A 72089-nucleotide genomic window follows, 5' to 3' on the forward strand; every position below is an offset into this window, starting at 1 on the left:
TTATGCTACTTGTGAGGTAGTGCTGTGGTTGGTGATTTTGATGCAATGTGCAGTTATGCTCTTGATGATATTGTATACTTGTTGAGATAACTATTTTTGAAATTCAATGCTAAATTCTACTCTATTAACTTGCTTATCACCCATGAGTAGATGCTTGGTTATGGTTTGTCCTTGGTTGAATACTGGTTCCATATCTAGCTTATGTTTGGAATTCATGTTCTTTTCAATTGGGTCAAAGATCTAGGTATCATTGCAAATGTTTAGCCCATGATGCACCCCTTGGGGAAGCATGGCTTCTTTGTGCCGCAAAGGCACTTCATGTATTTTGCTTTGTGTGAATACTGAAAAGAAATATGCTGAAAACTTCATAAATTCACCAAGTTTTTGTGCTTAATGTGATATTATTGCTTGCTTAGTTGTTACAAGATGTCTACCAAAAGAAGTAGACACTTGGTTTCAACAAGCTTTAAACATGACTTGGGGTGCATATGTGGGTGTTTGCAATGATCTCTTGTTGAAAATGGATTTTCCTAGTATGAGCTCTTGATGGACTAGTCTATTCTTGATTGGGTGATTCTTAACTAGGTGAATGCTCATGTGGTTATCTTTTTATACATTGCTAAAACTTGATACTTGCTTCACCTCCACTATTGTAACTTGATATCATCTTGTTGGCGATGCTATTGTTTCTTATGATCTATCAAGCTTTATCTCCCTAGTGGCCTTTGAGAGTGCATTGTGATATATTTGAGAAGCTTGTTAGGTTTTGCATTTCCATGGATACAAATGGAATATCATCATCTCTATGATTGCCTCTAGGGCATACCTCCAACAGGCGGCGTGTCCGTTCGATGCGCGGATAAAAACTTGGACCAAAATGCCCCTGTGTGGGTAGTTATCTTAGTTGTAGCTGTAGGGGTAGTATAGTCTTTCGTCCTGGACTATAAATAGGGATGGGGGGCTGGTTATTTCAGCACCTCTTTGCTTAGCAACTCATTATCTTTTGGCTTAGAGGCTAGTCATGTGCTTAAGGTGAGAGGAGAGAGGGAGATTAGAGAGTGATTACTCTTTTCTCTTGATTTCTTCATCTTTAGTGGGTGGATGAAGGGAGGAGGCTAGTCCTCATCTTGTAAAGATGTTGTCCTCATGATTTAGTTGTGTTTTGATGTCTCAATTCATGCTAAATCTTTGTCTCCCGAGCGTTTTTCTATTTCGCTATTTTCGGAGCTATTTTTGGGGATTTATTGTTCTTCGTGTTTGAGCTCGAATCTCGTGAGATTGGCTGAAGGGAAATGTTGCTAGGTCCTTGAGAAGCACCTTTGATATGATCCCCCTTCAAATCCCTCACGAATCCGACTTGAATTTTGAATTTTTCCGAATCGTGTTCTTGAGTTAGGGTTTCGGTTTTCTTCAAGATTAGTGATGAATACTTGAGCTTTTTGAGAGTTGTCTCATGGATCTATTTGACCTTGGGGTATTGCATCCTTGTCTCAAGTTTCGTGTCGAATTGTGGAGTATCGAGAAAGGAATTTTGGATTGAAGTGTGGCCGGCGTTCTTGTTGTGTTCTTCGGTTCTTTCTGTTGTTCCTTGTGCAGGCGTCGAGCAAAGCGATTCGCAGCAGCAGGTGCAGCACGCTCGTGTGCAACGCAGGCTTGAGCAAAGCCGGCCCAGTTCGCACGTGCCAAGCAGCCCAGCGCAGCTGCACACCCACGGTCCAGCAGCGACACAGGTTCAGGAGGAACCAGCAGGCCGACCAGCTGGTGAACCAGGCCGTGGCCCAGCACAGTTGCGGGAGCAGGCAAAGGCCCAGCTAGCAAGTGAATCACGCAGCTGCCAGGCCATGCTACAGCAAGCACGCATGAAAAAGAAAAAAGCCTAAGCACAGTGAGCTAAATTTATTCCTCCCTGTTAATTTGTGCACTAAGCTAGTTAATTCTTGTAACGTGATCAGGTATTTATTTAGCACTTTCCTTTGCTAATCCTTGCTTGTTAGATAAGTTTTTTTTATTATTGGATTGTTGCATGATTAGTCAAAGTGAGGTTTGTTAGCAGCCAGTAGTGTCTTTGCTTAATCTTTTTTGCTCAAACTTAGTGGAGTCGATTCATAATTTGTTTCCGTTATGACTTGAGCGTTTACTATCGTTCCTAGGGTGAGCTTGTCACGAGTTGACTTGGATCATCTTGGCGATACAACGCGCAGTGTGCTTTGGGGTTGCGTTTGGGACATAGGTCTTGTTCTCGTAAAGAATTTTATAGGCTCTCATTCACCCCCCTCTGGTCGCCCTTTCGTTCCTTCACATCTCCTACATGGACAGACTCAGTTGGGAAAAGTTGAACCTGATGTCCCGGTGCCTCCCCTTCCTATTTAATTTGGTACTGCCATCTCTCATGAATTATACATAATGATTATTGGCCACAGAGTTGGTGTCCCGGTACTTGGCTGATTCAGAATGTTGCGGACACATGGACTTGCCAATGTATGTTGTTGTCAAGACTCCCGTGAGCCGGCTGCCAACAGGACCAGCAACTATATATGTACCAGAGCAACCACAAAATCATGTTATTGGCTCCCTCAAGATTTATTTAGGATGTGTGTGTTGAACTCAACAAATTTGTTCAACTACCAATTGCAATTATTTCACATGATGAACACGCTCGAATGCCCATATAAAGTTTTACTAATGCTAGTGTCAAACAAACTTGTTCATGTTGAGGGACGCTACTGTTTCTTGCCACTTCATAATGCTCGGTGTACTATACATTTGGTACAAAAATTAGAGCATCAGTGCTTGTTACTTGTGTGAAAATACTGGAAATAAACTACAAGTGTACAACTACGTACTAGCTACTCAGAGAATGTTGGTTCTTTATATCTAACTTTTCGGTCTGCTGTCAAATACTGAGAAATATCACTGAAGACATCAGTTTGTGCTTTATCCTTTATAGTAAAACCATAGGATTTCTGAATGTTCTGTGTATCGAATGAATGGTACTTTTTTGTGAGGAATGAATGATATATGAGGGCATTTGTTGTATAATTCCTAGTCTCGTACATTTCTTGCAGTCCTCCTATTTCATACTTGGTACCAATATCTTGTGCACTAACTGAAATTCAGTTTGAGTTGTAGACGGAAGAGGCGAGAGCCTCCCCTTGAGAATACAAACTCCTCAAGGGGGAGGCCACAATCTTGGGAAGAGGAGCAATCGCGAGGCAAGCAACCCATGACTGATGTTCTTGCTTTCTTGTTTTGAGAAAACTGACTGTTTTGTGCCAAATATGTGTCTCCTCTTTCTTCTCTCTCTTGGAGTAGGGACATTTTATATTCATAAAAATGGCATGTATATATGGGTGCTTGGTTTTGGGTATAAGTACAAAGGTATTTACATGTATTGTGGGACACTTTCTACATGGACCCATGTAACACCCCCAAAATTTTGACCATTTTAAAGTTTTCTAAAATTTGGGACTCTTCATTTTTTTCTCATAATAACCAAATAAAAACGCTTGACTAACTAGCTTAGGGAGTAGCTAAAATTATTTCATTACTCAAACTTTGCATAAAAACCATTCATTTACGCGCTACATTGCTACGTGTAAAACGGGCTATCTCAAAGACTCAAGCATAGTAGCCGTTGACGTACACGGGTGCTGCACAACAGCCGCATTCGTGCTAGAAAATTTTCGGGTCTGCGCTGGTAAAGGGAGCACGGCTAGCATTTTTCTGATGCACAGCGAAGAATGGTCTAACTGCGCATTAGTTCCTTTGTCTGCAACTGCAAATTTAGCATGGTGATGGTTGCGACATTAAAAGCGAGGACTACTAGTCATGACCTATTTCTTAACTCCAGAATCAACATTTTTTTTTAATGTAACTCAGATCAACATTTTTTTCTTAACTCAGATTAACTAAGTACAACTGTGGTTCACGCTTGGGATTCCCATCTGTGACGCCATTCAATCCTTGCTAGCGCAAACACTATGCGGAGAAGAAGCAGACAACAGCGCGTAGCACTGAGAGTGCTTGCAAAATGTGTTCCCGCACATTTTTTGTCTTCTCAGCTTGAAATTTGGCCAAGGTTGCTTGAATAGAAATTCCCCGTGCCTCCACCTCCTGCTGACACATACCTTCTGCATCTTCATGGTGACATGCTGTATTCTCATTCTACTCTTTGTTTCCTCTTTGTGCCTGAGTAGTGAAAAAAGAACGCTGAATATGGCGCGCCATAATGCCCAGCTCACACCAGCAATCAAATAGACCAACAGGTCACGGTTTCGCTTGGGGCCCCCCAGCTTGCTAGCTATCTGTGAATTCAATTAGGCTGGCCGGGATCTCATCCCATCCTAGGCTATCTCTAATCCAACACCACACGAAGGAAGCCAGCGGGCATCTGAATATTAGATGATCGGCAGCCTCCTGCTCTCTGCAGAGTTTGCATTCTTTGGGCCCATCCCAATCTCTCTCTTTTAAGTACTGGACAGCAGTCTGCAGTCTGTCATGCCAAAGCATCCACAGGAAGATTTGTATTTTTAGAGGAAGCTTCGTATTCCAGACGTCCACCATCCTCTGATTCACACACACCCGGGCTGACTATAAATCTGTAAAGTGATCTTGTAGAATAGCTCTTTTTCCCCTCTAACAGCCATAGGACCGTATCATCTTGTTCCTTGTAATAGGACCTGCTCCAGGTCACCCCTCATACTAATCCACTCATCTCTCTCCACAACACCCCGTCTGGACACTTTCAACATGTGGAATTGCCTACTTGGATCACGAAGTTGATGTTATATAGTGATGAGATGACTAGTTGTATACATTCGCATCTTTACTCCTGCACTGAAGGATTGCACATGTCTCTGGTCTCTGCTGCCTTAATAGGCAAGGCTTCAATCGAGAATGCTTAATGATGTCGTGACCTAATACATTAGGCAACTACTTTCCTGCTTCACAAGTCTGCTGCAGACAAGAAATATTTTCTCATAACGACATAATTAAAAGATGAATGTAGCTACCGAGTTTCAGAATATTTCAAGACAGACATGACATGATTGGCTTACATAAAAATGGAGATGCTAGAGTCCAAAAAGGCCACAAATTTTGTCTCCATTACGGAAATGCTCCCGTGTTTACAAAAAAAAAAAGAAGCAATGTGCCAAATGGTAAAGAGCTGGCATACGAGATTTGACTAGCAAACGAAGCAATGTTTTTGATGGCGCTCTTGCAACAGAAAGTTCCCTTCAGCTCGCTCCCCAGGTTCTTGGGTACTACCAGAGGGCCTCGTGCTCCGCAGCTGTATGCATGCCTTGCTTGATCGACTTTGCCAAACCTAGTAGCATGATCATCACAAAGATGGCATGCACAAACAATTACTCGGACCCGAACTAACGATGCTTCCATTTCCTACAAAGATTTGTGCATCGTGTGTTCTCATCCTATATTTTACTCTGGAGATCTCATAAAAGGGTATGGACTTATTAGGATGCCTAGTCGTCTTAATTTCATAGCTATGCCTAACACGGGAGGACGGTGGTTGCACTTGCAGCAAGGCCAGGAACTGGAGTGGAGCCGGCTGGCTCAAGCTTGCTCAACTCTGTGCTGTGGCAGGTGGCACCATCCTAGACAACAAATTATCTAACTTCGTTCCTAGTATTCAAAACGGTCATTAGGTCTTCGTCATTGTAGTTATTCATCTCCCAAGGATTTTATGTTGTTTACTTAGAGTTCAGTCTCTTAGCTCACCCGAAAATCGTAGTGCCATAGTGAGCATGCATCATCGAGGTAGAAAGGCCAAGCTTGATTCTGCTAGATTCAGAGTAATTAATTCCTCTATTTAAAACCTTGTTAGTGGCACGTAATAGGACTACAGTAGCTAGTTACCACAACCGGCCCTACTTGTTGGTACTAGGGGTGTGCATTACATGGTTTACACACTGCCCCAGCCAATGTAGGTTTTGTGAGATGCAATGAGGTCGTCAGAGGATATAGATGCAGGTGAAGAAATGGTAGATACTTCACTCCAAAGGAACAAGGCGAACAGATGTCTTGCATTGCTTGAATTCTTAATGATGCCTCACATTCCCACACCTAGCTATATCTAGTATCATCGGTCGTCACGTCCTCATCAACAACTTTGTAAGAAAATGGGTATACAGCAGTCTTTGCGCCCTATTTTTGCCAATTTATATTTTGGAGGGAGCTTACTTTGCCACTTGGGCACAAACACACGTAAAATAATGTCGAAATGTCACAAACCAAAATATACCACACTATTTTACAAGAAATTAGCAGCAAGCAATACACTGTGAAAAGAGTCGATCACATTTCACATCCTGCCAAATTACGTGAATTGCACAAAGAGTGCTGCTTTACAATTAGTAGTAATCTCATCTACTACTGTAATAATGGAGAGCTATCTGAGAGGCGTATTCCTGTGGCCATGTTGCACTTCCTGGTTTCAGCCTACTGCTTTTGAAAAAAAAATCAGAGGAGATCGAAAATTGCCGGTAGAACGAGAGTTGCCCGAAAATTTCACCTTTTTGTGAAGAGTTGACTGAAATATGAAGGTTTTTAAATGAATGTTACCCGAAAGAAAAAACAAAATGTATAGCTAATATCCGTATTTACTGGGGGCTGACGGTAGGAGCAAATGTAGGTGATTCATGTTATTATTGTAGGTGAGCACAGAGCGATAGTACATTGTGTCAAGGTTACTTCAGGCAGAACAGGAAGTATGATCCCTACTTGCAGAACAGATGCCTCCTCCTCCTATATTTGATCAGACAAGTTACAATCTTAGGGCCTGATCAGGTCTACAGCAGTACTCCCAAGCATCCGATTTTGGTCTCCCGGGCTGGCGACGCTGCCTGGCCACGATCACATCCAAACAAGCCCTTAGAGCGTACCTAGTTCACTAGCTTTACTGAAGGGAAGGCCTCGAGGAGGTGTTTGATATCATCACCCAACATAAACATTCTTTCCATTCCAAATTATAAGTCATTTCAATTTTTTTTGGAGAGTCAAAGCATCGTAAGTTTGACCAAATTTATACAATATTCATGATACCAAATAAGTATCATTAGTTTCCTTAGTAAATATATTTTCATAGTATATCTATCCGGTGTCATAAATCTTTGTGATCCTCTCTATAATTTTGGTCAAATATAAAATGGTTTGACTCTCCAAGAAAATTGGAATGACTTGTAATTTAGAACGGAGGGAGTAGTAGACTCGAAATACATGACTTATAATTTGGAACGGAAGGAGTAGTAGACTCGAGATACATAAGTAGGACATATGTATGCATGATTTTAATTATTCTCCGTCTCCACAGAAACAGAGCGAACATATAAAAAATGTATATGTGTACCAATCGAATTAAGTATTAAGCACATATGGAACATAAAATTTACCATAATGCACAAATAAAGTTCCCACTTAAATTCTGAACTGACGGATATTGCATCCTGTTGTTTAAAAAATGGATGAGGGTTGCTATTTTCTACACAGCCTGTCTACTTCTGATTTAAAATGCAGAAGTATCGTAGACTTGGGCAACCCTATTCTCACAGCTTTATCCGGAAAAAAAAAACCATTCGCAACTAGCCATTTGTGGTATATGTGACTGAGATAATGTAGCTATGGTTTGTAACCATACATAGAGAATCTGTAGAAACCCCATTCGCTGGATTTGGAAAATGTTTTAGCAAACACAAATGTAACATTGTTTGGATCCCCATTGCATATTGGATTTGGAGAGGCTTGGGATCTGCCAGGCTGGGCAAGCATGACTCGAGGAGCAGAGAACTAGCTAACTCAAGAATTAGACACTAGCTTTACAACAGTAACTCTAGCTAGTTCTATATTATGCACTGCGCCAGCAACAAGTTCTTCACTTTCTCAGACATAAAATCCTGACACCTCCATTTCCTACAAATTTTGTGCCTCTCCATGAGACCATGATGCATGTCGTGTATTCACTGTTTCGTTCACCGGAATCTCTTACAAGTGATGAACCAGGATGGTAACTAATCCGCCAATTTATAATCTAGACTCTGAGATGCTGCCATTGTTCATCGTGGAAGGACAATGCGTAAATGTAGGGTACTGTGACCCACTAGTTAATGTTATTCTAGTCAAATGTCTACATGATGGCTGCTAGTACAAGCAAGGAGAATATAAAGTACTCCAGTCTTTACTGAAAACGTTATTAATTTTACAATGAGGGTGATTTGAAATATATAAGTGTAACAATAAAGTGAATAATAAAGAATCATGTCACTTCTGTTTCCATTTCTGAGTTGTTTATAATCAGAAAAAGAAAAGAGAAGTAAAAAATATTTAAAAATGCCTCCAGTAAATACAAAATGTTTTCATGGCCCACCATTTTCACTTTCACATTTTCTTTCCTCGGACATGAAAATGATATGATATTGTCAGAAACGAGAATAGAGTCGGTATTCTGACAACATTGGAAATAAAACTATCAAATCGAGAACACAGATAACGATCGAAACCCATCAACAACGATATTTCCATTAGTAGAGAACTGACTTTCGATGCGCCCTCTTTTAATCCCGATTTAAAGTAGGCCTGATATAAAAGGGGTGCACGGAGCTTTACTCCCGGTTGGTATTTACAACCGGAACTAAAAGTCATCTTTTGTCCCGGTTCAAAAATCAGCCACCCATGGGGGACCCTTTAGTCCCGGGTGAAAAAATCAGCTACCCGGCGGGGACCCTTTTGTCTCGGGTGGTAAGAATAACTCGGACTAAAGGTCACCCTTTTAATCCCGGTTGGTGTTACCACTCGGGACTAAAGCTCACGACACCAACCGGATAAAATGGGGTCTTTTATCCCGGTTGGAAACTCCAACCAAGATAAAAGGGTCCCTCACGCGTGCCTGAAAAAGAGCTAAAGCTCTCGGACCCTTTTATCCCGATTTGTAATACCAACTGGGATAAAAGGGGGTCTTTTACCAACCGGGATAAAATGGTCCCCCATGTGTGGCTGGGGCAGAACTAAATTCTTCGGACCCTTTTATCCCGGTTTGTAATACCAACCGGGATAAAAGGGGGTCTTTTATCCCGGTTGGTGTTTCCAACTGAGATAAAAGGGTCCCCACGAGTTAGTATAAAAGGATTGGTTCCGCTATATAGTCAGATGTGGTGTGTAGGTGGGATGGCAAGGAAGCTACGCGCGAGGCTTGAGGTCGTGGGTTCGAATCCCACGAACCACACACGTGCATATTTCGCGTGACTTGTGACTTGCGACTTCCGCGTGTGGGGAGACCCCCCGGGAATGATAAAGGGGTCCTGTATCGCGACTGGCGTGGCAGCCCATACCAACCGGGACTAAAGGGTCTTTAGTCCCGGTTGAGGGACCCGGGATAAAAGACACCCCCTTTTGTCCTGATTGCTTTATTCCAGATAGTTTCGAGAGATTTGCACCTTTCCAACCGGGATTAATACTCAGTTTTCTACTTAGTGTTCAGAAACCATACATAGGTCGAAAGGTAGAAAATGGCACTAGCCATATAATTAGAGAAACGATTAGACATGATTGGATCTTGCTTAGGGGTCAAGCGGTCAAGCCACCCTCTCACTATGTATAAAGGAGGCGATCAATCAAAGAATGAAGAATAATTATTACTATATTTCTTAATAGACTAGTCGCCTTCTTAGCCGACTCTGTCCGGACGGTGTTTACCCTTATAAAAGTTACTAGTATGGAAATAAATTGTAATACAAATTCTACAAAAACCAGACCACATTGTATTGGTAAAAAGTGCTCCTGTGTTTAGAAAAACAGACCTGCCAACAGTAAAGAGCTCGTGACTTTGACTATTAAATTAAACAGTTTGTGAGAAAACTTTGCTCTAAAAAGCTCCCTTGCACTAGCTCCCGACACACCCTTGAGACTACATGAGATACCCATACCACATATGCATGCTTTGAGCGACATTGCCAAACCCACTAGCGAGATGATCACAAGAAGAGAAGGCACAAACCATTATTCAAGATCACACGGAACTACAGAACGGTACCTCTGCTTTTTTTTAATCGTGAGGTGCAGCACAAGTTCAACAATTTGGATGTTTCCTGATGCCTCCATTTTCTACAAATATTTTCACATCCTTGATGCTGAAGCATATTCACATCCTCACTTTTCCTCTGCAAATACCATAAAAGGATATGTATGGACTTGAGATGCCAAGCCATCTTTTATAGGGATACATTTTATTTGCCACTACAAAAGCTGATTTTTTTTATAAGCTGTCACTTGGCGTGGTGTACGTGTACGTGTGTGTGTAGGACGAGGATTTTCTATACGCGCTTGTAGCTACTCCCATCTTTTTTTTTTAACGCACCCGGTAGGACCTCTCTTTTTAAACGGGTAGCTAATAAGGTTGGGCTGCACCAAGGCGGAGTGCAGCCGGCCGGCTAAGCTCGATCAACTCGGTGGCACCACAGCCTAGACCAAATCAACGACGACCTCTCTCACTTGATTGGACTGTATTATTTTTCTTTAATTTTTTGAACAATGTAGATTTGTTCCTGATATATTCATACGTACAACTCAGTGGTCTTCTAGATTTTGGTTTTAATTTATCTCCTAAGGATTTTACATTGCTTATTACCTAGAGTTTTTAAGTTTCTAGCTAGGCTCGATCGAAATCATAGTGTCATGTTAGCAAAGATGCATCATCCAGGAGAAAAGGCCAACGTTGATTCTGCTTGATTCTCACTAATTAATTACTCTATGGAATACCATCCGTTATTAGTGCCACCTTACAGCAGTTACCACTACCATTTCCAGAGCCCTAAACCCATTAGTACTGGAGGTCTGCGCCGCAAGATTTAGTAGTTGCCACCAGCCCTGCCGTTCTAGGTTAGGGAGATGCAACAAGGTCGTCGTAGAAGATGTTGCTAAAAAAAAGGATGGTTCCTTCGCCCCAGAAGGACCATGACTTGAGTTTCTTGAATCATTTGGTGCCTCCATTCCCACACCTAGCTATATTTAGCATCACCGGCCTGGCCTGCCTCCTTGAAACACATATGGAAAGCAATGCAAGCCATCTAGAGCGTAGGTGCCTCTAAGACAGTGTATACAGATAACTGTTTTTCAGTATATATCTATAAGCATAAGTAATTGAATTTGGCACGCTTTATCAATCCCTACTGTCTCCTCTGTTCTGTCCTTAAAAAAAATAGTGTCTCCTCTGTTCATTAAATACTTGTAATAACATGAGGGATGCATGGAATTCTTCTCACCTCCATTTCTGCTCCTCCACCTTCTCCTAGCTAAAATTGTACGTGTCATGAATTTTTGATCCACAACATGATGGATAGGATTGTTATCTCAACTACAAAATGATAAACAGCACACCTAGACATGTGTGCCAGTTCATTGATCAACAATACTACAGTATCACTTGTTGTATCCATCTTCCTGTTCTATCGTTTCCATTCCCTGAAACCATCCAGCAGTGCTGATAAGTGCAATGATGTTGGTAATGGTGATCATATCATACACTTCGTAGAACTTTAAGGATGCCTAGCTTGAGATTGTGCTCATCTTAAAGTGATGATGTGCATGTGCTCAAGGAAGATACAGCAACATTTAGTAATGTTGTTGCTGAGCACAGAGCCACAGCTCTGGGTTGAGCAACTTAAGGAATAACAGACAGGATGACAATTGTTACTTGCAGACGAAATGCCTCAATTCATGATGCATCCTCCTCCTAGATAGCTATTTGACCAGACAAGCAGAGCGTGTGCGTGGTTCACTTGCTTCTACGGAAAGGAAGGCCTCAAGGGGGTGCTTTGTGTCCACATAAATAGTAGAAGTCAGAAATAAGTACAACAGGTATCGCCTAAACTATGCAGCTTAATTCGCTCACATGTGGGTCCAGAGGATGGCACATGAATTTTGATGTGTTGATGTGTTGAGTACTATTTAATCATCTCATCTGAAGCAGAGCATACCTATAAAAAAATGTTGTGTAGTATGTTTTAAAGATTTACATGTAGTATGTTTTCTGATTAATGTTTTCTCATCCATGCTCATTCTCTCTTCATCCTGGAAGGACAACGGGTAAATGTAAGATATTGCGACCCACTAACACATGCAGTTAATGTCGTTCAAGTGTCTACATGATGGCTGAAGATTTGTGCAAGGAGCATCGTACTCCATTTTTTACTGGAAATTTTATTAATTTTGCAAGAAAGTTGATTCGAACGCAAAATGTGAAAGAAAAGAGAAACTTGTTGCTTCAGTTTCTATTTTCCCGGGTAAAGCTTTATTTGCATACTCTCACCGTTTCGCAATGTATTTCCATGGCCTCTTCATTCCAAAACAAAAGGCCATATGATGATTACTCTCATGAATTTGGAAAAAAAATAAGCATAAGTCCATGCTGTTTTTCGCCGTGCCATCTCCATATGCTTTCTTGAGCAAGCATTCGCTAGCTGCATACCCAACAATTAATAATATACTCCCTCCGTTCTTAAATATATGACACCGTTGACTTTTTACTCCAACTTTGACCACCAATATATATTGAACGAGTTAGTTAACTAAAGGAAAGTGTGTATCATTATGTCTATGTCAAATGTACTTTAGATTTAACTTGTAGGTTTATCTATTTGCAAAAATATTTGTAGAAAAGATGAATAGTTAAACAAATGAAAAAAAGTCAACGACGTCACGGAGGGAGTACATAGCAGACAGCATATCCATAAATTTTGTTCCCATTGCTACTCGTTCCGAGTAGGTTTAGACACCACATAACTAGACCCATTGTATACTCATCTCACACTACCGAGCAAGCCTGATTTATATCGGTTATATGTGCTTATATGTGTGTACAACATGGAGTTGTACTTCCATACTATTTATCATACAGTTAAATAAGGTGCACTGAAAAAACTTATAAACTATGACCCCTCAACGAGTGGTTGAATTCTTTCAACCGCAACTATGGTTAATGCAGAAAATTGATGCTAAGGGTTTCTCTACACATTAAAAATGATGTGGTGACTATGTATATGTATTAAATTATTCCAGTTGTGCAAATCAGAATAGGATCACAGTGGATGCCAGCCAAATCACATTATTATTGTGACAGATGGATTGTAGATCCGTACGTTCTATTTATTTTCTTTCACTCAGATCATAATTATTGACTGGTTCGATGCAGGTAATGGTGACCATAATTAATTATAATTGCAATGAACTCTCTTTAGAGTTAAGTGCATTCCATTTCCACAAATACTGCCATTGCTGGTTTGGGCAAAATATACAGCTATATAAGGGCCTGTTTGGTAGAGCTCCAGCTCTGAAAAAACAGCTCCAAATCCATAGATCCAGCTAGCTCCACCATAGAGCTGCTCCACCGTGGATCTAATATCTCAAAAAGTGTTTGATACAGTTCCATTCTTGTCTTTATCTCATTGGCAATTTGGGCCATGCATCAGAATAAAAAAACATCTCCTTCCTGGCACTGTTGCACGCACGGTTGAGGTGCTGGCGGGCACGACCTCGCCGATGGCCAGGCGGCCTCGCGCGCGCTAGCGAGCGCGGCCTCGCCGGCGGCCTGGCGACCTCACGCGCGCTAGCGGGCGCGGCCTCGCCGGCGGCTAGGCGGCCGGGTGCGGGGCGGGGCTTCGGCGGGCGGGGCGGTGCTCCGACGGGCGGAGCGGGGCGGCTGGCGAGCGCGGCCGCACCGGCGATCGGGTGCGGGGCGGGGCTCCAGCGGGTGGGACGACGCTCCGGCAGGCGGGGCAGGGCGTGCTGGCAGGCGCGACCCCGCCAGCGGCTGGGCGGGCGGGTGCGGGATGGGGCTCCGGCGGGCGGGACGGCGCTCGAGCGAGCGGGGCGCACTAGCCGCCGGCGGAGCGAGACGGCGCTCCGGCGGGCGGGGCAGTGCTCCGGCGGGTATGGGGTGGCGCTCCGGCGGGCGGGGCGCGGCGGGGCTGCGGCGAGCGGGGCGCGAGCAGAGAAAGAAGTTATGAAGAAATAGAACGAACCGGTCATTTTCCACTAATGAGTGGCAGTGGTGGGTAATTTCCTCCAACTCCACCAAATTTGATTTCGTGGAGCACCCCCTGAGGTGCTCCACCAAATCCATGGATCTAGGGGTAGATCCACCGTTTTCGTGGAGCAGATCTGTGGTGGAGTTGCTGGATCTAAAACCGTTTGGCTGAAAAAATCTAGAGCAGAGCTGTTTTTGAGGATCTGGAGCTGCGTGGAGCTCTACCAAACAGACCCTAAAGATGAGAAGTTTAGATTCCCTTGGTGCAACATATGCGCAGCCAAGACATAATTTTGCTCAGCTATTCTTACTAGAGAGACTGAGTGATGTTGCTCCCTAAATGCAAAACAGAATTGAGTGTCCCATTGTAGTTTAATACTATATTCCCCGAAATAAGCCTGAGCCAAAAATCCATTGGGATATATTACCTCCATCCTTAACCTTAAATATATGACATTCAGACAAGCGCTAGTTAATTTATTTTCAAACTAATTTTCTTGTCCTAAACATCATTTATTTAAGAACGGACGCAGTACACTTACTCAAGTGATGAAATTGAAAAAGGCTTAAGGTCCATCCTTCACCCAAAAAGAATGAACCAAGAACCCCGTGTAAATTGGATTTCTTCATGCTGGCGGCTAATAAATAAGACCATTTCATCAAATATTTAATATCAGAATTTCCTAGGACATGAAAAAAAAAACCTGTTTCGCCACTTCGAGCACAACATTGTGATGTTTGCTGTTGGTGGTCATCCCTTTGTGCTACCTACGCAACGGCAGTTAATTTTTTTTTTTCTCAGCTGTTCCTGCTAGAACCTTGAGTGCTGTTGGTGGCTAGACAGAAGACAGATATGAGATACCTCTAGAGTAATTTTATACTCCCCGAAATCCATTGCTGTATATCGGAGGTACACTGCATGGTTTAGCATCAGTTGTTGCCGCTTGCTCTAGTGACGTCACATTGAAGAATGATTAAGGAATAATATAAGATGGTGCTAAAATAAAGAAGTAATGAAGACCACTCTTCACCGAGACGAATGGACCAACAACATCACCTGTGTAACTTGGATTCTTGGTACCTCCCATTCCAACATTGTGGTCTAGTCTCCCATCAAATACAGTATTTAGTCTTAGAAATTCAGAGGAGATGAGAACCGGAAACAGACCTACTTTACCACTTGAGAAGCACAAATGCACAATAACATGGTCACCGAGATGCTTGCTATTTATCAAGGTTGGGTTTCGGTATCGTCGTCATGAGTGTGGTGACGGTACTGAGTGTGTGAATTCCACCAACCTTGTGAAGTGTTTGAGGCTGAATTCAAGTACGAGCCTAGAAGGGAGGAGAGAGCCGCAGTAAATTCATTAATTAAGAACCAAGCCGTGGTAAGTACTCCCTCCATCCCAAATTACTATTCGTTTTGATTTTTCCTAGATACATAGTTTTTACTATGTATCTGGACATAATATATATCTAGGTGAATAGTAAAAACTATGTATCTAGAAAAACTAAAATGAATAGTAATTTGGGACGGAGGGAGTAGATGCCAGGTTATTTTCTCTATACCATATACAACTTAGGAGTAGTATTGTGCACTGTAAAAGAGCTCGGATTTTAATATGTGGAGGACTATTGGCCGCCTCTGCTGAAACAAGCATGCTGATAAAAGATTGATGTGTATGTTTTCTGATGAAATTTAACTATTAAGCACTCATGGAACACAAATTTTATCCATGTATAGTGTAGAAATTTAGTTCCCACTTCCATTCTGAAATGATGAATTGCAGCAAGTTATTTATGAATAATGGACGAGTGTTGCTATCCTCTTAGTCCATCTACTTCTGATTCAAAATGGAGAACTATCTCATATTCCGGCAACCCCATTCCCACACTGTTAGTGCAATAATCCATTTGCAGTAGATGTGGCTGAGATAATGTAGCAACGTAATCATACGTACATGATTTGGAGAAATACCGTGCTTCAAATTGGAAAAAGATTAAGAACATACAAATGTCGTAAAATTGATAGGATCCTCCTGTATAAAACTGCAGTCCAACAGGCGGACACAAATGTGGCTATTGAACTAGACGGCTTGCTTTAGCTCGGACACTAACTTTCCATCAGTAACTCATGCTAGCTAGTTCTACACGCGCTACCTTTGCAAACTTCATCAGCTGTGGTGGCCTGGTGGGTACTACTTGGACATATATTCCTAACGCCTCCATTTCCTACCAGTATTTTGCCTCTCCATCATGCATGCATGTCGTATTGTCGTGCATGCTCACTCACTGTTTTGCTCACCGAAATCTTACTGGAGACGAACCAGGACGGTAACTAGCCGCCTAGCTTTATAATATGGACTATGGCCCCCCGTCGCCTCGCCGCCGCCCGGCCGCCGGAAGTCGGATCGGCGGCGGCAGGGCTTCTTTCCACCTCCTCGTGAGCCCTCCTCAAACCCAACCGCCGCCACCACCCCAGCGCTGGCGTCAGCGGCCTGCGGCGGTGGATCTACACGTCGCCAGTGCGGATCTGTCACCCTCCGGTGTGGATCCGTCTTCCCCTACGTGGTTCGCCTCCTCCCCGTTGCTTGTCCCGACGGTCTTTTGCTCATCATTGTCGACGGGAGGGGCCGTCGCCCCGGGGCCGGGGGGGTGCGACAACGACGACGCCTGCCCTTCACCACGTGGTTGTGGGCCGTTGCAGCTAGGCCGCCGCGGCCTGCAGCTCCCTGATTGGGGCGGCAGGTCTGCCGTGGCCACGAGCGGGGCGCGAGGCGGCCTGTGGTGGCAGCGGCGTGGCCTGCGCGCGTCAGGGCAAGCAAGGTAGTGGCCGTGGGAGCGAGGAGCGAGACGGCGGGGTACAGTAGCTGCGCGCCGCCGGGCATGACACGCCAGATCTGAGCTGGCCGGCTAGCCCGATGGCGGCTTACAGACGCAGTGGCAGGCTGGAGGAGACGCGCAGAGGCACTGCACGTGAGCAGCGAGCAGTGGAGAGGCTGCACGCGGAGGTGCTGCGTGTGTGCAGCAGTGGTACGATGGCTGGCTTGCGGAGTGGAGGAGACTTGGTGGCGCGTTGTTGCGACACCCCGAGGAGATGCTCGGCCACGTTGGGGCAGTGACCGCGTGCGAGCAGCGGAGGTCAAGTGGTGGCGCCTTGGGACGGCAACTGTAGCGGAGGTGGAGGTACAATGGCATGGGCCTTCGTGCTAGTGGAGATGACGGCGAAGCTCTAGGGTATTGTTTTTCCCGTTGGGACGTCATGTTGGAGATACAACCCTGCTGTACAAGGTGTCTCTGGGTGAAAACCTATCCAGATCCTGAATGAGCGACGGCAGCGCCATTAGCGTCGTGCCCTACTTGGAGGCGTCGTCTCTAGAGACCCAACTCAGCTTGGCATTGCTGGTCCATTTGTCATGGGCGGCAATGGCCGGTGGCGGCAATCCCGTCACGTGGGAAACTGGACGGGTGTTGACGAGCCTACGTGGAGGCAATCATAGTTATGGTGCGCGGCCAGGAGTTGTCGCATGGTTGTCGGTTTTGGCTGCTTGCAGCGGACCGCAGCGGCTAGCGTTGCTTGGCAACGGTCAGTGCGCCGTGGGACTGCATCGGAGGACGGCGCTTGCAGCAACGGTATCGTGGGACGACTAGGCTTGCAGCGAACTGCGGCGGGTTCCTCAGCTTGGCTGGACCATCTAGTGCGGTACATCGTTGGAAGACGGCTCAAGCGACTGCTCTGGCTCGCTGACGCAGCAGCAGAGGCTATGTGCGCGGGTGAAGCAACGAGGAGAGGCCAACTTGCGGTGGCGGCTTGACTGTTTGATGGAGATCTGGGAAAGCGGGGCAACATTGCTCAGCACACTGATGGCGATAAAAGAAACAGATCCGTGATGTGGAGTACTGGGGTGGTCGTGGCGAGGCTCCCACGTGCGGTGTTTTTCTTCGAGGCGACAAGAGCGAGGTGGAGTCCAACAGCGGATGTAGCAAGGCTCCCACGCGTTGTGTTATCGTGGTGGCGACCGCGATGTAGCCTTTGAGAGGTCCGGATTCGGTGGTATCACCCCATCAGGTGGAGTGTGGTAATTGCAGCGGCACTTCGGCGGAGGGTCCCGCATGGCGGTGTCCTTCTAGGTGTGGTGCAGTCTGCTTCTATCAGATTCCCTATCGACACAGGGTCACGCATGGAGGTTTTGATGACTAAATGATTGGTGGGTGCCTTGGTAAAGACTTCGGTCCTGTTGCCGTGGCGAGTGGAGTGGTGAGGCCGCGTTGACGTCCCAATCCAACAAGTCGGGTGTGGCGGTTTGAGTTGAGTGGTTACTCGCGTTAATGTCCCAATGGAGAATCTTTTTAGTTTTTCTTTTCTTTTTCCTGCCTACAGTCTCCTAGTACTATAGTCTTGTATTTTTCTGCTATATCAATGAAACACGCATTATCTTATGCGGTTCATTCAAAAAAAATATGATGCTGTCATTGTTCACTGTGGAAGGACAATAGGTAAATGTAGGACATTGTGGCCCACTAGCGCATGATATTAACGTTGTTAAAATGTCTACACGTGATCGTTGCAGATACATACATGTGGGGAGCATCAGGTACTCCAGCTTTTACTGGAAACTTTTTTAAGATAATGGATAAAGTCCCGGCTTCAACCTTCTCAAGGGAAGAATCAGTCCGAAATTATTACATGTAGTAGCATACTGCTACACTGAGAGAGAAGAATCAGTCCGAAATTATTACATGTAGTTCCAGCTTCAACCTTCTCGAGAGAAGAATCAGTCCGAAATTATTAACTAGACACACGGCTCTTCATCATGGGATCAGCTCAAATGGAGATGCTGGTCGGGATGCCCATCTCCATCACCGACGTCATGTCCTTGAAGTCGCCGTAGTTGGGCTTGAGCTGCACGTACGGAACCACGCCCGGGCCCTTCCGGTTCCTCAGCTCGGGGTCCTTGTTCCTACTATCGATCGTCTCCGCGATCTCCATCATCCTCTTGCTAAACTTCACGAACGCCGCCCTCATCTCCGCATCCGCCATCCACGCCGGCTCCGACTGCACGCCGAGGTACTCCTCCCCGGCCGAGTGCGACGACAGGAGGTTGAGCACGGGCAGGGCCAGCGTGGTCTGGTACTGCGACGGGTACGTGTCCAGGAGCACCTTGACCGGGTCTCCAAGAACGCCCGCATGTCCTCGCCGCCGGCCTCCGTCGGCACGTTCCGGCGGGCGGTGGTCGGGCGGTTGGGGAAGTAGCCGGCGTAGGGGTACTGGGGGAAGTTGACGGCGGCGTGGTGCCCCGACGCGACCCAGATGATGGTGCTCAGGACCTGGACCAGGCTCTCGTGGCCGTCCAGCACCGGCCACCACGGCTCGTCCCGCTTGTCGGCGTGGCCCTTCGTGCGCACCTCCGTCCAGAACGCCTGGAGCTCCACGTCGCCGGCGATGTCTGACGCCGTCGCGTAGTAGTGGTTCACGTACGCTGACACCCACTCCTTGATGGCGTCCCAGACCAGCAGGCCGTCGTTGGCGTAGGGGTAGTCCTTGATGGTGAGCTCCAGCTCGCCGTCGGCCCCTCGGAACGCCATGCCCCTCCGGATGAGGTCGGCCGGCAGCGCCTCCTTGTCGAACCGCCAGAAGGTGTCGTAGACCGCCGAGCTGAGCAGCATGCAGTACTTCCCCGGCGAGAAGGTGCTCTCGATGATCCCGTCCGCGCTGATGAGCGACGCGCGGGCCTGGGCGTTGATCTCCATGGTGAAGCGGAAGTGAGGGTGGAGGAGCCGGTAGACGGGGTGCATCTGGCTCAGCTGCCGGTTCGCCGCGATCACGTACGGCTCCACGCAGCAGTGCGTTCTCAGCCAGTGGCTGACGAGCTGCTGGTAGCCGGTGTCTTGGGCGAGGACATGGGCCTTGGCGAGCTGCCAGAGCCACGAGTCGGTGACGCTGGACCCCGGCGTGAAGACCTGGGGCCACTGCGGCAGGTTGGGGGACTTGGGCCGCGTCAGCTCGATGGCGACGGGGCGGAGCGTGCCCTCCTCCTCCAGGAAGAAGAGCGTGCGCGAGGCGTAGAGCGTCGTGTCCTCGAGCTCCCGCACCGCGTGCACGTATGGCAGCAACATGTCGTAGTAGTCCAGTATGAACAGCTTCTTCTTCTGAACGGCCTCGTCGGCAGTCATGACACCGTTGATCTGCTTCTCGATCAGCTCCTTGGTGATGAGGGAGTCCCCTGGGCCGTAGGTTTGCTCGTCGAGCTTGCTCACAATAGGTAACTCCTGCAAGTGTCCATGTTCATGGTGGTTGAACAGTTAGTCATTTTGGGGGGAAAAAAGGAAGAAAACAGTGAGAAATTAAACAAACAATCAGACAAGATTGATCAAGAACATGCCGTGACTAGCCGGATGCTCAGCGGGTTCATTCCTGCAAGGGTTTCCCGCGCGAACTCCTCGTCTCTGAACCACGCAAGCTTGTCCTCTGCAATTTCAACAATACATTGCAACCATTGTAAGTCTCTTACGCGCTCCCGTGTACTACTAAGCAGGCCAATCACATCTCTGCTTACTCTGGTGGATCTCCGGGGTCTGGAACTTGAACACTTTGCGTATGTCCTCCTTGACCTCCTCCTTCTCGCCCTTGAGCAGGAGCTCAACCTGCCTCTGGAGCAGGTCCGTGAAGTACCTCTCGAGGTTGTCCGGCTGCTGCCCCGGCTTGTTCTTGTACCCGTCCTCGTAGAGCGCGTCGATGGCCGCCAGCGACGGGAAGCTCCGGCGCCGGTCGCCGGCCACCGCCTGCGCGGTGGTGAACGCCGACAGCGTCGACGTCACCTTCTTGGTCAGGAACGCCCCGGCCTTGCGCGCCGTGAACTCCTCGTTCCGGGGCACGTAGATCTCCCCCGACGCCCGCGTCTCCGACGACGGGTCCGCCTTGCACCGGGGCCGGCCCGTCCGGCACCGCCGCGGGTAGGGGTGCTCCTCGCCGCCGAGCACCGGCCGCCGGAGCGCCGGGGACTTGTCGGGGTCGCCGAGGTCGTTGTACACGTCGTAGTCGTAGATGCGCTGCCACAGCATGCGCTCGCCGCGGCCGTCGCCGCGCTTGGCCTTGAGGTCCGTCTCGCGCAGCCTCGCCACGCCCTTTGGCGTCTGCGACGGGAGGTACGACTGCGCCATGCCAATGCCACCAAGCAAGTTAAAATCTAAAATCTGCAGCCGATTGATGATGGGAAATATAGAAATATTCATGATTTCTGCTCGGACCTTGAGAGGGAAGAAGATCCGCTCGTTGAAGCCGGCGTGGCAGGTGACCCAGGAGCTGCAGTTGAAGGTGACGGCGCTCGGCTCGCGGCCATGGCGGAGCTCGATGTCCGAGACGAACACCTCGCTGCTGAAGCGGTTCTCGACCACCACGGCGCCGACGTCGGCGAACGACGACGGAACGCTGGCCTCGTATACGAAGGAACCATTGCCGTCCATGCGCGAGTACCAGGCGACGTGTTGCTGCGTCTTCATTTCCTTGTCAGTTTCTGCGAACAACACTACTTCGTGAGCACAGCGGCGTAAAATACTAAAAATCCACCAAGAAATTAAATACGGTACGAGTAGATTAATTAGGGAGCTTCGTTTTGTTCTCACGTGGATTGAGCTCGGAGCTGAAGAACTCGAGGAACAGCCACGGCTGACCAACCATGTCGGCGACCTTCTCGGTGGTCGACCATTCCTCGTTCAAGCGCAGCGTCACCGTGGCCTTCAGCATGACGAGCTCGTCCTTGTCGTGGCGCGTGAGGAGGCCGGCGGCCTGTTCCTGGTCGACGTTGGCCACCGTGCCCACGGCGGCTTGGCCATTGACGGAGGCCTCGGACAGGCTGACGCGGGTGCGGCTCACCTTGGACGAGACAGCCCGGCGAGGCGCCCACTGGCCCGGCGAGGCCGTGCTGCTGCAGAAGGAAGAAAGGCCATGGCTCGGGGAGAGCACTGCGCCTAGAGGCTGCGTGGCAGTGAGCATTATGGCTGAGTGTGTAGTGTGTTGCTTTCACTTAGGGAAGGAAGAGTGGATGTCTGAATGGGCATGCATGCCCGGGATGTCCAATTTATAGAGACGACGGGATCAGACCAGGGTACTGCACGTACGCGTGCTACATGTGCAGGAAGACTTGGGACGACGGTCTATCTGAACATCGTCTCACATGACTGGCACAAAATAATTTTGTAGCGTAACAACGCGAATAGAGTTCAACGCGCATTAGACAGTAGTCCCTCCGTCCTAAATTATAAATCGTTTTAGCTTTTTCATATTCAATTCGTAGATTTTGCTATGCACCTAGATATATATTGTGTCTAGATACATAGCAAAAACTATGGATTAGAAAAGCTAAAATGACATATAATTTAGGATGGAAGGAAGGGAGTACATCACACACCTTAGCATAAATCATACTAGCACATTAATATCAATTATGCAGAAGAGATAGCAGGCAAACTAGCTAGTTGCACACTTGCACCGACAAAACACTCTAGCTAGTTGTAGCTGCGGTTTTGCACCTAAAGGGTTTTTTTCACAGAAAATATATGCAAGGAGCCATGACGATATTGTGACATGCCCACCGTCTGCGAAGCCGTAAGTGGCTTCCTTGATCTCCCGAAAGGAGTGTGGTGAGTGTGTACGTTTGTGCGTTGTGTGAGTATATATGAGGGTGTGTTTGTGCGAATGTTCAGATACTATAGCTTACTCTATATGTAGTACAATCTAAACAAATAGCAAAGTGGCATTGGTTTTATCAACAATGTCTGCCTTACTATATTACAATTACTTAAGAATTTAAATACAAATTTAAGTGAAAATGTCCATATGCTCCAAAATCAAAACTACATTCCCAATTGTGTAAGAATTTAAATGAAAATGTTTAGAAAAGGTCCATTTGACTCATCAACTCTTGAGTTTGTCTAAGTATTGTACAACAGCTTACCTCTCTTTCATGTAGTTTCATTTTTAAGCTATTCAAAGGGATCTCCTATTCCATAAAATTTATGATTTTTATTCTCGAATATTTGGGTTCAAATTACAGCACATATTGTTTTGTTATTTTTTGCTCCCATTTTCTTTTTTCGTAATTCAATAGTTTTATGAGGTTTCTTGTCCATGCTAGAGATTGTGGTTCTACTATCAACAATGTGCATATGATATATTGCTTTCCCGACAGAGTCTATACATCCCCTATTGACCCTTGATTACATTATTGATATGGATGATCATACGGGTCACGAGGCTTTCTTCTCTTTTTTTTTTGCACTCTCCTCAATCATAACGGTTTTCTTTCTTTTATCTCTTTTATGCACCCTTCTCAAATCGTTATACATTGGCTTTACGTGGAGCAAGTTCGTCTTCTGATCCAGTACCACTACACTTTGTCATATTTTTAGTATTTAGAGAGGCACATACCATAGGCATGTGTTTAAAACCCTAATAAACAAAAATAGATTTATAAACAAGAATTTAGCATCACACATATTAAGTTATTTTACAATAAAAAACTTCTGCGGGTATCTTTTTCTAGCTTTGTTTGTAAGCACAAAATTAGGAAACAGATACTATGGAGTATTTTAACTTTTGATTTAGGCAGGTCCTTCTCAAAAAAGTGATTGCATTGCTGCCCATGTTCAAAAGTTCCAGTAAACAAGAATTTTATATTAATAGAAAATTTAATAAACAATAATGTTTGTATATATAGCAAATATATACATAGCAATAATGTTTTAAACTAACAATTTAGCATCACACAAAAAACTTAAAGCATACCATAATTATTTTCATTCGCATATCATACTATTCATAAGTGCTAAAGATGCGGGCATTCATGGGTAAACCTACATTATTCGTATAAGCCAAAAACCTATCAAACCTTAGAGTTCTACCGTCCACAACTACATCATTCTTAGCGATGCACATGTCCCCTGCCTTATATTGCACTAGTTCATCAACCCGTGCGGCTTATATTTTTAAAAGCTATTGTATTTAAAAATTATTTAGAAATTAAACTCTAGATAATAATCAAAATTGTTTAATTAGTACTCTCTTCTTTTTCAATATTTCAACATAATACTTATATAGATATGTACCTATCTTTATCCAGTTGTGATTGATTTTGAATTAATAATTACTCTATGCACTTTTTCATCCATATTCATACTTTTTCTATTTTGCATCACACCTCCAATCCTCCATACATTATGTTTAGCACACAAATCAATATTTTTCATCGATTCCTCACATACTTGTATAAATGGTCTACATGGTCGCACTCATCATGTGTATATACTTTAACTTAGTATTTTTATATTAACAATGACATAAATAGGTAATTTAGAATCATATATTAGTTTACTTTTTGACATTTCTGTATGATGCACATGAAGATAATTAGATTAAGATTTAGGTGTTTATTTTTAATAACGACATTCGTGGGTAACATAAATAAAATTTTTGAATGAAATTTTAAGTTATGCTTTATAATGATGTGTATTACTAAATTGGATGAATATTATGGGGTTACTTTAGATTATTTTTTATAATAGCTGAGCTCGATAATTTAGATATAGGTTTAGAGCTCATTTTTGAATATTTTCACAATGACAGTGGTGGGTAACTTTTTAGAAAATATAATAGATCAATGGCTATGATTATTAGAGTTTACAGGATTGGTGTTTGATGTTTTTTAATTTTATGAGAATTTATCTCTTTTTTTCTAGCTTGTCTCGTGGTTAGAAAATATAATAAATCTCTTTTTTCTAGCTTGTCTCGTGGGAACTAATGCAGAGTCTCCAATGGAACAAAATAAGACTACATTGCTACAAAACTATTACCATAAGCTACCTCTTGTTTGTTAAATATTCAAACATAATACTTATGTAGATATATATACTTAATATATTCATCTAATTATGATAGATTTTAGTTAGTAATTACTCTATAATATTTTCAATCTTTAACTTTTCACTTTGCATCGCAGGTATGGGCTTGAATTTGTTTAATGAACCCTAATTTTGAGGTACAATTTTAGCATAGAAATTTATATTCTTATCACTTTATATCCTTATAAATGGTGACACACATCATACGTAAAGACCTTAATTATTATATCGTATAAGATATAGACGATTTAGAATCATATATTGTTGTATATTTTTAATTAAGGTTATTTGATTAAAACGTAGGTTTACCTCATGTTATTTTTAATAATGACATGTGTGGGTAATATAGATGCAAATTTAATGGGTTACTTTAAGTAATAGTGGTAGGCAATTCAGTTGCAAATTAAGGGGTTATTTTAAATATTATTTATAATGGTATAAGTGGGTAATTTTGATGAAGATTAAGGGGTTACTTTAGTTTATTTTATATAATGGTAGAGGTGGGTAATTTATATATAGATTTAGGGGGTTACTTTAGGCTATTTTCATAATGGCGTAGGTGGGTAATTTTTTAAAAACATAATAGATCCAATGGCTATGATGATTTGAATCTATCGATTGATGGTTGGATGTTTTGCTTTTTTGTGAGAATTTCTAGGATTTCTCTCTTTTTCTAGGGTGTCCACCTAGGAATCCTAGGTGGCTTCACCTGGAGGTTTCAAAAGGAGCCTCCAATTAGTAATAGTAAGATTGTTTTCTTCATTATTTTGGACCGATTATCCTCTTGTAACATGTCGTTACTATTATTTTTATTTCTCCTTACAACTATCTAGGTTTCTTTTATCTTCTTGTATATTCTTCATGCACCGTTCAGTGCAAAATGCCTTCGATCATGGGCTCCAGCGTGTGCAAAATGCCCGTGTGAGTGGATAACGTCTGTGTGGTCGTGTGTGTGGACGTGGGAAGCTGGAGCGAGCATATATAGTTTCTGGTCTGATTTGTGGTGGCTGCGCGACCCGGGCCCAATCGCGCTGCTGAAAGAAACTCCAGTCGTCGTCTGAGCGTTAGAGTTCTGCTTCTGCAGACCGAGGCGTGGCACGTACACGTTGGCGCGCCACGCCATGCACGCAGCGACGTCGCCAGCCGCTTGCGACGAAACGACCGAACGAAGGACGACGAGGCTGCCGTGGATCTCAGCTCGGTGGCGCACGTCCGCTCGGCCCCGCCGGAATCTCTCAGGTTCGCGCACGTGAGTCCCGTGGTAGATCCAGAGAGCTAGCTAGCTAGTTGCCAATCGACCGGTAAGAGGAGAGCGTGACACACACATGACACATTTGACATTTGAAGATCCAGTGAGTACAAAAACGCCGGCCCCCGTCAGATGATCCAAGATGCATTAAATCATTTTGCCCGGTACGAACGATGGTCCTAACGTACACATTATGGATGTTCACAATTTCACGTACATGAACCGCACATACCTATGTGAATGCACACGCGCGCCAACACTCGCGAAGTCGAAAACACGAATCCAGGTGAGCCAACACGGGTGGAAATATGAGCGCTAGTTTCGGTGGTAAACCTCATATCTCTCGAAAAACCAACCGGACTAAGAATCTCCCTCTTTAGTCGCGGGTCATTCACCCGGGACTAAAGACCTCCTTTAATCCAGGTTGGTATTACCAACCAAGACTAAAAGGTTCAAAAAAATAAAAAAAATGCCCCCGTCCCTGCTCACGCCGCCACCCCCCAGCTCCGCCTCGACCACCGTACCACCTCCTTGAGCTCCAACTCCACCACCTCCTTGAGCTCCAACTACACCAAAGAGACAATCAAAACAATTAACACGTCACAAATTGAAGCAAGAAACATATATGCTCATCTCAGATGACCATCACACAAGTGAGAACACACAACCAATCAATTCGCACAAGATCTGATTCACAACACATGAGTTCGATTTGATTCACAACACACGGAGGATTCACTAGCACAATCGCAAATGAATCATTCATAAACAAATCACAAACTACAGAATCACTCACAAACGAAACATTCACCCGCTTCTCGTATCCAAAAGCTCCCCCGCTCGCCATCTCACCCGCACATGCGCCGACGGCGGCCAGTGGGCCACGCGCCGGTGGCGGCCAACACCTTGGGAGGCCCCGCGTGCCCGCGTGGCCGGGGAGCCAACTCCGATCCACCATAAGGGAACCTAACTAACTCTTACAATCTTAGAATGTAATCATTGGATACACGTGTATTATGAAACACACCACGAGCAGTAAAGTTGAATCATCTTCCTCTCACATCTCCGGCAATGTAGCACCCGAGAAATATCGGATGTGGTTCGTCTCTTGTCACCATCTTGTGCATGCATGCTGACTGGCGAGACGAAACGCACGAGGTCCGCGTTCGTTTTAGTTATTCGTGCGCGGATCATCCCGTTGCATCGGTTGACGATGACCCCGGCCATCCTCGACGGATTTTTCTGCGAGGGGAGGAGCAGCATGCATGCATAGCCCAGCCGGGCTTGACCCGGACGATGTGGTCCTAGCTCCCTTCTCGTAGCGCTGCGAACCATCAGACAACTAGCTACTCTACATCGTCGATCGGTCCCCACCACGCTCGGAAGCTGCCACTGCCAGACCACGTCGGTACCAGGGCTTAAACACCGCGAGTACGTGCAACATGCTGCCAGACCCACCTCTGACGAAGATCCAAGATTCATTATTAGTAGTAGTCCTCTCTTTTGACCCGGCGCACTACAAGAAAAAATAACGCAGTGCAACTGGTACTGACCAATCGGTAGTAGAGGGGACCCTTTAGTATCGGTTCAAATAACCGGTACTAAAGGGTACCTTTTAATACCGATTGGGGATACCAACCGGTACTAAAAGGCTTCCCACGCCACGCGGGTAGGTGCCCTCATTAGTATCGGTTGGTATCCCCAACCGGTACTAATTTTTTTCTTTTTTTTTCTTATTTGTGTTCCTTTAGTCTATATTCGTATTTCGTATTTGTTTCCTTTACGTATACTAGTTCTAATACGCTAATCTATGGAAAGTTCAGTTTATCTTTAATATAACATTTGAGATAATATTATATATATACGTATTGTGCATACACATATATGAATAATATTACAAATATTTATATATAGACATATTGTGCATACACATATCGTATTTAATTACTAATCTAAACCCGAGTCCGCTTTGTGCACTAGATTAGATCCTGAATTATGAAACTCCCCCGCAGGATTTGCGATCTCGTCCAGAAGAAATCCACATAGTTGATCTTGTATTGCCCTGAAAACTTCGGTGTCGAGCAGTTTTTTGTTCATCATCTGTGTCATTGGCAAATGAATTAGAAATACTTAATCTAAATTTATTGAACAATTGAAACTTTTTTGAAGTATAAGCATATGAATTAAAATAGTTAATCTAATTTTTCTAAGTATATACACATGAATTGGTTTTTAAGTATAAGCATATAAATTGAAATACTTAATCTAATTTTTCTACGTATATACACATGATTTGGTTTCTGAAGTACAAGCAAATTAATTTTTAAAGTACAAGAAAATTAATTTTGTATATGTACGGTTATTTCTTATTCGGTGATACATTTTGGACCCACAAATTCGTGGATGAAGTCACAAACGTAGTATCCGCATAAATGAGTACCTTCATGTTGTCTCGCATACTATATATATATGGAAAAAAAGTTATGAAATATTTATTTAGTTAAAGAAAGTGTCACGAGATGTGAAAATTCAACACATACCGGGAAATCTGTATGCAAATCGAGTTGCTCCTTGAAATTACCCTTGTGAGTTTGATGCAATCGAGTCCAAAATTTGTTCAGAGCATTCATGATGTCATCGAATTTTCCTTTTGGTTTCCTCAAAGAGTCCCAGACAGTCACTAAGCTCTGATCGGGGATAATAATAATGAGTACCTAATGGTACCTGTACATCCAAATTGAAGGTAGTTAGTATAATGTTTAAGTGCTAATTCGAAAAAGAAAGAGATGGGAAAAACGCTCACTCGAAGTTCCACGGTAGTAATATGCGCCTCTTGTCCCAATGCTTGTCGAGAAACTTAAATATATTCTTCAAGGTCCGTATTGGTTTATCCCTTAGATCATCCTAGAAAATATTTGAGGGGTCCATGAAGCCTACGTTATGGTATCCCATCCTGCGACAATATTGCATATTCATCCTGCACGATACAATATCGAATAGGAGTAGTTAAGATATCGCAAATTGACTAGAGCGAGGATTTTGAAGTAGAGGAATATACTAAACACTTACATGACCCAGCAACTGACCAGTGACTTGTCTAGTGCGTCTTGATTGTATAGCATGTACAGTTCCTCCAGGTCCACCATTATGACATCATTGCCATGGAAGTAATGTTAATCACCAACCCGAACTTCCATCGCGGCATAACCATTTGATGTAGCCTGCATGTACCATTGGTGCAGCTTGTACATCTTCGTTGGCAAATATTTCACCAACTTCGGAAACACGAGCTCTTTACCATACTCATATTTCCATTTGATAGGCACAGGGAGCGTTGGGATGTCATCCTCCCCTCGAAGTTGTGCTACTGTCAGATTTGTATCTTTACCGAATTCAACTAGGTTTTTGTCAAAGTCAGAAAGCACCACAAGCGGGGCAACCGATTGGTTGGATTGCTCTCCGAGTTGAGAAATAGATTTCCCACTTTTCTTCCTCTTATGAGCTGCCTACTTTGTTATCTGCCTGTCATAATCAGATAGCGGAGATTTCTCCGGATTTTTCCTTTGCTCCGCCTCCATTCTTCTGATGAAAGACCGAAGCTTACGCTTATCCAGTGGTGGCTCCGGCTTTTGTTTCTTCAACCATGCTTCTTTACGAGCCTGTTGCCATTTTTCGTGCTCAGCAGCTGCTGCAACCTTGCACTCCTCATCTGTGATATCATAAGGTAATTTATCGGCTGGTGCCTTCTACTTCTGCTTCTTTTGCTTCTTCTTAGGAGGTGGAGGTGGAGGAGGAACTGAACGCTTCTTCATAGGAGGGGGAGTTAGACTCTTGCTTGGATCCCTTGCCAAAGACTACCCTCACATCCTTTATCATAGAAAATACACGTGTCACACCCGGTTTTAAAACAAAACCAAGTGCTAACTATATGTATGCCAGGATCTAGTTTCATACATATAGTGACATCATTAGTGAATAACAGCAACAATATCATGAAAAGAGATAAAAAAAACTTACAAGACTATCAGAGGAACGCAGCTTAAACCTTGGAAACGGAGACTCCAAACTTCACAGGCACTCGACTGGTGTGCATACGCCTAGAACTCAGCATCATCTTCACAACTTCACACACCTTGTTCTTCTGAGCAGCAGTAAGCAAGGGTGAGTACACTTATGGTTGGTACTCAGCAAGGCCACAAGAAATAATTAGAATTAACAATTTAAGTCTATCTTCAAGTTTAATTAATCATGTGAGGGTCCAAGCCGCTCACAACCGTGAGCACGGCTGATATATCAGTTTACACTCTATAGAGGTTGTACACTTTACCCACAACTCGTGTTGCCCGGGTTTGCGAAGCCCTTAAACACTTCCTTTGGTGAGTGGCTGGGGGTCCACTACGAAGCCTTTACAAAGACATATAGATAACTACTAGCCCGCTAGAGTTTTAGTAGCGGTGTAGGTCACAACCCATTATAATGAGTCACCACCTTAGAAGGCTACCGCTCCGGGTCATACCCCCAACACCTTCCCCCTCCTTGCCCTTTAGGTAAGGCCATTAGTTACCCACATGCCTAATTAGTTGGCTAAGATCAGAGCCATGTGATGTTGTGGTTGTACTATTTTCTTGGGTGGTTCTCCATATTCCAATTAATATTATCATAATATTGTGAACAAAGCATAGGTAGAGCATGGTTAGGAACACTTGCCTTTCTCCAACGAAAAGTTACTCTCACTGCTTTTCAAATCTTGCTTTCTTGAAACTCTTAATCTTCAAAGCTTCCGAGCAGCGCTCCTTCTAATCGCAGCAAACACCGGCAACAAACATACAAAGTAGACAAACAAGTACAACTAAGAACAATACACCAAAATAAAAGAAATGCTTAAAAGAGCGTACTAAAGGATAAGGCTCGATCTAAGGGTCACGCCCATGCAAGAAACGCTGAGAACGGAACTATCAAGATGTTTCATTCATAAAAGAGATAAAAAAGACTATATGCTTGATACATTTTAATTAAATAAAACATGCACATAGGTTATTTCAGATAAATACCCTATTTGGATTAAGCAATTTATATTTGTTTATGAAAACACGATGTGAAACTTAGGCAAATTTTATTTGCAAATATTTATGTACAAGTTATAAAAATTAAATATTTAATTTGAAAATAAAGCACATAAGAACGTCTAAGCGCATAGCTTCATATTTCGAGTTCAACTAAGCATATTATATTAAAAACACATATTTATATTAGCCAAATTAACATTTATTTATGAAAATTTAAGATATAACCTATGTAACTTTTATTTAGAAAGCAAATTGAATAAATATTAATCAAATTCAATTTGATTTAAGAAAAGCCGAGGTTTCTCTCTAATTAACTTTTAATTGGAAGAATCACTTAGATAAGCGTTAATCAAATTAACTTTAATTTATGAAAAAACCCGGATAGAACTATTCAACTTTTATTTAAAAAACTAATTGAATAAGGATTAGTCAAATTAATATTGATTATGAAAAACTTATGTAAATCCTTCTTAAATTCTGCATTCAAATAGGCATTAATCAAATTAATATTAAATTTATTTTCAAAGACATGAAATGTTGGACTAACGTGTGTTTTATATTGTGAAAAATCTAACGCAACTTGAACGCATTAAAACAGAGCTAAAACGTGGAAACTATGAGCTGAACAAGAATTTAGGGACCTAAACGCGATTAACCATAAACTACAGGGGTTAGCAGAGAAGATTACCAAGACTCAGAGAACAAGATCCGCGAAAAGCTGAAAATCCGGGGTTAGATATGCAAAAGGGTAAGGATTGGATTAGATTGGAAGAAACTGAATATTACAGGGGGTTTTACGAGGATTTGCCAAGAGACAGAGAAAGAGATAGAGATTTACAGGATTCTCAGAGGCTAGACTGCAAAACTTCCACTTCTTATCTTCTACCTTCGATTCTTCCTCACACGCCTGCGCAGGACTCCGGTTGTATACGCCGGTGCCCGGGGCGGCTCTTGGCCGGCGGTTCGCCGGTGCTCCAGCGCGGCGGGATGTCTGGCGGCGCAGTAGGCGGCGTTGGAGGGGGCGTGGAGTGGCACAGGTAGTTGCGGGCGGCGACTGGAGCGGCGCTGGCGCTGGCGATGGCGGCACTGGCGACGGGTGGACGGCGTGGCGCAGGGGCGATGCTTTGGGGGAAAAACGAGCGAAGGGGCGCCAGGGAAGGAAGCGGGCGCGCTTTATAGGCGAGAGGAGGAGCGGAGGCGGCTCCGGGAGGGAGTAACGGGCGGTGGCGCCATGAATGGCAACCGACCAGTGGTGGGCGGCCGTTACTGGAAGAGGAAGAGAAAGGGGCACGAGTGGTGTTCGTGGGGGAGGCAAAGCAGTGCAGGAAGGAAGAGGGGCGCCGGGGAGGTGGACGGGCGCGGGGGCTGAGAGGTCAACGCAGCGGCGGCGGCGCCTGTCCAAAGCTTGAAGAAAGCCCTGACAGGTGGGGCCCACCTGTTGGGGGGAGAGAGAGGGAGTTGGGTTGGGCTGGTGTAGGGGGAAAGGAGGCCGGCGCGTTATGGGCCGAGACCTGCTGAGGAAAGATAGAAGGTGGGCCGATGGGGAGGAAGAGATATTGGGCCGGCAAGAAAGCTGGGCTGGCGGCCTGAGAAAAAGAAAAGGAGGGGAGAGGTGGGCCGAAAGAGGAGGCCAAGCAGGGCGGCCTGTGGATTGATTTTGGTCGGGCCCAAGGTTCGGCCCAAGGAAAAGATTTCCTTTTTCTTTTTCAGTAATAATTCTCGTGAAATAAAATCCAGAGAAAATCCGGATAACTCATTTAATTCACTAAAAATACTCTGAAAATCTCAACAATTTTAGGAAAATCCCTAGAGACAATTTGGGACACGAGGAATCCAAATAAAATATTTAGAGCTCGTAAAAAGGATTTTAGAACCATCCAAAAATTGGATTAAGCTCAAGGAAAAGGAGAATAAATTCGAAAGAAACTGGAAAATTCTCAAAAGAACTTGGACAACGTCTAAACACATTTTTAAAACTTCTTCACTCATGAAACACCAAGATGCGTCGGCATGAATGCATAGACAGCGAACCATATTATTTAATTCTTAAAAGCAAACGATTATTTTTCCTATACTAAATTTCCTATGAAGAAAAATAAATATTAGAAAAAAATTTAAATTATAGAATTTTTTTTAATTATTCCTTTTAAAATCACATCCTGAAATTTTGAAAATTTCAGGGTGTGACAACACGTTTACCATTACGGTGAAGGGGCTTAGTACCTTTTTCTTCCTTCCCTTCAAAATGCTTCCCTTTATTTCTTAGAGCGTGCTTATCAGGAAGAGATGGTCCGTAGACACGACCTTCTTGCAGTGCTTCAAATACATGCTGCAAGTATCATCTAAACAGTGCGTGTAGGCTCGAAATCCCTTGTTTGACTGTCCGGATAGATTACCAAGCACCGGCCAATCATTGATGGTTATGAACAACAATGCTCGTAGATTAAATGTCTCTTTTTTGTCCTCATCCCACACACGTACACCTTCTTCCTTCCATAATAGTAGAAATTCATCAACCAACGGTGTTAGGTAAACATCAATGTCGTTGCCAGGTTGTTTTGGGCCTTGGATAATTATCGGCATCATAATAAACTTCCGCTTCATGCAAAACTATGGCGGAAGGTTGAACATACATAAGGTCACAGGCCAAGTGCTATGACCACTACTGAACTCTACGAATGGATTGAATCCATCCGTACTTAAACCAAACTGTATGTTCCTTGCATCCTTTTCAAACTCGGGAAATTCTCTATCAACTGTTCTCCACTGGAACCTGTCAGCGAGGTGTCTGATCATTTTATCTTACTTACGTTCTTTTTGTGCCAACGCATCAACTTTGCACGTGACTTGTTACTGAACAAGCGCTTCAACCATGGTACTACAGGGAAATACCACATTACCTTTGCAGAAACTTTTCTTCTTGATGGCCTCCTCCTCAACATTACCAGGGTCATCTCGCCTAATCTTATAATCCATCGCTTTGCACATAGGACAAGCCTCCAATTTCTCGTATTCCTTACCCCGATAAAGGATACAGTCATTAGGACATGCATGTATCTTTTGTACCTCTAAACCCAGAGGGCAGACAACCTTTTTTGCTTCGTACGTTGAGGATGGAAATTTGTTCCTCTCGGGAAGCATGTTCTTTATGATTTTCATTAACTCATCAAAACCCTTGTCAGAAACCCCATTTCTTGCCTTCCATTGCAGCATTTCTAGTGTCGTACCCAACTTTTTGTGCCCCTGTTTGCAATCTAGGTACAACAATTTCTTATGATCATCTAACATACGCTCAAATAGTTTTGACTCCTTCACATTCTCGCAATCTTCCTTTGCATCTCATAACACCTGACCTAGCTCATCTAGAGGACTTTCTGCCTCGCCGATCTCTTGTTCAGCCTCGCCCATTGGAGCATCTGCAAAGGCACTTCCTTGAATCCAGTCAGGAATGTTGTCATCTTCTTCTTCATTATCATCATCCATCATAACTCTTCTTTTCCCATGCTTGGTCCAAACAATATAGGTTGCCATGAATTCAGAACTGTATATGTGGGCGTGAATAGTATTGATGGATGAGTAATCCCTCTCATTTTTAGAATTTCTGCACGGACAACAAATGAAACCGGACGTCAGTTTGTTGGATTCTGCCTGATCGAGAAAACCACGCAAGCCATTAAAGTACTCCATAGAACGTTTGTCAGCGTTGTACATCCATTGCCGATCCATCTACAAAATATTACACATGGATTGGTTGTTGAACAATAAGAAAATAAATTGAAGTACTTAATCTAATTTTTCTTAGTATATACACATGGATTAGTTTTTTAAATTTATTATCCATGTATTAACGGAGGATGAAGTTTCTAACCTTTAGAACACTTGAATGATTGCAATCCCCAAGAAATGGTTACAAATCTGGCAGCACTTCCCCTATGGCACTATAGATAGGGTAAAGCTTGAGCTGTGAAAATTGTAGTAAAAATTTTGAATAGCTAGAGAATATAGAAAAATTCTTGAATTAGCAAGAAATGAAAATTATTTCCTACAATTTGATAACATAACATATAAATTAAAATTTTCTCCATTGTAGCTTATTGTAAAAATGACTAATTTCGTATCTCTATTTGAAAAGTACTAAACTATGAAATTATTTCTCTAACCTCATATAAATTTATTTGACTAGTACGAATCATGGCATCCAAAAAATTGTAGTTTATTCTACAAATCACAAATATGAAATCTAAATAACACATTCATATAAATGAAAAATTTTCCCATTGTACCTTATTCTAAAAATCACAAAATATTCTAGCTCTTAAGCATAAAACTTAGTATACTAACCATGTATCAAGGGAGGATGAAGTTTAGAACACTTAAATGAGTGAAATCCCCTAAATAACACATTCATATAAATGAAAAAATTCCCCATTGTACCTTATTCCAAAAATCATAAATTACTCTAGCTCTAAAGCTAAAACTTAGTATACTAACCATGTATCAAGGGAGGATGAAGTTTCTAACCTTTAGAACACTTGAATGAGTGAAATCCCCAAGAAATGGTCACAAATCCGGCAAAACCTCCCCCTATGGCGCCATGGACAGGGTGAAGCCGAACTGGAGGATCTGGCTCGGGCTGGAGGAAGATGGAGGGTATTTATAGAAAGAAAATTACTACCAGTTGGGGTCACCAACTAATACTAAAGGGGTGCCCTCTAGTACCGGTTGGTATTTCAAACCGGTACTAGAGGGGGGGTGTCACATTAGTACCGGTTGGTAGAAGCAACCGGTACTAGACGGTGCCCCCTTTAGTACCGGTTGATGCAAACAACCGGTACTAGAGAGTGCGTAGAGCATTAGCACCGGTTGCATCCACCAACCGGTACTAATGCTCACCCTTTAGTATCGGTTGTTGCCCCCAACCGGTACTAAAGGGGTCCTCATGGCACGCAGCAGGCAGTATCCTTTGGAACCGGTACTAATGTTAGTACCGATTTCAAACGCAATCAATACTAAGGCTAGGGATGACAGGTCAGTTTTCTTGTAGTGGGTACGTCCAACCATTCTTCTTATTCAAAAAACATATATTGCGCAACGACATTGTAAAGAACTGGTGCTGGTGGTATGTATAGCCGGCAAAAAGGGAAGAGGATAGATTAGGAAAACTTAAAAACGTTAGCATATAGCTTTCACTATTTTACGCAAGCCATAAATAAAAACATGTTATTCAATTGTGGTTACTCTATTGTTCACACCCACCCACAAATAGATTTTTGTGATGTAGACCTAATCCTAACAAGATACTACTCCGAGAACTAAGAGCAAGTACATTGCTACACCTCAGCAGTCTCATAGGTCGTCTCATGCAATGCCACATAGGATTTTTGCTGATGTGGAGGAGAGAGGGTGAGGAGAGAGAGAGAAGTCGTTGTTTCATGAAACAACCACCTCATAAACTAGATTTTAGGACTATGAGACGACTACTCCACCATTGTACGAGTTGTGATTGTCATGCAACTCATAATATTTCTTTTTTTTCTATGCACAAATTAAGGAAATAGAATTACTATGAGACAACTTAAAAATACAACCCATTGTACAGGTTGTTTGTTTAGTCGTCTCAAGATTATGTGTTAATGCATGAGACTGCTATTAGATAACACTAATGTACTTGCCCTAAAGACACTCATGTTGTTAGTATGAAACATGGAAACATAAAGAAGTGGTCAGGAAGGATGTCGGCTTGGAGATTTATCCCGTACTATCGGTAAGCAATCCCTAACCCATAGAGCTTCTCTCTCTATTCCTTTCCCTCCGATAACTCCAACAATTTCATGATGTACACAGTATGTAGTGTGGGGCTCACAGCAGTAGAAGTAAGGTTATGGGCTCCGATTGACCCAGGCCGGGCCGAGACCATGGTTGTTAGTCTTGGAGGGCGCTAAAACTCTTAACAGAAATGGATGGTATATGGAATTTGGAAGAAATTTGGATAAGTTGAGCTAGAGGAATTGGACATATCTCATGACTTCATTGCAAGATGTACACATCACAATATGGTTCTCGGGAAGTTGAGATGGAGGAATTGGACATCCTCGTGTATCTTTTGCAAGATGTAGACATCAACAAGGATCTGGATAAGCAGGGGCGTAAAGTGGATCACCCAAAAAAATTCATGAATTGAGCCCAAATTTCCTTGCTCAACTACTCACTAAGATTTTAACTAAAATTCTTAATATAATAGGCTACAGTCATTGTTTTCTATCGATGCTGATATATTATGATTCCATCTATATCAGTGTGGTTTCATTAAGGGATAGACCATTCAAGACTGCTTATCTTGGTCTTTTGGTTTCCACATATTTGTCAATGCTCAAAGAAAGAAATTATTATTCTGAGACTTGCTTGTGAAAAAGGAATTTGACAAATTGAGCACCAAGTGATCCTAGACATGTTTAAGGTGAAAGGCTTCTCAAATAAATGGATATACTGGATTCTCACAATCTGAATTCCTGTACACCTTCAATGTTACTTAGTGGTGTTCCTTGAATAAAGATTTTGGTGCAAGAGGGGTGTCAGACTAGAGGATCCCTTATACCCTCTCCTCTTTGCATTGTCTTGGCTACTGTTTTGTACCTTCAGATATGGGGGCTGTTTTGCCTAAACGCGTTGTAGTAATAGCTTTGGTGATATGTGGCGAACAAGAAACAAAATTTGTATCATTTTATCTTGTGCTGACTAGCAGGGGCGGACGCAGTAGAGGTGCATGGGTGTACACCCAATAATTTTGACAACAAAGTTCAGTTAGTATGTACATACATATAAAGAGGTATACATGGAACTGGGTCAGAACGTGTCTATTTGAGCCCAAACAAGGAAAATAGACTATGCGCTGGCCTGCTGTCTTTAAGATCAAAATTCCCTTCCGGACATGTCATCATTCGTTGGTTCGCCCGATGCTCCCAGCCCTCAAAAGTCCCCGTTCCTCTCTCGACCTCTCGTCATCCGCTTGCTGCTGGCGCGAGCCGCTAGGACTAAGGTTTGGCCGGCTGCCGACGCCTGGAAGAAGGGCACAAGAGCGGTGGAACCAAAGGGTCCGCGCTGACTCGCCGGCCATTGATCTGACGGAGGCATCGCCGGCCCTGGCGGGCACAATAATGTGCGGCTACTGCTGCTGTCCCGGTTTGCAGGACGTGTAGCTTGGATTGGAAATCTCGTACTCATTGAATTTTGAGAGTGAGAAAACCAGCAGATGATTTTGTGATGGTGTGTTGCGCCCGCTTGTGCCTGCTCTACTCTGTTTCTTGCTTGCTTGCCGAGATTGAGAGGGGCAAAGATCAACCGATCAGGCACGGAATGGGAAGAGGGAGAGAAGGGCAATATATGGGTGTTTTAACTGTGTGCAGTGTATTGTGGGCAAAAGGCCACATTTTCGCTATGTCCAATAGGCAAATTCTAGAGTGTTGTGCGCAAATTAGATGTTTGTGAGCGCTATATGGACAAAATCTCTAATGACATTGAAGGAGTTACTTATATGGTACCATATTTTCATCTACAAGAGCCTTTGTATTTTATATGTGATGATCAATTTGTTAGGATCTATGTACACCCAATCTTAAATTCCTACATCCGCCACTACTGACCAGTGAGACGAAACACGAGGTCCACGTTCATTTTAGTGGCTTGCACGCGGCAGACAACGGCGGCGTTGCATTTTTTTCTGCGAGGGGAGCAGTATTCACGGCTAGAATAGCAAACTATCTAGGTTGATCGGTCCCATGAGCACGCTGCCAAAGATTTTTTTTCAAAACACAGAACAGATGCGAATGCTCACACAAATGCACCCACACTCATCCCTTTTACTAGCAGAGCTATATATATATGCTCAGTTGGCTACAATAGTGGTGCATTTATTTGGTATTATAGATAGTATTATATAAATTTGGTCAAAATTAGATCTATTTACTTAGGACAAAACTAATTAAGTGAGCTACAGTTTAAAGGGTGTAATCTGTTTTGCGCGGGCAGAGTGTGTAACTATCATCGTTGTCCCAAAAGAATATAATATTAACGTATGCTGGTAGATTGGCCTTGGTGAGGAGATATATGTGCGGCTCACTGAAGTCGAACGAAATTATTCGCTTGCTCCTATGCAAACATCGATTCGTGGGGCCCACAGATACAACAGAAAATTTCAGAAAGCAGACCATGGCCTGTCTGCACACACCTCCGTGGCCATGCGCATGAGCCCGTACTTGAGTCCGAGGAAGAAGAAGGCTCGGCTCGTCAGCGCCTGAGGAGGCAGAGGTCGAGTGGGGTGGGCATGTGGGTCCGCTCGCTACCTTTTTAAAAGTTGTTAAAACCATAACAAGCCATAACTGTTCCATCAAACAGCTTTTCTACAACTCATAGTTTATAGGTACTTTTTCATAACTTACAACTCAACAGCTACTTTACAACTCAACTAAACACACCCTATGTATCGTGAGTGACTCATGAATGAATAAATAAAATGTTGGTAGGCCATCATCTATCTCCCACTGTATTATTTGTGGGCCTGTTGGGTGAGGACAAACCGTTGGGTCATTATGTGAGCCCGTGGGATTATTGGAGGCGGCAGACCGGCGCAGAGCCCAAGTTGGGTGGGCTTCACCTGCCAGATGGCAGGCCTCTACCCTCGTGGCCCAGATAAGTGGGTATCTCCCTTGAGCTCCCATTTCGGCTGGTTTCAATTCTTGAACGGGCCGGCACGAGCACACATTTCGTGCTTACACAGAACATAGGGCTCAATGGCTTTCCAAACAACTCATGCCGTTTCCCCTAGGATGCGTTTGATTCAGGAGTCGAACTAGATTGGAATGGGCTGATTTGCTTACACAGAACACAGGGCTCAATGGCTTTCCAAACAACTCATGTCGTTTCCCCTAGGATGCGTTTGATTCAGGAGTCGAACTAGATTGGAATGGGCTGATTTGCTTACACAGAACACAGGGCTCAATGGCTTTCCAAACAACTCATGCCGTTTCCCCTAGGATGCGTTTGATTCAGGAGTCGAACTAGATTGGAATGGGCTACATCAGCCCGTGTATTGGTTGAAAATGTATCTAGGTTGGATCAGATCCATGAGGAAATATTCCTCCTATATGCGGGTTGGTTGCATTCCTCCAAATTGATCGGACCAAGCTGACCTAGTTCTTCTCTGTTGGCTTGTCGTTTCCTCCGTAAGTGGTCTGGTGCCAGCCAAGAGGACGAGGATGGCGCGGCGCCGGCCACCTAGGGGAGCGCTGCGGCCAGCCAGGGCAGCGCAGGCTCCGCCTAGGGAGCTGGACCGCTGGGATGACGGGGGTGGCGGTGCAGGGATTCAGGCGGGGGCGAATGGCACCACCGGCGGGGAGCAGAGGTGGGACTGGCAGGGAAGGATGAGGCGGGGCCGGCGGGGAAGGATGGGGCAGAGGCAAGTGGAGGCTCGGGTGGAGAACGAGGAAGAAGACAAGGTAGAAGAATAAAAAATAATACGAGAGAATGACAAGTGGGCCCCACCATTGACATGTGGGATTTACAATTTATTGTAGCTAATGGTGTTAAAATAGCATCCGTCATAATCCTCTCAACCCCACTAATCAAACAAAAAACTGGAACGGATCTATCCCTCCAAACCAAACAAGAGATGGGTTGACCCAACCTAGAAAAGTGGGATGGACCCAATCCATTCCACTTGATCCCAAAACCAAACACATGCTAATATCTTCGGTTGGCACTTGAGTTTAAAAAAATAAACGCATATATGAGGTCATGGTTCCTCGTTTTGTTACCAAACAACCGCATGTATGGAAAAATGTAACTATCCATGCCTTCCTCATGCAGAGTTAAGTAACAGTTACGGGACGTGCAAAGCAAGCTACAAGTTATCGTGACACCGCTTATGTAATAATTCAATAGAGCTTATTCTTTTTTAAGTGTCCTTCAAATGAACTTTCTGTTGGTTTCACCGTTTTGTGTCGGCAAACAGATGTGATTGCACTGTGCACGGTGAACATTTTATTGTGAAAATATGCACAATTAACCCTGTGAAAATATTTGCAATTTGATATTGTACATGGTGCCAGATTGAAAATGGCAAGGTTAAATACTGAAATTGTGTTAAAATTTTATAAACCAGGGTTATGATGTCAAAAGGGCGCCATTTCTCTCGCTATATATATGTATCCAATTCGTCCAGAATTCAAACATTCACCCAAAGCAACAGGTGCGCGCACGGCCATGGCGGGTAGCAACGGTGCTCTGCTGGCATTCCGCATCCTCCTCTGCTGCGCCCTCGCCTTCACGGTCACCGTCTTGCTCCCTCTTGCCTTAAGGACATGCGCGTACTCTCTGTCGAAAACCATCCTCGCCGCCACCGGACTCGACCCTCAGCTCATCTCCTGCGCCGGCGACCCCGCCACGAAAGCCCCATTGTCCGGATACGGAGGCGACGCCGGGAACAAAGCCGGCAGCGGCGGCAGGCCCATAGTCACCGACCTGCGGTGGTGCGGCGAGCCCAGCCTCCCGCCCCACGCGCTCTCGCCCTTCCACTGCTGCCCTCCGGCGCCGGTGTCCGAGCCCGCCGTCATCAACTTCACGTTCCCCGACCCGGCCGCGCCACTCCGGACGAGGCGGCCGGCGCACGACGCCGGCGCGGCGGGCGACATGGCCAAGCTCGCTCGCGCGGTGGCGCTGATGAAGGCGCTGCCGGCGTCGGACCCGCGCAGCTTCTACCAGCAGGCCAACATCCACTGCGCCTACTGCGCCGGCGCGCACCGGCAGGCGGGGCGGCCGGAGCTCCCCCTGCAGATCCACGCCTCGTGGCTCTTCTTCCCCTTCCACCGCGCCTACCTCCACTTCTTCGAGCGCATCGCGGCGAGGCTCCTCGGCGACCCCGGGTTCGCCGTGCCGTTCTGGAGCTGGGACGTGCCGGAGGGGATGCGGGTGCCCCAGGAGTTCGCCGACGAGGTGTCGCCGCTCCACGATCCCTCGCGGAACCCGAGGCACGCGCCGCCGAGGGTCGTCGACCTCGACTTCTCGTACGCGGAGAAGAATTGCACCGACGAGCAGCAGATCCAGCTCAACCTCCGGATCATGTATAAACAGATGGTCACCAACGCACCGCTGCCATCCCTCTTCCACGGGCAGCCGTACCGCGCCGGCGACCGGGGGATGCCGGGCGCCGGCACGGTGGAGCTGTGGCTGCACAACATCGTGCACCGGTGGACCGGCGACCTGTCGCGCCCCAACCACGAGGACATGGGCGCCTACTACTCCTCCGCGCGCGACCCCATCTTCTACCCGCACCACGCCAACTCCGACCGCCTCTGGGAGGTCTGGCGGCGCGACGACGCCGGCGCCGGCGGCGACCGGCCGCGGCACGCGGACTTCACGGAACCCGACTGGCTCGACTCGTCCTTCCTCTTCTACGACGAGGAGGCCCGCCTCGTGCGCGTCACCGTCCGCGACATGCTCGACATCGGGAAGCTCCGGTACACGTACGCCGAGGTCGGCACGCCGTGGCTCGGCGCGCGGCCGCCCGTCAACCCGGACTTGAGCCGGCGAAGTCGCCAGCACCTGAAGCCCGTCCGGTTCCCGGTGTCGCTCGACGCGGCGGTGTCAGCCGCGGTGACGCGGACGCGGCCCGGGAACACGCGAAGCCGCCGTCATGAGGTGGAGGTGCTGGTGGTGGAGGGCATTGAGGCGCACGGCGGGGACTTCGTCAGGTTCGACGTGTACGTGAACGCCGTGGAGCACGAGAAGGTCTCGCCGGGGGCGCGGGAGATGGCCGGCAGCTTCGTGTCCCTGAAGCAGCCCAGGATGGAGGCGGCGGTGGGCGAGGTGGCGTCGGTGCAGACCAGCATGAGGGTGGCGCTGGACGAGCTCCTGGAGGACCTGGGCGCCGACGGAGACGACAGCGTCACCGTGACGCTGGTGCCCGTGGCAGGGAGGGTCAGGATCGGAGGCCTGAGGATAGTGTACATGGTGGAGTGAGATGACAGCACGCACGTGGTGCACGCGTTACATCGTCAGGCAACTGAAAAATCCACAACTGTCCATTTTTCACTCACCTGGGCAAGATCTCGGCAGTTCACGCATGCACGTCTTGGATTCTGTGGGCTTTCTTTGGGAATAAATAATGAGAACGCATACACAGTATGGATGTGAGTGACCCCATCTGGTGGTCAAAAAAATATTATTTCCCAAGAGGCCAACACAAATGAATTGAGTAGCCGCTATCAGGAAGTCTTACGAAGGATATAAATATGAAGCCAGGAAAAAAAATCAAAGATTTACAGCAACCCTGTGACCAACAAAAGGAGGGAAGTGATCAAAATTAATTAGAAAAAAAAAATAACACAGTACATTTTTTACATACTTCCCTCCACAAACACTACAGGCTGAACAACCGTCTGCTTCGGCGCAGCCACAACCAGTCAGCCTGGATCTCTTGGATGCGCGGAATGGAATGGTTGAAGGACAATCTTGCACATGCGCATTTACAGATGAATCCCGTGCTTATTCACCTTGCAAACAGTAGAGCTGGCGGATATTGCCTGAAGCTGAAATAAAATTCATAATTGTTAGTGGTCAGGCAAAACATTTCATTCCAGATTAAGTCAACAAACATTCGCAGTGGACAAGATTCAATGGAGAATATCACAACTTATGAGACAGTCACTGAAGATCATATGACTTGAACTAAAAAAACTGACCAATCTCGAAATTATGAATCGATGAGTTCAATATTTGAATGTATGATTCAGAGATGATGAAATAATAGTCAAGCCTCCAACCATCTTAAGAATGTCCCTGCAGGTTTTCTGCCCATGGTTCACAAACACAAACTCAACAGGTCCTAAATCCCTGACAGGGTCCACTACATTCATGGAGTCGTTGACAGTTACCAGCGATGGGCGCATAGCCGCATAATTTGTAAGCAATAAACTGCGCGGGATAGGAAAAGAACTTCTAGCAGAGTGAAATTGGCCCACCAAAACCAAGCAATTTGAGCTAAGGTAACATGATGGGCAAACTTATTTAAAACCTCAAAACACATACATACTGAGTCTCAAGCTGGTAGGACAACAATAGGTAAAAAACAAAAACCATGCAAACACTAATCTATCATCATAGTTACACCAAAACAAAAGTAACTCACCGTATAACCAATCTTTGAACTGAGCATGAAGGGCACATGCCAATTCTTTCTTTCGGTTATCATCAATCTCTAGTTCCCGAATATTCTTTTGAATATCTTCCAGGGAAGCATGCTGAAAATGTACAATAAGAAAGTTGAACTTCAGAACGATGTGCAAATACTTTTTTCTGCATAACGTGCTCAAGAATATGCTACTAAAATGTACTGGAAAATAAAATGGAGAAAACTAATCACCCTTTGAGCACATTGATCCAAAACTGCATGCATAACCTTATGTACCCCACCACTACCAGGAATCATATTTTTATTTTGTTCCAAAGCGTAATGCAGCGTAAATTAGTTTAGTAAAATATCACTATCTATGTTTAAGAGAAGGTGGAGCTAGGTGGCACCTAGGCACTGCTTAGGCACTAGGGGGAGAAGAACCACTTGGCCTAGCACCTTCGTTTTATCTATTTTCTCCACTTTTATGTGTTAATAACTTAAGAGTTAAGACACAACATTTTCTCCATTTTTCCATGTCAATTTGCCAAAATACAGCCATTGAAAACGGAATGGCATTTATTATCGGTAATGAAATTTCTCATAGCACAGATATATAAACAGCATATGTCTGTCTTAATCATGTGCCATCTCACACAATGCATCCATCCCCCCCCCCCCCCCCCCCCCCCCCCCCCCCCCCCCCGCAAAAAAAAAAGCCCCTCTGACCTAAACAACAACTGTTAGAAACGTATACAAAATTATCAATTTATTGTAGATCAACATATATACCTTTTTCCTTTGGGATGCCCAATAAACTTCAGGCAAGGTAAATGGATTGTATTTGGTAGGCCCTTGTGGCTCGAACCAACTAGGAATCTGCACAGAAATAACTAGAGTGTCAGTTTTTTGTTGCAAGAAAAGCAAATATTACGGACGCTTAAAATGCACCAAATGATGGGTTTATGTAACCGCAACACAAGTATTACCACCCATATTCAGGTATAAGAAATCTGTGTAAAGTAAAACATTGCCAATTTATTGATCAACTAGTAACAACAGAGATGCTAAATATGATTTTGAAGAACCCAACTGCTATGAACACATTGAATACTCTGAGAAAATTAGTAACAATCTTATTATTGCAGATGCATCACATACAACATGTTGCTAAAGCAAGACATCTGCTCAGGTTTTGGTTGAATTTATAGAGATTTTTCAATTCTCCTGCAAGGCTGCAATATAGGAACCAAATATATAGCTCACATACCAAAAAGTTCGTAAATAGATCTGGGTCTAGACAAGTGGCGGACTCAGCCTTGACATCAGAAACCCCAGCAGGATGAGATAATGAATCGTGCGGATCAACAACTCCCAATACGAAAGGTTGGTCCCACTGGTTGACATTAGGATCCACACCAACTTGAGCCAAATGCTCCCCCAGTTGTGGATAATAAGTATTAAATGGAGCTACCTGTTAAAATACAAGTAAAGTACTCAAGATGTTGAAATTAAAGTACATGGGGTGCAATGTTTTAAAGCACAGAACATCCTGAATAATCCTGCTAAGTTTTACCTTCCAACTGTCCAGTGTTGTTTATCTTTTTAAAACGCAATGAAATATTGATATATTATAGAGTGCCATACACTGATACGCAACATCTGAGGAGTAAGAAAGCACAGATGGGAAGAGCAAAACTCACTAGTAATTTATGGTTGTCGCCCATAATAAGTGGTTGGTGATTTACTCCCAAGTAGAAGGTACATTCACGACAATTGGCAATACAAATTCGTTTCGAAGCTGCAATAATTTGTACTCTTTCACAATGCTCCACTTTTACAACCTGACAGCATAGAAATTCTTTGGATTAATACTAGATAAGGTGAAAGATACTTGATGCTAGCAGGTGAAAACTATTAATAGAATTCTTATGAAGAAAAAGTGTGCATTAGAATATAAAGCCACCCAGGAGCCTCAAACTGTATTCAATATCAAACAGAAATATGATACGGATTCTAAAATTATATGAAATACATACCTTACCAATAGCACCAAGAACGATGGTAGTGTCAGAACATCCATAGATGGTTGCATACTTAAGTGGAGCTAAAATGTAGATAACAGAATCATGGCAGTTCAAAACCTACAAAAAACATCTCTGATTGTTATTAATCACTGACAATCTCAGCTTTGAAACTCCAATATTGAAGATACAACAGAAGTTCATTGAATGGCATAGGACAAACATCTTTAGCCGTTCTCAGTATCTACAAACTACAACAAAAAACAAAACACATACCTTGATTGAATGCCCTGTCATATCAGATGCTTGTTTGACAACAGAAGTTTTGGAGAAACCCTCCACAAATGTTGTATTTCGGTAATGTCCAGGATAATTTGGACCAGAAGTTCCAGTTGGTGAGCTGCTATGAATTCTTGTATTTGTGACAGCATCAGACATTGTGACATCAGGATCAGATGCATTATGTTGGCTGTTTTCTTTTGCTGAGGACTTTTCTGCCATAAATTCTAATGTTGAAGCTATATGCTGCAATATCCAATCATGAACCAGAGCAGCAGGTACAGGAGCAGCAGGCATGTCTGGATCAGAATTTGCGAAAAAACTAGCTGCTTGGCTTAAAGGAGTTCCTTCAGAGAGCTGCAACAAAAATCCAAGGTGCTCAAAAGTCTCCATTGTCAATACCTGCATATAAAGCAATCCTTGAGAAAGTTAGCATCTGGGGAATCCTCAGGTAAGTATATACTACAGCAATGCATGCATGTCATTTTTTCATCAGAGAAGCAGGAGTGAGAAAGAAATGTAGATTATTGTGTTCAGCAATAGTAAGGAATGGCTCATGTACACCAAGATCTTTTGTCCACTATCTCACATTTTTTAGAAGATTAACTAGCTATATTTTGCAGTCTATCAACAAAATTTCATTTCAAGAAGCAATATTTTGCAGCTGCCAGCATTGTTGGCTGAAGGGGCAAGAGAAAAAAAGGTGAGGCAGTTGTTTGGATCGGCTATCTTTAGAGAGATTTCTATGCTTGCATGCTGGTGCATCTGGACACACAGAAACTCTATCATCTTTGATGGCGCTTCTCTATCCTTTGCTAGGTGGAGACTCTCTTTTAAGGAGGATTTTGCTCTTATAATACACAGAGCAAAGCCGTCCTTAAAACTGGCGTTAGAACTTTGGTTTTGTAATACTCTATAATTGTACTTCTGCTAGTTAGGATCTTCTTTGGGCCTGTGGCCTTGTAATTTGTACATATCCCCTTTATTATTTATAAAAAAGTCAGTAGGGGCCTCCCCTGCTGTTTCGGTCAAAAAAAATATATAACAAATCTCATACATTCTTCATGCTACCTAGACCTGGTCATGTGAAATCACATCATCATCAACAGCCCATAGGAGTATCTTACATGATTCATCCTTTGTCTACCATCACGAAACAGTGATCTCTGCCATTCCATTTATAATGCATATAATTTTATCTTACTAGTAGCAATGAGTACTTGGCAGGAGTTGCTTTATGTAGTTTTTACCGTTTTAAGCTCATCCATAAGTTAAAGGACCAAAATTTATAATTAGAATATTTGGCTAATTTACAATGCATATCAATTGGATTGTCTGCAATGCGGAAACAAAGTTACATGGGATTTATAATTATGATCTACTAAAAAACCAGTTGGCAGTTTCTGGTGCTACATTCTCATGTTTGATATCCAAAATTATGATCAGGTTCTTCTAAGGTGTTGAACACTTATAGGTGTGACAATAACATCCTAGCATTGCTATCTGCACAAAGCTTTGCATTTACTGATGCTATCAACTTTGTCCCTCCGTTTCAAATTGTAAGATGTTTTGGCTTTTCTAGATTCATAGCTTTTGCTATGCACCTAGATATATGATATGTCTAGATACATAACAAAAACTATGTATCTAGAAATGCCGAAACAACCTACAATTTGAAACGGAGGGAGTAAACAACTATATCGATTTAGAGAAACAAACACATCTAGAAAACTGGGAGAGTTAAAAACTAACCATGGAATCATCGCCCTCTCCATCAACAGAATCTGCCAAAAGTGTTAGGATGTTGGCCATATGCTTTTGCAAATATGATAGTTGATGAGCTTCTTCATCTACTTGTGAAGGCATAAACCGGCGACTATTGCAGCGTATAAACTGCAAAATGACAAACATATATAAAAAACAATGTTTAACATTTTTAATTTCTGCAAAAAAATTATTGCCAAAATAAAAAAAGTAGAAGTCATGTGCCTCCATACTGGCAAAAGAAATAAGTACTGCAACTTGCAACAAATGGCAATAACAGAAAAGGAAGGTATAGTAGCAATTGATAAAGGGGTACAGTAGAACACTACCATGTTTGCAGAGCTCACATTTCACGAAAGCTCTTTGATATTTGGATTGGAGGAAACAGTAGTACATGATAGCATTTGGAAGGAAAATACAAATAATAGGCGATGGCTCACTGGTCAGGTAACCATATTTTGCACTGAAGCATTTTCCTTAACTCAAACCTTGTAAACAATCTTCTGAATTAATTAGCAAACAAAATCAGACTTGGAGCAGGGGTGGTAAAGGGCCCTCTAATTTAGCCTAGCAAATTTAAGGATCGGGCTCAATAAGGGCTGGGCTCAAATACTATATGATTTTGAGCTAAAGATAGATAGGGCTGAGTTGGATTGTGAAGTAGACATGAGGGCCATGATCCATTACCATTTGGTACAGCAGCGGAACAATATGTTCCATTTCGTAAACAAACTGCAGTAGTTTCTCAATTCTCACAGCTTCTTGAACTGCTTATGCAAGAAGTATAAAATCGACCAATGGTGACCTATCAGATCTTATAGCACTTTATTTGAAACACTATGGTGGCTGTAAAGTTCAGTAAAGAATGAGCACATTTGGAGTATGCAGCATTCCAATCAGCTACTGCAACAGGAAAATGTTTCGATATTTTTACTTCCAATCAGCTACTGCCTACTGCAACATTGTTAATCAACTGACAGGAATATTTTAATATTTTTTAGAAATTCTTTCCCATTGCCATAATGAGCAACCTTACAATCAAACATTTTGATGATTTAATGAATCATCAAATGCCCAAATTTCCTACAAACCCCAGTAATCGTAAATTGTGATAACTTGTAAAATGTACCAAAATTACCGAAGAAAATATGTGCAAAAATGCATCTGCCCATACATCCAATGAAGAAAACAAAGGCAAGGAACAGGGGAAAATACAAAGTTTTCTCATGTTCTCATTAAGAAGAAACCGCATTTCAAAGTTGACACCTACATTAATTGCTTCGAATGCAATTCAAATTGAAATTAAACAGATATCAAGCATCATATGTGCTAAAGGTTTTTGGTCCATTTCAGAAATGAATGATCACAGTATTAACAATTACTGTTATTATTGTATAGGTGTCAAATCCATATCCGAGACCCAGTCTATCGTGGACGAAGCATACAAATTCGCACCAAAACCAAACTGAAGAAATAAATCACTCGCCGCTCTGCACTCCCCAATCCAACAAGCAGTAATCAAAAGCCCATAAAGGATGCGGGATGCCACGAGCCGTAACGCACGGTAGCCATCAAACTAGCACCCGGGAGGGGTGCGATCGGGGGCTGACCTGGATCGGGGATAGCGCGGAGAGGCACCCGTCGAAGGCGGATGTGGACGGCCACACGTCCGCGACGGCGGGCGAGTCCTTGTGGCCGCGCGGCACAAGGCGCTTGTAGGACTGGATGTAGAGGAAGAGGAGCAGGTCGCGGAGGTCGGCCTCCCCCGCGCCATCCTCGCCGAGCGCGGGGTCCTCGGCGGGGATTACCGCGGCGAGCGTCCCAAGCGCGAGCGCCGCCTGCTCGGCGGGGATCTGCAGGGCCTCCGCGAGCGCCGCGGCGCCCACCCGCGCGCCCCCCGGCGCGAGCCGCTCCTTCATCTGGGCTAGGGTTTGCGACAGGGCGCCCTCCGGGATGACCAGCTTGGGGATCGGCAGGAGCCCGTGCTCGAACGCCTCCCGTCGCGGTCGGAGCGCTGGGGCGGGGGCGGGGGCGGGCGCGGCGGAGGAGGATGAGGAGACTCCGTCCGCGGGCGCGGCGGCGGAGGGCGCCGACGGGGACGCATCCAGAGGCTCGTCTGCCATTGCAGGGTGAGGTGAGAGAGGGAGGCAGAGACAAGACACGGAGATCTGAGAGGGAACGGTGGAAATGGCGAGAGAAATGGGGGCGTGTGCTCGTGCAAACTCCAAAATTCATCTCAACTTTCCTATTTCAGGTAATTTGGGTTGCAGTCACAGGTGGAAAATCATCTTATATTCTTTACTATACCGCATTCTAAAAAAATATAAGACTCTTACCACACGTTATTTCTTACCACTAAATACTAAGGAAACATAAAATTTTAATATTTTAAGTCATAAAGTATTCCCTCCGTTAAACATAAGGTTCCAAATAATTTGAATCGCAAAATACTCTTGAAGGTTTACGCTTCGAATTCTTCTTCATTCGTTTAAACTACATGAACAAAAGGGCCGTCTGGCCGGCTTGTTTCATTTATTTTTCTTTTCTATTTTGTACTCCTTTTTTTCTCGTGATCAAATTGTTGTGTGTAGTAAACGGCTCGTAGAGCCGGTGAAGCCTGCTCGTCCCTGTTCATTTCAGTCGGAGAGAGAAGCATCTCGTGCTATTGCTGCTGACAGAAAAGGCAATAGTAACTTTTAAAGATGTGTTTAGTTTTTTGAGCTTTTCATCTTTCCATATAAACTCAACTTTTTCTAAACTTCTAGCGTTGTTCGGCTGGCTGCTGCTGCCGGCAGAGAGCAAGCAGCTGCAGCAGCACGCACTTGCAGGCAGCGGCAGCAGCAGCCATGCACCAGCCGAACAACACCTCTGTTTTTTCGAAAGCTACACGAGAAATTTACTATTTGTTTAAAGCTTCTGGCTGTTAGAAGCTGCCAAGAAATTCAAACAAGCAAGCCCTTATATTACACTAGACCAGTGATCACTATAATGCCTACTAAGAGGAGCCGAGCTACTAAAACTTTTACCAATAGCACTGCTACCTTCCAGACATCCGATGAGAAATTTCCAATTGGACGCTCCGTGCAACATGAAAATACAATATATGCAATATTCAAGATTTGCAACATAAAAATATACAAATTAAATAGATATCCGATTTCATCATGTTTCATGAAAAAAAAATCCCACCGCAGATGATGATGTTTCGTGCAACATCCGATCTAAATTATCCTTTTATCTAAAAATCACACGTTTGCAAAAACATAGGGTATTGAAACATCCAGAAAGGCTTTATGTGCATAAAAAAAAGCTAACACAATATTTAAAATCCATGCTTGTAATTGAGGCAAAGAGAGAAATGAAGAGATAAATGATAGAAGTGGATCTTGCAACATCAGACAAATCTAGTGCAACATAAAATTTATATGTTTGCAACATGAAAAATCCAAAGTCAAGTGGTGCATCGATACAGAGGACCACGAACGAGGCCCACAAGGGGAAGGAACTCGCCTATGGCAATGTCGAAGGCTACCTAGCTTCGACATACACACAGGTCGGTCCCGTCCTCGCCCAGATGAGAAGCCACCATCTAAACTCGACACGCCGCCGCGTGGTACCCCAACATCATGCTCCTGCGCTCCTCCATGGGCTACGCCACAAGGAAACACCTCCCCTATGTGGGCTTCCGACGAACGTCGCTGGCCTCCATCCCCTCTGTTGGTTCCATTGGGAAGAGGATGAGCAAACACGAGAGAAACGTGGAAAGAAATTGAGCTTTTCATGCTGCTAAATGGAAGGGGTAGTGGTGGGGAATGATAAGATATACTTGGACAGGACGAAGCCACGTTGCGTCCGACGACACGCTCCGGCTCCGGACACCCGTGTGGGAGCATTACCATTTTACCAAAGGATCCTAAATTGTGCATCCACACACGCGAGTCATCTTTAGGGCGCCTTTGGCCGGGCTTTGCCCAGTTTTGGCTCCAGCTCCTCCGTAACTATAGCACTATTATGCACTATTGTAACAGCTCTGGCTCCTTACTACATGACACAAAAATAAACTAGGGGATAGGAGGAGCCGGTGAAGCAAGTTTTTTAGGCTTCACCAACTCCTTAGTTGCGCTATAGCGCACTACAGTAGCTGAAGCGAGAAGGAGGCAAAGCCGTGGCAAAGAGGGCCCTAATGTTGACATGTGTGCATCTTCTCATCACACATATGAGTCACCTGCTCGTAATGTGAGCAACAATAAGGAAGAGTCATTGAAACAGTTGGAGCCGTATGTATTAAGGAGGTATCATGTGAATTGTGAACTTGCGGATGGATGTTAGAATAATTTCAGCATATCTTCTTTTTCCTTCTTTTTTATGGCTATACAGAAGAATCACCTTTCACAATTTCAGAATATTAGAGATGATTGTTGCACCAGATTTATTTCCGTCCCGTTTGGATCCTTGGAATTGAATTCCATTCTAATAATCATTATTTAAACACAAATTAATTAAGTTAATATAATTGTACGTGGAATATATTTGTATATTATTGTTGGTGATATGGGAGAAATACTTATGTACTGCACTTTTACTATAGGGAAGCGAGTCTAAAAGCGTGCTATAAGAATTGAATTCCATTCTAATAATCATAATCTATAGAATCAATTTCCATCTCCCACCCCATGAATTTAAGATAAGGTTATATCTAAACTTTGGAAAGTTGTGGAATGCCACGTTCCAAGATAAATTAGCCTACTCCATTAAGTAGATTCCAATTCCTTCAAAATGAAGGGATCCAAACGAGGTCTTATAGCTTTTTACCTCACATGCATGTGGGTCCACCTGTCACTATTAGCTTCTTCTTCTCTCCCCTCTCGATTCTCTCTCATAATTTTGTTGACACGATGAGCAGCGGCATGGATGGAGGTGTGGGATAGCTTCATGGTTGCTAGGGCTATCCTCCTCCTCACAAATGTCCTTGGGTAGTCAACATGGCACACGAACCCATCGCGGCAACATTCATTCAGAAAAGCTCAATTCCCCCTCCCAAAGCTATGGTAGCATGTAGCTTCAAAGCACGAGCGCTACTCAACCTTGCCAAAAATAGGCGGTGCGCGATCACTCTTTGTTTAGTGTTTAGACGGTTTAAACGGTGTATAGATGGAATTAAACGGTCTAAACAGTTTTGCATTTTATCACTAAATTATACATAATCATACTCACAAAAGATTAAATATTCTAGAAAGTATATATATTTATGTATATAAAAGACAAATACATATATTCATGCATGCAACAAACCAAATATAAATATTTATCCACGGGAAACTTAAGTATATATATTTATGGAAGTAAGAATTCAAGTGGAATTGACTGTGTTCACCAAAATAGTGTGTTAAATGACCGTTTAGTCTATATAATGGTGTTTAATTTCGTTCTATTTAGCCCGTTTAATCCCATTTTTAACCGTTTAATGGACCGTTTACAACCTTAACAAAACAGTTGGCCTTCATTCACTGTTTAGGCGAACACTGCCAACAGGGTGGCGGCGGCAAGTGAACACATGGGTAAGAAGAAAGAAGTGCGGCACAAAAAATAGCAACAGGAGGGGGAAAGGGAAAGGAAAGAGAAGAGGGATGCCAATGGAGAAGGAGGATAAAGAAAAGAGATTTACTCCTCATCAATCGATTGAAATCTTGCTTATCCACCAATCACCAAAATCTCTACTAGAAAAATGAATGGGAATTGGAATTTGGGGTTAGGGTTCAGGGGATTTGGGGTTGGAGATTGCGTGTGGCTTGCGGGCTAGTGGGAGTTCCAGGAGGCTCATCGGCTAGCGATGGAGGCGAGAGAGACAACAGGGGAGCGGAGGCGGTGAGAGCGCCGCTGGAGTCGGGTGGTGGATAAACTCCAGTGGGCGGTGGGGGTGGCGGGACGTTTGGCCACGACGGGTTAGTGTCGGGAAGTGGAGGATGGCGGCGGTGGAGGACAGCGGAGCCAGGGGAGGTGCTGGTGACGGGATGTCGTGCCTGGCATCGGGCTCGGGAATTTGTGAAGTATCGCGCGTGGAAGATGAAAGGAGGAAGAAAGAGAGAGGAGAGAGACAGGGACCGGATAGACTGTTGGATCAAGATCCAATCCAACGATTCTGAGCGTTGATAGATAGAAAAACTAAATTTCACACACTTCCTAAGGGGTTGAAAACAAGATACGAAGCCCTCGTTTCCCGTTCTGTCCCACTATCATCCGTGCCAGCAATGCAGCGGTCATCGATACTCACGTGCAATCTGTTCGCTTCAGCTTATTCAGCTGGCTTATCAGCCACCAAACAGTGTTTTCCTCTCACAACAAATCAGCCGTTTCAGCTTTTCAGCCGGCTTATAAGCTGAAGCGAACAGGCCCGTGTTTGTTGGGGAGCATTTTAGTCCAAGTTAAAATAACTGAATGCAAATACCACTAGAGTGCTATTGCGATCGTTTAATGGTGGTAGTCAAGTCTCACAATTTCTCTTGAATCTGGTAAACTTCTTATTTTGAACGGACGATGATTAGATCCTCTTGCTCCCCTTGTGATTCCCAAATCAAGAACGTTTTCTTTTTTTTCCCTCCTTTTGATTGAGCCCCAAATAATTTTACAGTTTCTCTTGAATCTGGTGAACTTCTTATTTTGAACGGACGATGATTATATCCTCTTGCTCCCCTTACGATTCCCAAATCAAAAACTTTTTCTTTTTTTTCCCCTTCTTTTGAGTTGAGCCCCAAACAAGCCCCCGTGCTAAGGGCATGTTTAGTTCCCACCTCCTAAAATGAAATGGACTAAAAGGTGACTAAATAGCCAAACAAACTGACTAAAAGGTGACTAAGAAAATTTTAGGATGTTCATCTTTTAGTCCTCCCACCCCCCTCCTAAAAGCTCCTAAACGAACTCTGGACGCCCCTACCCCCGCACCGTCCCCTGAGCGTTCCCACCCCTGCCGCCAGACCGCGTCCTCCCTCAACCCGGCGCCGCTCTATCCATCCTCCACGCCAGCGCCCAACCACCACCGACCGCGCCCTCCCCCGCCGGATTCACCGGCCCCTGCGCTCCCCCAACCCGGCCGCCACCTCTTCCGGTACGAGCAGCATGCCGCCACGAGGACCGACCGCCGCCCCTCCGGACCGAGCTGTGCCCCGCCGCTCCTCTTGACCGCGACGCTCGCCCTCGCCAGCGGCCGGCTACCGCTTTTGCTGACCGCACCGTCCACTCCCACCTGCCATGGCCGGGCCTGCTACAGTTCCTGATGTATCTGGAAGGATGAGAGAGGATTTTGAGAAAAATAAAATGGAAGAGGCGAAGGAGACGAGTAATGGGAGGGGCACGTGGTGAGGAATGATCGGATGGGTAGGTGGATAAAATAATAGAGGACCATCAAGGGAAAACTCTCATGGCAGCCTGTGTTGATCACGTGATGAAAGGCAGTAAATCGGGAGCAAGAGGTTCGTGCCGAGTGGAAATGTGTGGAATGAACAGGGTTACAAGCGCAACTGGTGGGGAGAGGTTACAAGGGCAGCATCGTAATCTTGTCACAACATTTAGTGCTTTTAGTCACTTGAATCAAACACCACACCCTTTAGTTCGTGGACTAAAGTGGGATTAAAATTTTAATCCCACTTTAATACATGGAATAAAGAAAAGGGCCTAAGTACAGCAGTAATTAACAACACAAACCACCTTAAAACTCTCGCTCGCAGACGGCACGCCGCACGCCATAGCCGCCCCCCTCATCAACCTCCAGACCTCCACCCAAGCGGAAGCCGCCGCCCCACCGCACCCGACGCGGCGGGCAGGGGATGGCGTTCATGACTCGCCTCGCCGGCGCCGGGCTGCTCCCGGCACGCTGGGGTGGCGTCCTCACCCGCGACGCGATCCCATCAAAGCCCGACGACAGCTCCGAGGCCGCGCCGCTAATGGGTTCGCGCGCCCCCTCCCCGATCAGGTCCCCGGCGGGATCCGGATCCAATCTTCAGATGTCGATCAGCGTCCCCTCTTCCGCCGCCGCGGCATCGCCGCACGGGCTGCCCGCCTCCTCCTCCCCCGCCTCGGCGTCGCGCGTGCTGCCCATCGCCTCCCCCACCTCGAGCACGTCTCCGGCTCCGAGGACTTCGCCCGCTCCGCGAATGTGGCCGTTCGGGCGCCTCGGCGACGTCTTCGGCGCGTGGGGCGGGCCGCGCAACATCGAGATGGCGCCCACCGCCTGCTCCTCCCGCGCCGAGGCATCGCACGGGCTGCCTGCCGCCTCCTCCTCCTCCTACATCTCCGCTTCCTCGGGTACGTCTCCGCGCCGAGAACTAGGTGGCCATTCGGACGTGCTTGGTTGCCCCCGTGACCATCTTGGTGGTGGGTGCTGGTGCTAGGCCGGGGCAGGACTCCATTGTGCAAATCCCTATCAACTTCACCCTACCACAGGTTTGCTACAACCCATTCTCCATAGTGCAAATCATTGCTTGCCTTTTTCTACCAACCTGCCATTATCTCCACTGAAACAGTGTGATAGTAAAAGGATGAGTATTATTTTGAATTGGCTGATCCTCAATGTATCTGGAATCATTAATCAAACAAGGCTTGAACCACTAGTATTGCTGATCTGAATGTATAGGAATCACATGGCACTTTCAATCCTTCAGTTCTTAATTTCTAGCACAGCTCGCAATTGCACCGTGTAGGCTGATGCTTCTGATGACTACTCTCCCATGAGCAAAGTGTGCTGCCATAGCAAGTAAAAATCCTGCTACCACAGTTCTGCTGCTCAATTACTCTTGCGAATCAGGCTAAGGTTTCAGCCCATTGATCTCAGATAATCCCACAACAAGATGAAGCATTTCGCCGCTGCCATTTGAGTGCATTTCTCCATTTTAAATTTTCGATTGAGCGATGATGAATTTTTCATAGAGCTGGTTTAACTTTCAGATAAAATCATTTCCCTTGTAGCTTTGGATACAAGGTATTTTAGAAATAATTACTATCTTATATTGATGAAGTTCTCATTTTGTACGGCCCTCAATTCACTGGTACACATGGAGCAAATTTATTGGCAACAGTTGGCAGCCAGGTACAAGTTTCTCAACCTATTGCTTGAGCTCATCAGTTTCCGTAGCAATGAGATCATCACATCTTTACATTATAATATTCTCAACACAAGTATCTTTGCAAGATGGTGAACTAGATATATCAAGTCTATGCAATAAGTAATGGCATCCTTTGTAGGTGTGACATGGAAAAGCGAATTGGATGCCTTTTGGTTTATGAGAAGTTTAGACTTTTCTTCAAGGTCCTTAACTTACAACTGTAGCTCATCATTCTGACTCAAGATTAACTTACAAGTCTAGCTCATTGTTCTACTCAAGATCGCATCACTTGCTTGTCAATTCTTTATAATTGGAAATGAACTAACTAGCTTTTCTGTAAAGACCTTATTTAGTTTTTAAAACTACCACAAAATATTGAACGAGAACAATGGCTTTTTTTATGGTGGGAGGGAATTCATCATCACTTACATTGCTATCATTTTTACCTTTTAGGAAGGACGGGCAGACTGGATGAAGTTGTTTAGAGACCTGCTATTGGCCTTTGTTTTCTTCACCCTTCCTACAGTATTGGTCTTCTTTCCCAGATTTGATCAAGCAAGTAAAAATGACAAGGAAACTGAAAAGCATGCACCACTGCTTGTCTTGCTGGACAACAGTGTGGTTGGTGCTGAGAAGCTTACTGTGCTAATCTTTTTCATCATTCATGCTACAATTGGGTTGCTGGGTGTTCATATCGCCCATGGACCAGTGGTTAAAAGTGTTGTTGGCTGGTTTACATTGGTTATTATCATAAGTGTCATGTGTTTTGTGGATTACATTCTGCTGAAGACAGTACCAGACAACACTACCAACAAGTTACTGTTTCTGGCGCATTTCATTGCAATGGCCGTCGTAACTTGCGGATTGTGGTACAAATACGTAGTAATGTCATGCTTATGCAAGGTACAAATATTGCTCACTACCTTCACTGCTTTGATTTTGCTATCTGCTAGTGCTTTCATATTTTTTTGTTCTGTTCATAATGAAATTATTTTTTGGATCATGTGTAGGACGCTATAGCAATAACCAGCAAGTCTTGGGATACCGGCCACCTGTTTGACACCCTCGCAGGACACCTTCCGGGTGTGCTTCAAGAATTACCAAGTCTACTCGATTCTCTAAGCTTCAAACTCTGTCATGCTTCGTAAATCTGTGACCTGTCGTTTAGTATAGCTTGCAGTGGTGCTCATGTGGATGACTTTGGTACAGTCTCATGATCGGCAATATGTTGATTTCATACTGTTGAAGCAGCCATTGTTGACCAATACCTCCCTGCCATAGGCAAATCTCGAACAACAATTGGTTCCACTTAGTGTCTTCCATGAACACAACTAGGGGTAAATCAGTTCAGGTGACCAAATTTCTTTCATGATTATGAGAAGGAGCGGCATATCACCAGTCAATTTCAAGGATTCTGTGTTATAATATTAGATGCTGCCATGCCATATGGTTTGTGTTTCAAGATAAACCCTATCTCTAGAAGGAACTATCAGCATACTTACTTTTCAGCTCTTCTTTGAAAGGTGACTCCCTACCTAGCATCTGGCAAATTTTATGTCGAGGAATCAGTTGGTTTTTGTCCAATCAAATCGCGACATGCCAAAAATATCTTCGGTGCTAGAAAAAGTACTGAAAAAAAGTATTGAGAAACTGTAAATTTTGAGTCAAAAACCTTGCAGTGACCGAAAAAAAGGGCAAACAACTGAAATCATAAGCAGCGTCAGATGGTTTTTCATGCCCAAGAAATGCCTAGAATTGAACTAAAAAAAGGATGTGCCTAGAATTCCACGTCCCAGATGCTCTTTTACATGAATAGAAAATACGCTAACTAGCAACATCCCAGCTTGCAGGACAATAAACAGGGGACCCACTAACAAGACAGATACACTGCTATATACAAAATTAGTTCCTTCTTAGCTCCTTCCGCAATTTTTTTTAAAAAAGGTTTCACATCCCAAACGAAATGCTGCCAATCTTGATATTTTTCTGGTCAACAGGTGGAACTGCCACTGTTTTCGGAATATGTTTGCTGCTACCATGCTACACTACTAAATGCTAAAATTTATTCTGGTCATCAACTGAGTATCGAAACTCGGAAGCATGTACCGGGAAAAGATGGTCACAGTAATCTTCCACAAGAAAAGGCTTCTGTTCACAAAAGCTATCAGACAAGTATACCGAGGAACTTCCACTGCCGATTTCAGAACCAAACACAGAACCTCACCCATACAAATTAACATACCTGTATCTGCCTCTGCACCAGCTACCTCCATGTTCATGGTAGTTAAATATGTCCACCGGTGCTTATAAAAGAAAAAGATTCAGACACAGAACTGCAATATACAAGTCAGATCTAAATGAAGAAGATACTAATCAAAGAAAAACATAACAAAAAATGAGAAGGGGGCGAAGGCACGGATGAATCAGAACTCAACAAATGTGATTCTCAATCTGCATACGATGTTGATGTAAAATGAAAACCGAGAAGACCGTGTTTGTGCGTGAATATTGCGTGAGTAAATATGTTTTCTCACCATGAATAAATGAAAACAAAAAAAACAAGTTTCAGTATCACCACAGTAGATTAAGATACTTAACATTTATCATGTGTCATGAGCCTGGTAGTGAGGAGAGGGATGTCGGCGTCACGCATAGCGATGAGGTAAGCGGCGTCACCTTGAGAAGGGTTGAAAGGGGGCAGAAGAAGAGAGATCGATTCAGGGTTCTATTCTTTGATGTCTCTCCCCTTCAGAGTTCAGGGGCTTAAGCAGCAGCCCGTGGGCCGTCAACCGATTACAGCACCGGAGGCCCAAAACGGCACCCAGGCCTGCTATCGCTATTACACGGCCTTGGGCCCATAAGTAGTAGTTGGTGACATTCCCCCTAAGAACCAACTTGTCCTCAAGTTGGAACTGAGCAATGCATTTCACCCCACAATATTGTCAGCAAGGGAAGGAAAGCTTAACTTCAAGGCTCGCAGATTCTCCCAAGTAGCTCAGGTTGGAGGTAACTCTTGCCATTGCACTAGCCCGAAAGGAGTCATCTTGTTGCCCACCTTCTGAAGTCGACGCTGAAGAACCTGCACAGGATTGCATACAGTTGTTTGGAAGACAATTGAGATTATCATCATTGCTCACCATGGTATCAGGAGGTATAGCTTTCTTCAGCTGTGATACATGCATGACTGGGTGAATATGGCTTGTCTCATGCAATTGTAGTTTGTATGCTACAGGCTCCACTTTCTGTGTTATCAGATAGGGTCCAAAGAACTTGTAACTCAGTTTTTGGTTTGATCTCTTGGCGACTGACATCTGGACATAAGGTTGTAATTTGACATACACCCAATCACCCACTTCAAATTGTCGTTCCTGTCTTTTCTTGTTATTCTGGTGATTCATACGTTGATACCAAAATGTCGAGGTTGATGCCCATAAAGAACTTCAATGGAGTTTTCCCATGAGATGAATGAGTGGTTGTGTTGTACCAGAATTCTGCTAATGCAAGCCATTGTGACCATTTGGAAGGGCAAGACTGTACTATACATCTCAGATATGTTTCCAAGCATTGCTTGAGTCTTTCTGTCTGCCCATCAGTTTGGGGATGGTACGAGGAACTCATATTTAAGGTGGTCTCTGATAGCTTAAATAGTTCTTGCCACAGATTGCTTGTGAACACCCTATCTCTATCTGATATTATCACTTGTGGTAACCCATGCAACTTGTATACATTGTTATGAAACAACTGTGCCACTAACAGTCATGTGTATGGATGAGATAATGGAATGAAATGACCATACTTTGTGAACTTATCCACAATTACCATTATGGTGTCAAATTGTTTTGACTTGGGTAGCTCTTCTATAAAATCCATGCTTATAATTTGCCAAGCTTATTGAGGGACAGGTAATGGCTGAAGTAGTCCCGGAATCTTGGAATGCCCTGGTTTATCTTGTTGACATACCTGACACTTAGAGACATACTCTTTGATATCTTGCTTCATATTTGGCCAGGCAAAGAGAGATTTGATCTTGTTATATGTTGGTAATATACCACTATGTCCTCCCAGACCACTATCATGCAAAGCTAAGAATACTGCTTGATGTGCTTCTTGATGAGCCCCTAACCACACTCTGCCTTTGTATCTGATCAGCCCATCAACTAATGTAAATCCTTTGTTATTGGTAGTTGTAAGAGACAATTCTGTCAGCAACTATTTTGTGTGCTCATCTTTGTGATAGCCTTCAACAATGATCTTCAACCATCTTGGTTTGCTCATTGAGATGGCATGCACTTCATCATGTATTGGTTTTCTGGACAAGGCATCAGCTGCTATGCTGTCCTCTCCTTTCTTGCATGCTATTTTGTATTGTAATCCCATTAGCTTCACAAATGCCTTACGCTGCATTCCATCAATTAGTTTCTGTTCATTGAGATGAATGAGGGTTTTCTGATCTGTTGAGATGGTGAAAGCTTGTTGTTGTAAATAGGGCTTCCATTTATCTACTGCCAGGATAATAGTCAAGCATTCCTTCTCATATGTGGATAGGGCTTGAGACTTTTTGCTGAGTGCTTTGCTCAAATATGCAATTGGGTGTCCTTGCTGCATAAGTACTGCTTCTATGCCTTTATCACTGGCGTCAATTTCAATTGTGAATTCCTGTTTGAAATTAGGAAGGGCCAGTACAGGTGCTGAAATGAGTGCTTGTTTGAGAGTGTCAAAGCATTGTTGGTGTTGTGGTGTCCATATAAATTGTGTGTTTTCCTTGAGGAGGTCAGTGAGAGGCCTACTGATGATACCATAATGCTTGGTGAATTTTATGTAGTATCCTGCCAGTCCCAAAAAGGCTCTCACTTGCTTGATGTCTGTTGGAGTAGACCAATTATGTACTGCTTGGATTTTTATAGGATTAGTGGCCACTCCTTGACCACTAATTATGTGTCCTAGGTATTCCAGTTGTTTCTCACTTAGAGCTTTTAAGAAATAGTTTGTTAGCCTGCATAATGTCAAATACAGCTTGGAGATGTTGCTTGTGCTCCTCCAAGGTCTTGCTGTATACCAAGATGTCATCCATAAATATCAGCACACATTTTCTTAGAAGAGGCTCAAATACTGTATTCATTACTGCTTGAAATGTTGTAGGTGCATTTGTTAGACCAAATGGCATCACTTTGAACTCCCAATGCCCATGGTGGGTCTTGAAGGCTGTTTTGTGTTCATCTTCTGGTTTGAGTCTGACTTGGTGATAACCAGATCTCATATCCAACTTGGTGAACCATTGGGCTCCATGAAGTTCATCTAACAATTAATCCACCACTGGAAGTGGGTATTTGTTCTTTGTTGTGATGGCATTGAGGTGCCTGTAATCCTCACAGAACCTTCAACTCCCATCCTTCTTCTTGACTAGTAGGACTGGTGATGCAAAGGGGCTACTACTTGGCTGAATGACTCCATGCATCAACATTTCCTTGACTTGTCTCTCTATGCCATTCTTCTGTGTAGGACTGTATCTGTATGGCTTGATATTCACCGGTTTGACACCTTGTATGAGTGGAATGGAGTGGTCAAAGTCTCACTGATGAGGTAATGACTGAGGCTCGTGGAACAGTTCCTTGTTACAATGCACCAGATGTTCAATAGTTCTTGACATTGGAGAAGTACTGGAGCTTTGTGTCATTGCTGACAGTTGAACTATGTGGGCCACTCCACCTTTTCTCATGAGGCCCTTTAGTTTCTTCAATTTGAGAGGAGGACATGTCGTTGTACAGTCCTTAACACCCTTCAGTGTGATTTTAGCCCCATTGTATAAAAATCTCATTTTCTTTCGCTTCCAATGGACCCACATCGGACTGTGCTGTTCCAGCCAGTCCATCCCCAAGATAAGATCATAGCAAGGTAATGGTAACACTCTTGCATCTGAAGAAAAAGTGTAGCCTTGAGTCCACCAAGATAGGTTGGTAACTGCTGAAGTACAAGACAATTTGCTGCCATCTGCAACTATCACCTGCGTTGCTTCGCATTGCACAGGTGTAAGCCTTGCCTGTTTCACCAACCTTTCACTTATGAATGTCCCCGAACTGCCAGAATCGATCAAAATAAGATTATCATGGTTTTGGATGATGCCTTGCATCCTGATGGTCTTTTCCCCTTGTATACCTTCAGCAACACAAATAGACAGAGTGAGTAGCTCCTCATCACTGCTTTGGTTCTCATCTTCACTCATCGTTTCTGTCAGTTGTTCTGCTTAAATCGTTTCCAGCACCTCCTCTAATACATGTAGGGGTATCTGCCTTGGACATCTGTGTTGGGGGTTGTACTGCTCACCACACTTCATACACAATCCTTTTGCTCTTCTGGCTGCTCGCAGTGCTGACAGTTTGTCATCCCACTTTAGCTTGGCTGGTGTTTTCTCCATGCTAGGTGTTGTTCCAAGTATGCCAGAACCAACTATAGTACTTTGAGACACTGTTGAGTTTGTTCTGTTCTGGAATTTTGTGTGATCCCTTGATCTGGATGAATACATCTTGCTTGCTGCCTCCAATATTTTTTCCTACATGAGAGCCAAAGATAATGCAACATCAACCGTTCTTGGTTCATGCAGTGTTATAACATTGCTTATATTGTATTTCGAGCCATCAAGAAAGTTTTGCACAAAGAACACCTCTCCCGTGTCCTTGTTATGCACCAAGACTCTATGTTTGCCTTGCTCAAATCTACCAAAATACTCTAACACATCACATGTCTGCCTAATGGTTAATAGGTCTCTCATATAATTGTGATACAAATCTTTGCCAAATTTTTGTTCTACAGCTACACATAGTTCAGGCCAACTATCAATAGAATGTTGTGCTTGATAAGTTTGTAACCACAACTCAGCATTGCCTTTGAAATTTATGGTAGAAAAAGGAACCTAAACATGAATTGGAACATTAAACATACTGAAATACTTCTCACATTTCTCTCTCCAAACTTTAGGATGCTCTCCCTCAAATGTAGGAAAATCAATTCTAGGCAGTTTATAATCTCTGGGTGAGGTTTGATTAGCATGAAAGCCGTACTTTCTATCACTATGCTCAAGGAACTCAACATCAAATTGTATAGGCTTGGGTTTGTGATTCTCACTCTTGACCAGGGTGTGATCAGGTGTTGAGGGACCTGGATCTGCACCCTGGTGAATCTTTTCGAAGCGGTGGCCGATGGCCCGCCCCTCTTCCTCGCGCGTTGGGGCCAGTGGCGGGGCAGCAGATGTGGCCGCCTCTAACACCGCGATGCACGATGTGAGATTCTTCATTGTGTTGCGGAGCTCGCTGGCGGTCTTCTCCGCGGTGATGCTCCAGGTGTTGATGGCGTCGACCTTGGTGATGAGCTTCACTTGTTCGAGCTGGAGATTCTTCACCTCCTTGACCAACAGATCAAGTTTTTCCTTGGCGGTCGTCATCCGGTAGCTGAGCGTAGGTACTCTGGTCTTCTTCCCGTGTTATTTAGGTGGAGGTGGGGGTGGTGGTGGTGGTGGTGGTGGCGGCGGTGATGTGCTGGATTGTGGAGAACTTGGTGGTACGGTGGCGGCAGTGGCTTGGGGCGGCTGGTAAGGCTTGATCTGTGGTGGGGCCAGATCGATTCTAGCAGAAGCTGCGTGGATAATGGCTCTGATACTAGTTATCACGAGCCTGGGTAGCGAGAAGGGGGATGCCGGCGTCACGCATGGCGATGAGGTCGGCGCCACCGCCTCGAGCATGGTCGAAAGGGGAAGAAGAAGAGAGATTGATTCAGGATTCTATTCTTTGATGTCTCTCCCCTTCAGAGTTCAGGGCCTTAAGTAGCAGCCCATGGACCATCAACCGATTACAGGACCGGAGGCCCAAAACAGCACACAGGCCTGCTATCGCTATTACACGGCCTTAGGCCCATAAGCAGTAGTTTGTGACATCACGTTGAACAAGCTGAAGGAACTCTCTCTACAGCTAATCAGTTATGACCAATAATCGGTGTCTGCAGTTGCAAACATGACCTCGAGCCTCAATATGTGTCACCCAAGGGAGCGACAATGACCTGAACATGCATGTGTGTTGTGAAAAATGTATGCATGCTAGCCTCTAGCACTGTACTTGTAACTTGTAGTAAGCTACTTGTAACTTGTAGTAAGCCACCATTAGGTATAGTTGGCCATATAGCCCGTGGCATGTGGGCCAACCCATGGCATGGGACTTTGGCTCGGTCCAGGCTTGGCCCGACACGATCTTAGCCGTGCCTGGCCTGGCCCAGCCTGTCCTTAGTGCCGGGCATGGCCGCTGCATCAGCTCGTGGGCCGGCCCGGCCTGGCACGATTAACGGCCGGCCCGCCAAGGCACGATGGAGGCACATTTAGGCACGTTTAAACACGTTTAGTTGTAATTTGTATATGTGTTGTATGTGCATTACTTCTGAATATATATGTTTGTATGTACAATACCTCTAAATTTTTGCCTTCGAAAATTTAATTTGATGAAGGTTTTTTTTAGTTGAGCCGGGCTAGAATGGGCACGAGGGCCTTCATGGGCCCGACGGGCCACCGGGCTGGCCCAGCACGGCTAACGGCCCTTAGTGCTGGGCCTAGGCTGCTGCTTCGGCCCATGGGCCAGCACAGCACGGCACGGTTATTATCCGGGCCGCACTGTGACGAGCCTAAACAAGCCGAGCCAAACCGTGCCTGGGCTAAGCCGGACCTGTTTGGCCATCTATACCATCAGGCTGTTTCTCTCTGCTTGTGGGCATGTGCCAAACAAAGTAGGACTTGGATGTCGATAAGGTTCCAGCCGAGTTCCAGATCGTATCCGTAAGAAAGTCGTCGAGTCTGAATCGTATGTGATGGATTCGGATTTCATCTGCTCGGTACAAAAGAAGCCGCAGGAGCGTTAGAAACGAGAGGAGGAGAGATAATAATTTTGAATAGTAGAGATAAAAATTGGTAGAGAGGAACTCGAGGTCAGTTGATCGACGACCAAAGGGCCGGGACCAGCATGCCGCGGCTGGCGTCGTATGTTCTGCCGCAGCAGCAGCCGCCGCCAAGCCGCTCTTCTCATGGCGGCTCTACGCTTGAGCCGAGGGAAGTTGACGTTGGCGGCAGGCGAACGTTCCTGTGGGCTGACGTCACGTCGGCTGCGTGGGAGCCACCGGAGACGTCGCCGTGGGCCTGCGGAGGCCGATACAATTTTAGATTCTGAATGTCCTTCGGATAGGTAAGTTGTTCAATTCTCCTTTTCGTCGTAGCATAATACCATGCTTTAAGAAAACTAATAATATGATTTCAAAGTCGTAGCCGTTTTCAGCCTGTAACGGCAAGTCGATTACCAATACCAAGTTATTATCCATTGATTCTAGTTAATTTTTTTTACCTTTGTTTTGACAGGATTAAGTAACAAATTAATCATTTTGGACTTCTTCTGCAGACTGCTCTACTGACCTTCGATGTGGTTGGCATCTATGTGTGCTGCTTCATGTGAAGATTTTGAGCCTTCGGCCAGCTTTGATGTCCAAACTTGAGAAACGTGTTGGACTGGTGGATAAACATGACACTAAAACAGAAGCCACTAGGAAGGAAGGAACGTGCTCCATGGCACTACTGATCATATGGGAAGTTGGAAGAAGCGGAATAGGCATGTATTCAATCAAGAAGAGATGGCAGCCATCACATTAGTGGCAAAAATCAAGGAATAAGCGAGAGCGTGGATAATAGCATGGGCAAAGGACTTAGCGTTATTTTTGTCTAAAGAGTAATCGTGTAATTGCGTGTACCCTAACCGGTTAGTTGGTTGTAACTCTCTTCTCTATCAATGAAATAGGCACAATCTTGTACCCATTCGTTCAAAAAAAACTTGAGAAACGTGATATATTACCATTTAGAAAATCTTACATTGACATCAAAAGGTCCATTATCATATTGTCTCTCTAGAACCTTAATTCTCCCCTACATTGATTGGCAATTTGGCATGTACGTAGGTGCTCATGCTTCAGTGCCTGTTTTCATGTTAACCGAGTCTTTGTAGAACATAGCGAGTGGCGGCTACCTCTGGCCCTATCGGTGAGAACACTGTTTACTTGGCATACAAAATACCCGGTAGTATTACAGAAATAAGCTATCAAGCATAGAAAATAAATGGCAGGAGAGTCATCGATTATATTAAAAAGAAGATGAAGTCCAGATTGGATAATACAATCAAAAGAAAAAAAAAATAATACCGCCGGGTTGGATTGGGCTATCAACACACGCCAAACAACATGATCGCAGCACTCAAACTCAACAAACTACACCGGTCGGTTGGATTGGAACATCAACACGCGCCGAATTGAACTCATCTTAACAAACAGCTCTAGCAAGTCGGATTGGGATATTGACACAAACCGCACAATGCTGTCGCTCCACTCAACTCAAAGCTCCATCGCAACACCACCCACGCTAGTACCTCTCCACCACGAACAGCCTCATCACATCACCAACTCGCCATCATCTCCGCCACCGCCTCAAAGCTCCAAACTCCACCATCAACAGCCTCAACACCAACACCAACACCACACTATCACACCACTAGGGCATCTTTTTTTTTTCACTTTTTTGTTTTTGTTTGTTTTTCTTCTTCCAACAAACACCTCGATGGTTGTTGGCGTGAGCATGCAAAGCGACGCTCGACCAGATAGTCAAGGTAAATACCCCGGAAGAAATGCCGCACAAGGGGAAGGGAGCAAAATGATGGACCCTTCCAAGGAAGCGAACGGCGCCCGTAGGCGTCGCCGTCATCAGCCCTCTAACAGGCAAGCCTTTCGCCTATGCTTCCCATCCCCCCGCAAGGACCCGGCCACACCCGCCCTCGCCGTGCCACAGAAACCGCCGCCTTCATCAATGCTGGACGCCGGTGACGAACGGGCGTCCCCGCTACCACCTGACACCACCACATGTGCCGCGAGCGTCCCCGCAGCGCGCGTTAGCCTGGAGGGAGAGTCACTTCCCCTCGCAGGGTCCAAAATGCCGCCGCCTCGCACGCCGCCAGGGACGCGAGCTGTGCCGACTTGCCGCGGTACAAGTGGTGGTGTCCGAATCCAGGGCCATGCGACGGCCGTCATCCAACAAATGGTTTATGAGCTTTTTACAGGAACTTATACAAAAACTGTAGCTATATCTTCCATAATCCCTCACTTTTTCGTGTGATGAATCAAGTATACCGAAACAATTTGCTGCGATGTTCAAATCTACAAAAACCATCAGAGCAGTTATTTTGGTATCCGAACGATTTCAAATGGAATGTTGGTAATAGAAATTGGCATAGTACTAGGTTTTGATTGCTTTCTTCAGTGCGTGCCTCGGTCGGCGATGCTATTTCCAGGCCGTACGTAGTTGGGCCTCGCCTTCCCGCACCGGCCTTTTCAGGCCCGTCGGGACAACTGGCAGCACACGAACACGAGCGTCCAGCACATGGCGGTCCAACACGCGTCCACGACCGCGGTCCACGGCTCGGTTAATCCGCCGCGCACACGGCCGGCCTCGCCGCTCGCGCCCCGCGTGCACGCCGATTCATCTCTCAGAGGAAGAAAAAGGCGGAAAAAAAAGAGAAGAGACGCCACCGCATGGCGGGGCCCGTACCCGCACCCCACGCCACGGAAATACTGTGCGGTGGGGCACCGGTCCCACACTGTCTGCGTGAGGGCCGGGCAGGGGGCATCGCGTGAAAAGCCACTGGTGTTTTTGCGTGTAGCCCCTCCGGCTTATTTCCAATTCGCCATGTTGCACAGCGCGTGGTTGGTTGTGCTGTTCTGCATCTGCGGTCGGGTCGGCACCCTTCTCCTCCCGCGGCAAATTCCCCTTTAACTTCATCTTGTCGGTGAACCTCCCCATCTCCCCTTGTCGTCGATCCAACTCTATGTTCGTGCCTGCTAGGGGCTTTAGCTTTTAATATATGTTGCTACTGCATTTTTTTAGCGTGTAGGACTGGGAAACGCCTGATCCACCGATCGACGACGACCAACAGAGCCACAACATCCGAGCCTCGTCGCAGCTTTCCACCCCTTAATAATATGGGGGCCTGTGTTAGACTCGTGCACCCAAAATTAATCGCTGACGCTGTCAGATGAATCAGAGGGCAGGTGGAGGAACGCCGGCCCCTATCTTGGGTACCAGACGGATGCGTGTTGAATCAATTGATAGTTGGAAAAGCCCCAACTGTAGCATACAAATAGATGTACACAGATCACAGTCCGTAACTCAAGGAGCTATATTTGGTAGCCTATAATTACATGCCAATCTATTCTCAATGAGTTCCTAAAGGCCTGGACTGTTCTCTGTATACATGGTTTGTTACACAAGGCAAAATACGCACAGCAGATTCTTCTAGAACTCTTTCATCTAACATCCTCCCTCAATCACAGCCGAGATAGGTTGAGATTGAACTTGAATTGTTCCAGAGACCGAACTGGCAATGGCTTGGTGAAACCGTCTGCAACTTGATCACCTGAAGATATAAAATCAATATCCAGAAGTCTTCTAGTTACTCGTTCTCTGACAAAATGATAATCCACTTCTATGTGTTTAGTCCTAGCATGAAAAACTGGGTTTGCTGACAAGTACTTTGCACCAATATTATCACACCATAGTTTAGCTGCTCTTGGGCAATTAATCTTGAGTTCATATAGTAAAATCTGGATCCACATCACCTCAGCAGTAGCATTGGCAATTGCTTTGTATTCAGACTCAGTACTAGACCTTGATACAGTGGGTTGTTTCCTTGAACTCCAGGATACTAAGTTTGATCCTAGAAAGACAGCAAAACCACCTGTAGATCGTCTGTCATCTATATTACCAGCCCAGTCTGCATCAGAAAAGGCACTCACCAAGGTAGATTGTGACTTATGTATTCTTAGTCCCAGCCGTGTACAATACTTTATATATCTCAAAATCCTCTTTACTGCTTCCCAATGCACAGTAGTTGGTGAGTGTAAGAACTGGCAGACTTTGTTAACAGCAAATGAAATATCAGGTCTAGTAAGAGTAAGGTATTGCAATGCTCCTACAACACTTCTATAGTTAGTTGCATCTCTTGGACCGAGAGGAGTACCTTCATATAAGGACAATTTCTCACTTGATGCCATAGGTGTAGTAACAGGTTTACATTCGGCCATATTAACTTTCTTAAGCAAGTCTGTAGCATATTTCTCTTGAGTTAGAATAATTCCATCCCGTACCTTATTCACCTCAATGCCCAGAAAATAGTGAAGCTCCCCTAGATCTTTAAGTGCAAATTCTGCTTTTAGATCTTGTAACAGGGCTGCCGTGGCCTTTTCTGTAGAGCTAGCTACAATGATGTCATCCACATAAACTAGAACAAACATAGTGACGTCACCTTTGTTATAAAAGAATAAAGAAGTATCAGCCTTTGATGCCTGAAATCCCAGCTTCATCAATTTAGCACTTAGACGTGAATACCAGGCTCGAGGGGCTTGTTTAAGACCATAGAGAGCTTTGTCCAACTTACAAACATATTTGGGTCTGGTAGAGTCTTCAAAGCCTGGTGGTTGCTGCATATACACCTCTTCATCTAAATAACCATGCAAGAAGGCATTTTGAACATCAAGTTGCTTCAGACTCCAGCCTCGAGAAACAGCAATAGACAGAATAATTCTTATGGTTGCCGCCTTTACTACAGGACTGAAAGTATCCTCATAATCAATACCATATTGCTGTTTAAATCCCTTAGCAACCAGCCTTGCTTTATATCTATCCAGACTACCATCAGCTTTCCTCTTAACTTTGTATACCCATTTGCATCCTATTATATTCATGCCTTTTTGAGGAGGAACTAAATGCCATGTTTTATTCTTCATAAGAGCATCATGTTCTAATTGCATAGCTTGCTTCCAATCGTCATTTGCTAAGGCTTCATCAAGACTGTTGGGTTCACCCGTACTAGCCCAGGAGGCCATACCTAACAGTTCCGTCAGTGTAGACTTTGGGACGCCGGATGCCATGTTGTAACCTAGTTCTTGGCGATGAAGGACCGGCTGCAGGTGATGACACAGAGGATCCCAGCGAATCACCGTGCGCAGAATCTAGTGGAGCAGAGAGTCCGGGCTGACGTTGTCCCCCCTCGGTCGCATGTGCGGCCGGTGCAGTCTGTGTTCGTCGCGTGTCGCTGCCAGACAGGGCCTCCGTCACCCCTGAAGGCAGCAACAAGCCAGACTCAACTCCCGAAGACGATGCGACCGTTGGTGCCGCAGCAGCAGGAGGCAAATCCTCCTCGTGCTCAGTGACCGGAGGCAGCGTGATGTTAGCTGCACCGGTGAGCTCTTCTGAGTTGTTGTCTTCAGAATTTTGCGCCAAGTTTTCTTCCTGCTCATCAGACAACTCAGTAATATGGTTAGATGAAACATTAGCATATGGGTTAGCCACAGATTCACCCCTAAAGAAGGAACTTGGGACCCAAACTTTTGGTGGTAGTTGAATAACTTCAGCACGTAACTTTGCTCCAGCATTAGGATTGAGGTGGGAAAAAGGATATACTGTC

The 72089-nt window shown here is 44.8% G+C and overlaps 4 protein-coding genes across 4 annotated transcripts; 2 read left to right on the forward strand and 2 right to left on the reverse strand.

Annotated features, from left to right (window-relative positions):
- Positions 1 to 18526: 18526 nt before the first annotated feature.
- On the reverse strand, positions 18527 to 22078 carry LOC117851960 (lipoxygenase 2.1, chloroplastic-like). The gene is given in 6 exon segments (XM_034733881.2): positions 18527 to 19204; positions 19207 to 20302; positions 20416 to 20501; positions 20590 to 21184; positions 21281 to 21546; positions 21656 to 22078. Coding segments are annotated over 6 exon segments (2760 nt in total). The 5' UTR covers positions 22026 to 22078; the 3' UTR covers positions 18527 to 18857.
- A 19403-nt stretch (positions 22079 to 41481) lies between these two features.
- On the forward strand, positions 41482 to 43653 carry LOC117853043 (polyphenol oxidase I, chloroplastic). Its single transcript, XM_034735396.2, has one exon. It carries the CDS (start codon positions 41501 to 41503, stop codon positions 43253 to 43255), a length of 1755 nt encoding a protein of 584 aa, XP_034591287.1. The 5' UTR covers positions 41482 to 41500; the 3' UTR covers positions 43256 to 43653.
- LOC117853044 (uncharacterized) lies at positions 43427 to 50660 on the reverse strand. Its single transcript, XM_034735397.2, has 9 exons — positions 50083 to 50660; positions 48461 to 48601; positions 46706 to 47110; positions 46445 to 46549; positions 46109 to 46249; positions 45676 to 45879; positions 45198 to 45284; positions 44424 to 44535; positions 43427 to 43824 (listed from the first exon to the last, which is right to left on the reverse strand). Exons 1-9 carry the CDS (start codon positions 50593 to 50595, stop codon positions 43781 to 43783), a joined length of 1752 nt encoding a protein of 583 aa, XP_034591288.1. The 5' UTR covers positions 50596 to 50660; the 3' UTR covers positions 43427 to 43780.
- Positions 50661 to 56292: 5632 nt separating this feature from the next.
- Positions 56293 to 59075, forward strand: LOC117853650 (uncharacterized). Its single transcript, XM_034735955.2, has 6 exons — positions 56293 to 56715; positions 56795 to 56908; positions 57541 to 57551; positions 57707 to 57770; positions 58021 to 58470; positions 58578 to 59075. The coding sequence occupies exons 1-6, from the start codon at positions 56293 to 56295 to the stop codon at positions 58713 to 58715; spliced, it is 1200 nt and encodes a 399-aa protein (XP_034591846.1). The 3' UTR covers positions 58716 to 59075.
- The last annotated feature ends 13014 nt before the right edge of the window (positions 59076 to 72089 follow it).

Source organism: Setaria viridis, chromosome 4, assembly GCF_005286985.2.
Source record: "Setaria viridis chromosome 4, Setaria_viridis_v4.0, whole genome shotgun sequence".
In the NCBI taxonomy this organism is placed as follows: domain Eukaryota; kingdom Viridiplantae; phylum Streptophyta; class Magnoliopsida; order Poales; family Poaceae; genus Setaria; species Setaria viridis.

What these genes read in the sequence shown, in the direction of transcription:
- LOC117853043 (XM_034735396.2), top strand. Translation starts at nt 41,501, where the DNA reads ATGGCGGGTAGCAACGGTGCTCTGCTGGCATTCCGCATCCTCCTCTGC.
- LOC117853044 (XM_034735397.2), bottom strand. Translation starts at nt 50,595, where the DNA reads ATGGCAGACGAGCCTCTGGATGCGTCCCCGTCGGCGCCCTCCGCCGCC. An exon ending in GGGCATCCCAAAGGAAAAAG is followed by an intron (nt 44,536 to 45,197) that starts GTATATATGTTG and finishes GTACATTTTCAG; the next exon opens with CATGCTTCCCTGGAAGATAT. An exon ending in GTTCAAAGATTGGTTATACG is followed by an intron (nt 43,825 to 44,423) that starts GTGAGTTACTTT and finishes ATTTTATTTCAG; the next exon opens with CTTCAGGCAATATCCGCCAG.
- LOC117853650 (XM_034735955.2), top strand. Translation starts at nt 56,293, where the DNA reads ATGGCGTTCATGACTCGCCTCGCCGGCGCCGGGCTGCTCCCGGCACGC. An exon ending in AGTTTAGACTTTTCTTCAAG is followed by an intron (nt 57,771 to 58,020) that starts GTCCTTAACTTA and finishes TTTACCTTTTAG; the next exon opens with GAAGGACGGGCAGACTGGAT. An exon ending in TAATGTCATGCTTATGCAAG is followed by an intron (nt 58,471 to 58,577) that starts GTACAAATATTG and finishes GATCATGTGTAG; the next exon opens with GACGCTATAGCAATAACCAG.